Raw genomic sequence first — 72089 nt, forward strand, 5'->3', positions numbered from 1 at the left:
ATATTTTATCTGTTCAGGACAAGTGAAGCTTAGCATGCACTTTGCCTTTTGAACTGTTTTACGGTATTGTTCGGCGCAGCATGTTCTTTTACAGATTCTGTGCCACTAAACCTTACATTCAATTTAATTCAAATCTTGCTACATCAAAAACAATCTCGGAAGCTACTTAGCTCCAAATTGGGTAAAACAGGTGTTTCACTACCCTTTGTTCTACTCTAATTTAATCTAAAATAATCATCACCTTTTTTAAGTGTTGAGATACACTAAAGGTTTTTACTGTGTATGAATTAAAACAATAGATGTCAACATCAAAATCACTAAAAATGTGAACATAATTACATAATTGAGAAAGCATTTTTTTAACATGGTCTAAATATTGAAAAATAAATAAATAAATGAAGGTCAGAATGTTGAATGGAGAAAAAGTCATTAGTATCGTACAAATGCATTGGCTATTTTATCTAAATGCTTAATTTATAAAATACAGCACAGAACCCGTTATCCGGAAATCAGAAAACCGGAAAACCAAAAAACCGATAAATTTTCCCGCCATTTTTTTTTAAAAGATATTTTTTTTCCTCATAAGATTTTAGGATTTTTCTTTCTTTTTTGAAGGATGTTTACCTTACCATCACTTTGGAAATAATCATTAGTGTATTACTTCATCGTTTTTTCCTCTTTTTAAGATTATTTCCATATTTTTTTTTTTTTTTAGTTGGGTTTAACAATAAAAAAAACTGCTTTTTGTAGTGATTCAGAAAACCGGAAAAATCAGTTATCCGGAATAGCGATGGTCCCGATCGTTCCGGATAATCGGTTCCCTACTGTATATAAGTATTAATCTAGCAAATTACATTAAGTTTATAGATAAACAAAACGAAAGAAAAGAACATTAACAGGGTGCGTAGCCAAATCTTTGAATCAAAAATAAGCACTTTTTAAAAACTTTTCAAACACTTTACAAAAGTTTTCAAGCATTCAAAAAACTCATATTCAATCAATGATATTATTGAAAAACAAAAACTTTTTATCAACAGTTTTAGCGTTAAAAAAAAGAAGAAAGAAACGGGCGTAAATCGAAACAATCAGTACTTTCCCACATCACCGAGTGAATTCAACTTGACCCTGAACTCAGAACAAAAGTACCCTTACCCCCTACGTCAAAAAAGTGTTAGAAGTAAAATAAAATAAACAAGAACAAAATTAAAATAAATTAAAAAGAAAAACATTTCATATGGATCTGATATTCTCTATCCGAATTGGAGCACTCGGGTTTCGGTTTCAAATGCGCATGCGCAAGTCATAACGTGGGTACGACATGAAGTCCGCTTGAATGATTACGTAGCAAACTCCCCATTTTTCGTGAAATGCATGGGATCCACCAGATGTCACTGAAAGGGGAAAAAAATTCGGAAAAAAGGCACTTTTTAAAAACGCCAGCTGAAAAAAGCACCTTTAAAAGCTTTTAAAAACGAAATCCCCGAAAAAGCTCCTTTAAGTACTTTTTACAGACGCTACGCACCCTGATTAATACTCACACTACGGACACCTCTTCATCTTCATCAATTAGAAACTGAGTGAACATTGATTAACATATTGAGGTTATTTATCTACACTAGTGGACAAATTTAAGAGATGGAAAGCATTTTCGCGCATTCATTCGCACATGCAAGATACCCGCACACCGCTCCATGTGTTTGACAATGGTTCCGTGAATGCCTAGAGATACAGGCAGGAGGTCCTAGAGCCCTATGTGCGTCTTTTCAGGCGCGCTGTTGGCCCTGAGTTCATTTTTATGGACGACAATGAGCGACCACATAGGGCTCTCATGGTTGATGAGTATCTGGAAAGCGAGGATATTCAACGAATGGATTGGCCAGCCGAATCCCCTGACCTGATTCCTATTGAACATGCTTGGGACGCTCTTGGGAGAGCTATTGCGATGCGCCAACCTCCCCCCAGAACCATTCTGGAGTTAAAAATTGTTTTGGTGGAAGAATGGGAGGGTCTTCCACAAGTCCTCCTTAACTCCCTTATTAGCAGCATGCATACTCGTTGTGCATGCTGTCTGTCTGTCAGGGGTGACCATACTAGAGGCAACACACACTATACAAGCCTCACTTTTATTGTCATCTTTTATCCTTAAGTTCAGACTACATTGGATTTATTGGCAATAGGTCTTACCAGTGAATGGCACTTTCATTTTTGTTTTGCATACTTTATTATCATGGAATAAGCTATATCCATACCAAATTTCATTTATTTATATTCAGTATTTTTTTAATATATTTGGGAAAATGTCTTCCATCTCTTAATTTTGTCCACTAGTGGAATTAGCCGAAATTAGCATGTAAAATTATAGGATTATAGTTAAATAACAGAAAAAGTTTGCTTTAGTTTGATTTTTGATTTTTTTTTTTATCGAAAGCGAAGAAACATTCTGGTGACAGGACTAGTCATACCAGATCACTTATTGGCAATTAGAAAATGCAAAATGATTGCCAAAATAGTAGCAAAAGTGGTGAATATTACTATGTAATTTTTAAAATTTAAGAAAAAACGAACTAAGAGTCAGAAAGGTTTTTAGCACACATTGTCATTTTTCTTCTGAGAAACTCAGAAAAGTACACTTAACTTTGTATTTATCTCGTAAACTTAAATATTATGATGTTCCTCCACATTATAATCTATGAAATAACGTTGGTAGCAGAAAAGTGAAGCAGCACATTGAATTTATACAAACATTTTATTTGTTTTTTCATAATTAAAAATGACTATTTACTAGCAACCGTGGAACTTTTTTCTAAGAACATTTTTTCTTTCATACAAATGTTTTTACAGCAAACAATCCTACTTAGTTTCTAATAACTGTTGTTAAGAAAACTTTGATTTGTCTTCCACATCATGTTTAACTATTCAATGATAGACATGTTTATAATTCACTATCCGCCTACGGTCAATAAATTCACCACTTTGAGGTTCCACGTTGGTAACTGCTGTATTTGACAGCAACGTTTCACGGTTTAATAGTGAAAGAGCCAGAATCGGCTACTCTGCGCCAAACAGACATTATAATTGTAGGTGTGTATATATATAACGTTGATAAAATAACTTACTGGTTCAACTGGTTCATCAGGTTGTTCAGCATCAACAGGTTCATCAGCTTGTTGTCCAACTCCAGCATCAACAACATCAGCCCTTGACAAACGGATAATTTGGGGAGGTCTGTAGGGTCTGTAACAAAGAAAAAAAAAAATTAAAAATTTCAATTTTTCTTTCATATTATGGGATGCAAGATAGCTTAAAGAGTTAAATAGTAATAAAAATAAATAGAAGTGGTAGAGAGGGGAAAATGTGAGAAGTGGCATCAAACGGATATTTTATAGAGTTGCGAAACATGTAAAGCACATAAATATTAGTTAGCATTCATAGATAAATAGACGAAAGAAGAGAACACTTACGATGGTGGTCTTTGAGCTGTGTCCAAAGAAGCCTGCTGCAACGGAATGAGCATTCATTAACACATTTTCTTATAAAATGATATTTTCGTGTTAGAGCGTTCATTTTTCAATAGAAAAAAAAACATATTTCAGCTAAAAATATCTATCATAATACATTTCATGTAATAATCACATAATATATGGATCTCAATAACGATTAGTATAGAAAGACGTTGTTAAGCACGATATTTAGGCACTGATAACATTAGCTCAATGAAATTTTTAACCAAAGTTAAAATAATCTATTACATGACAGAACAGCATTAATTTTAAAGGTTAAAAAGGTTAAAGGTTAAATTTTAAAGGTAAAGGTTATTTTAATTATTTATTTCTTACTGTAAAATATATTTTACTAAAAAAATGGCCTAAGCATTAAAGGTGTAAACAACTATGCAGTAAAAATAGATCAAAATTTCTAAACATCTGAAAACGAAGGTCTTCAATGCTCTTGGCGAAATTGTTGCAAAATCCTATGTATTGTGTTTTGGCAGAAGGAGAAATTTAAACAATGCTATTTGAACAAATGAAGCTGATTCGAGGCTGTTTTAATACTTAGCTGAATTAGATCAAACACAAGATGATTAGATTAATAGTTTAGAATTTACAACCAAACATGAAAAAATTACATATTTTTAATTTGTACCTTTATGCGTATCTGACTTTACTATTTAGACCAGCGACGCATAGGTTTCTAAGAAATTTCTCGCGTTAAATCTAAGAAGATCAATTCAGAGTCAATTGGACAAGTTGTTCAAAAGTTGAAAAGAATTTCATACACAAAACATACCATTTTGGTTAATTTTTTATTTACGCTAATAACATTGTATACGCATCTGATATCTACTAGTTATTGGAAAATAAGAAATTCGTTAACTGTGTTTTGTTAATTCATTTATTATTATTTTTTTACGCTGAACTGAAGGAAATTGAACCCCGTTAAATCTATAAGATAAATAACTTAAAAGTTATAACAGTTTTCTTTTAATACAAAACATTGCATTTTATCCAGTAGTTTTGCATATGGAAAATTTTTTAAAAACAAACAAACTTGTAGCTGATGAACTGTTAGCTCTTTTAACTCTTGTTTGGTATCATACGACTCGAAAAGCTACGTCAGAAATAACACGGCTCTCTTATACCCTTCCTTACTCTAACCAACTACAGTCAATTTTTTTTTTTAAATATATATAATTGAGTACTAAATGATAGGAAATCTACTTATAGTGAGATAAGGGTTGTATCGATGAGTTCCACACTGAATTTGCCATTCTACGAAGCACCTCCTTTGATTCTATGGGAAAGAAAAATTAGAAATTACGTTATTTAGTGCGAAAAAAAAGTATATTTTAAAAAATTAGGAGTCAGATGTTCCGCATACAAAGGTATAAGTAAACATAAGGGGTTTTGATACGCGCGCGCGCACTCACACACATACATAGAATATAAATATACTTTTCCCTTCCTTTTCTTATGTTTCTCTCTGGCTACTTCATACGAATGAGAAATCTTAATATTAAGTCTTAAGAAATGTGGGTGCGAAGAATTGGATTCAAAATTGTTAAAAAACCGAACTTTAGTTGACGGTTTATTTTAAAAAAATAAATAAACAGTAACTCTTTTCAATGATAAAAATTGTAAAAAAAAATTGGCATAATTACTTTAAAAATAAAGGAAATTGAATATGAAAATTACTAACTTTGTGAACGTAATTGATGAAGTTCGTTATCCGTATCTGCCTCATCTTCTTGATGTATAAAGAGGCCTGTTGGGGTTGATTCTGGTGTAAAAGATGGTTCAATATTAGAGGACGATTCCTCAGGATGGTTCTTCAAACCAAAGGATGCAGACTCCCTTGGAATGGAAACCTCGGAAGTTTGAATTCCAGTGCTGGTTTTCATGCTACAAGCCAAAAATCAACAAGCGATCAAATGATTGGTTATTATATTGAAATATATTTTATTTTAAAAGTGAAATGTTCCCCAAGCTTGCTTCCCTTATTTACTTTTTCTAGTTAAAGGTGGTCATTTTGTCATATTTTTACTAGGTAAGTATCAGTGCCGATAGAGGGCGTTTTCATGCTCCGGGTGATACTGAAAATGACGCCATGAAAACTAAATTACAATTTTGGAGAAAAAAAATTTGACTTCCCTTTAAAAAAAAGTAAAAACTTGCCGGTATAGAAAATTGTTTTTCTTATTCTATATCTAGTTTATTAACCCAAAATAATCATTTAGGGAACATAAGAACATGATAAATAACAATTAACGCATTCAAATTCTGAAGGGAAAAAAATCATTAGTTTAATTAAGACGACATCATCACAAACATTCTAGAATATTTACTACTGGCAAAGTATTTAACAAGTATAATCTTATGATACACAAATACATAAACATTAAAATTAAAACAGTTTTATAGATTCTACAAAATTAATTATCTGTGTGGTTTTATTCTTGATTAAAATTATTGTATTTTGCATTCAATGCGTCATCATTTTGTTGAAAATTATTTTTAAAAAAAATGAAAAATTGTTGCCGCTGACATCCGTGAAACAATTTGTGGGTTCATGAACAACTCATTAAATGATTGGACTAAAATGCTCTTCAAATACATAAACAAATTCACAGCTGCTGACTATTTAATACACCTTATATTGACTGATTCCTTACATTCGTCATTCTTAATTCATTCATCGTAACAGTTCTCATTACGAAGCGAACTTACAATAAAATATTTGGGAAGAATACTATCAGAAATGTAACCTTCAAAATAAATTAAGAATGATCTCGTAAAACTGTATTAACGAAAGAATGAACGGTCGTTACAGTAATAGGAAAATATCAATTGATTATACTGGGAGTTAAAGAGACGTTTACATAAATATTACTGCTAATTACGTGAAGAATTGCGTCTTACGTGATTCTTTCGCAAATTTGATTCTTTTGGTTTGGCGGATTTTCGCCTTTTTAAATGTTTGGAACCTCGCCGGAATCTGCTAACATTTGGATTCTTATTCACGCGATATCAAGCATTGATTTTCGTATTTACCTGATTTAAAATCTACGCGCTGCGATTCGTATTCACGTTATTTAAAAATCCAATATCACGATTTACATTTACGCGCTTTTAAAATCCACTATTGCGATTTGTATTCACGCAATTTAGTGATTATGCGCAGTGATTCGTATTTGGGTTATTTAAAACTTTAATATCGCGATTGATATTCACGTAATTATAAAATCCAATATCGTGATTCTGGTAAGAAGTAAGTTTCTCCTAGAATATCAATGTTTTCCTCTTTTTCAAAATATATTTTGAGCTGCTTCAACATGGAATCATTTGTATTGCATCTGAGGAAAATATAGAAAGCTCAGAATTATTTAAGACGGTCTTTTGAAGATAACAGGCAAATCTGGCATCCTTGAAACATACTTTCCTGGCCAAACATTTGTGATGCAATCTTTGTATTTTTAAACCGTGAAGAAGACCTTCATATCTTGGAATTCCTCTCTACATTTGAAATGAGGATAAGATGCTATTTTATAATGTGCACTTCAGGTTACTGATGCGGACGGCATATTTCCATGGATGTTCTTTTAAACCTTCAGGTCATTATGGTCTACAGAATGTAGTACGAGATAAAGGTAGGGGATTGTTCAAGACTACCGGAGGTAGGTGGGCGGGGGTCCGCAGGAAAATGCTGTCACTTATTCAAGATACAAATTGTTCTGCAGGACTTCGTTTGTTCTGCGACGTACGTCACAGCTTTAGGCACTTTCTGCTTCTGGGCTCCCGGCGAAGAGTAATTAAAAATAAAACTTCACACTATACTACATATTGTTTTGAATCATTTTCACGCTTCTTTATTTTGGTCATTTATTTAAATGTGTAATAAAAGGGAGCAGCTCAGAAAAATTGTTTGAAGTGCGGATATAGTGAACTCCCCGCTCATAGTGCACCGAAATGGTCCCTTGAGCTGGGTTCGACTGATTTTACATGATATATATCGTTTCTTTCTTTTTTTTCTTAAGCGTATCTTACTTTCCAACATTTCAGAATATTTCTTACCTGCATTTTTTTGTCAGCAAAAGTCTTTCATAGGCATGGATTTTCGCCTGGAGCTCCATAACTTCTTTTTGATGGTCGATCTCCATTTTCTTCATCCGTTCTATCAGTGAAGCCTCCTAAAAAACAAACCCTTTTGAATAAAAACCTCTTTAATTTACAGAACAAAAATGGAAAGATGTCATGCCATAATTTGATTCCAAACCATAATAAACATATTAAAATATATTAAAATTCATTAAACAGAAAATAAAATGCATTTACCCTTTCATTGACTGTTCTTCTACTTTCCAAAATTGCGTAGCGGCTGCTACTTCTGCGAACAGCTCTGTAAAAGAAGAACATTTATTTGACTCAACTACCAGTTGCAGAAGACATTTAATAAAATAAAAAATCTATTATGCTCAAATTTAAGTTGAAATTTAGCTCAAAGGGAAATTAATTTATTATTGGGTCTTTAAATTGAAGATGCAGTAAAGAGATAAATTGTTAAATTGTTTAATCTGTTGACAATAAAAAAACTCTTTTTTAAAAAGACTTTCCTAAAAAGTGTATTAGTTATAATGGTTAGAATAAAAAGTACTAGTAGTAATAGTAAAAAAGTAATAGTTTTTTTAACTTTTCATGTAAGAAGCTTAGTGCTGTGGGGTAGGCAGAGAGCCCAAAAGCGAGAATAAAATCTCGAAATTCGCATGCTCCGACAACACGCTGACGTAAAATATCCTCAGTGGTATACAGATCATGGGTTCGAGTCCCCTTGCCATCAGGCTAACCGTGGAAGGTTTTCATGATTTTCCTCTCCATATAACGCAAATGCGGATTAGCTTCATCAAAAAGTCCTTCACGAAGGCAAATTTCTCCTGTTTTCTGGATTGCGTTGAAAATTACAAGGCTATGGAGTTGAGCAATAGTAGTCGTAAGCCCAAGCAATTCTGTTCAATGACAGTTATAAAATAAAATTGCTGCACATGAGCCTTGGTGGCTTAGAGGATAAACCTCGCCCATATTTTCAATGGCTTCCTATGATGGACCTCTCTAAGCTTCCTGTAGAGAATTGGGTGTCTATATTTTGTAATAATAATCGTAGACAAAAATGATTCTCGGACCAATATTAAAAGCCATTCTAGGACCAATATCAGAAAATCTAGACATCCCAATATTGGTCTCATAAGACCCCACGTTGATCCAATTTTGAATGCAAAATTGTTGTTAGAAATGTTGCATGTAAATACAAAATAATACAATCTGCATTGTATTATGAAATCTTCAGTCATATTTACTTGTAATTTTATTATTTGCAGTCATGTTACAAGTAATCATGATGACATAAGAAATGAGTACTGCATACACGATTACAGTTGTAGTCAAAGTTTTGTGATCAATTAATATACTCTATTACATTTTTTCCAAGCTCTGTTAAAAGTTGTTCCTATTCATTAAGACTGCATCACAGCGGTGTTAAAATACGATGATTAAATCAAAAGTTATTGTGTTCCAATTCTTTTTATTTTGCGTACTGTATAATAAATATATTTTTAAAGTTATTCAATAATTATGTTTAAAAGTAGTAGTGTTTCTTATTTACCTTGTAGTGATTATTTATGGATATTAAAACTGAATTTCCTATATATGGGTATTAAAAGCACATTTTTTTTAAAAGCTGTGTTATGGAATTAAATACGGCTACAAAACAGGGCCCATAGCTTAATATAGTGAAAGGGTTTATGAGCTGCATCCGTTTTCGTAAAAACACATATTAAGCAGCTCCCATTTTTATATAGATGCCTTTCAAGCTGCGTCTCTTTTCGTAAAGACGCATTTTAAGCGGCTCCCATTTTCGTAAAAAGCGCATATCAAGCTGCATAAACACACGCATTTTGAGATTTGTTCGTTTTCATAATCATGCATTCAGAAATATGTCTATTTCTGCAAACACGCGATTTGAGCTATGTCCAGATTTAAGAACTTACCGACTATGTGCTATGTGCGATTTTATATTTTTTATTTTGGCAACAAGTCCAGTAAACAAAGTTTTGGATCGATATCCAGTGACGACAATTTGTAAATGTTTTGGGGTTTACCCAGAATCCAAGCTTTATGATTAGTGTTCATGTTAAAGTATTATTGATAATTATTGAAAATTCCTTAATGTCACAATAGTGATTATTTCATAAATTCAAATAAATCTCTAAAAATTGTTTTTATATAATGAAATGGATTAAATGAACTTACATTTCCTGGCGATACAGCTCTCTTTCACAGACGATGTTGAACTTATTCAGAAGGTTTCTAAACATGAAAATAACAAATAGGATAATTAGCACAATAACAATTGACGCATGTTATTAGTTCCTAGAATAGCTTAAGAAAAATTAACGCTTAGTACTTCCTACAAATTAAAAAGACTTAATCTTCCTCTAAAACTTCGAAATAGTTTTAATTTAGACGATGAACAAAAATGCTTTTTTCATGGTGAACTGAGTTATTAACTATCATGACATTGATACATTTAAAAAAAAAAAAATAAAAGAATTCAAGCTTATATTTTCAGCTTTTTTTGGTCCCTGAGTATCAATGGATTCACGAACGCTGTTTTATGTTATAGCAATGCTTCATTTTTTTCTTTTGGAATAAATGTATCAACTCAGAAAGCATGTAACGACAACCGTGTCGACATTGTTACGAAAATGTTTGTACCAAAAACCTTTTTTTTTTTTTCAAATAAAGCAAAAATATTTCAAACCTTTCATCATAAAAGGATTAAAAATTATTTTTTTAAAAGCTTTTTTAAAAAGCACTTAGATAAAATGGTCTCATAGATCCATAATGACGTTTTAAATGACGTCACACTAGAGATTGTCCATTAAAATTTCATGAGAAGGTGGAGTTAAGCTGAGCATACAAGACTTTACGAAAAGAAACCTTAAAATTTCCTAGATTTAAGATTATTTTCATCTTGAGACTAACTCTATTAAAGGATTTTTTTCACGTTGAAAAACCCTAAGACAACCTCGAAATAAGGTTTTTATGTACATAGAAGGACTGTTGCACTGATGAAGGTTGCCCTTTGAGCATCCGAAACAGCTGTCTGCTTTCTTAAATTTTTTGTGCTCCTAAACGTTGTTTTACCTTACTTTGTATTCCAGCACAAAGGTCGCCCTTATGTGTATTTATAGAAGGTTGTGTTTTGGATTAGGTAGTGTGTAGAACAGAGCAAATTGTCACAGATTAAGGTTTACACGAAAACCGCATAACAGATCTTTTTAGGTTTACATTAATTAATTTTAGCTGAGTGAAAATAAACCTTAATTTGCTATCTGGGTATGAATCAGAGACTTGATTATCGAACAGGTGAGCGATTATTGAATAGATAAATATGTCAACGAAAACGAAACGGAAGAAAATCAACACATCAATGAATCAATAAAATAACGAATAAATAAACAAGCGACTAGGAGTTCAAAGAATCATTGATTACTGATTCGCTTCTCAGCGATTCATCGATTAATTATTTCCTTAGTACTCTAATTCAGCAATTCGCAGTTTTATTTTCTTACTAACAATTTGATTCATCTTTACTCGCTTTCATCCCTTCACTGATTCATTAAATTTCTGTTTATTTCCCTTGATGCGTTGATCCATTTTTTAATATGCTCATTTATTTTTGATACATCGATTCACTATTTTTTGTTAATTTAATGATTCATTATCCTCTGATTCATTCATTTATTAATTTGCTCATTCATGGATTTGAAGATCCTTGAATTTCATTCTTAGACTTATTCTACACTTGTTTGGACATTTTATTACATTCCATCTTTCACTGTTACGTGTGAGCTAAAAGTTGCCGAAATAGTATTTTAGTTCGAGTCTTTCCTAACATTTTTAGTAAAAAGGGATAGACAGTGAAAGTGTCGTTAGATGATATTTTACAACTAGAAACAGAAGAAACAGAAATAAAAGTGAGGAGCGAATTAAAATTAACCAGATTTTTATCAGTTTTACCAAACACATCAATTAATGGACAGTTGTAACTCTTGGGCCACACATATCACAACTATCGAAGGACAACTGTAATCAATGAAGTGCTAAAATGTGCAATTATAAACGGTTTTACGTTTTCTGATGCGTACATTTTTGCAGAAAACGAAATCTTCATCCTTCTTATAGACCAATCACCCCATAAATACTTAAGTTAACTATTAAGTTAAATACGATTTCTAAGGTACACATAACAACAAATAAGCGTTTAAACGGGGAAAAGTTTAACATTAGTTTGCTATAAAATAATTTGGTTTCTAAATTTTATTCGTATTAGCAGGTTATTCGATTAAGTGACTGTACTTGAAACAGATTTCGAAAGAATGAGAAGAGTTTTAAATGTTTTGGAAACAAAAGAGTACCATGCAAGAAACAGTCTGGCCAAAAAAACTGATTGCTGCGGAGTCACAACTGATGTCAAACACAAAGAGATTGAAAATCCACCATTTGAGACGACAGTTTGCTTAAACAAATCGAAGTAAAATAAGGAAACTAGTATAAGAAGTTGGAAACTAGGTTTCTGTATAATTTAGAAAGCCTCAAGTATTATCTGGATGATATGGAAATAATGTAGCGGTACTTGCTAAAAGGTCCATACTAAAGGCATAGGTCCATTTTTTTATGATACACTGGGAGGTATATTTATGGCTGTGAATGACTTAAATGTCTTAAATATGAATCAATTACTATTGATGAATATATTATTCAAAAATATCAATGCAACAAGAAATCGGTAGCTTGGTTAGATTATTTATCAAAACTATACAATTAAACTATACAGCGTGCTTTGAATGGTGGCAAAAAAATGGTGGTGATTTTGTGGAACATTTGTCTTGCAGAAATAAGATTGCAACCGTTACGAAATAAGTTTTACGGAAACGTCGACAACTGAGGAAGTGAAATTAGAAATTTTAAATACATGAAACTTATTAAGTATGGCGTTTTTTAAAGAGCAACAGTTACGAAATAAGTTTTACGGAAACGCAAACTAAGGAAGTGAAATTAGTTAGTGAAAAGACATAAAATTTATTAAGTAAGGCATTTTTTAAAGAGCAACAAATGAACTCTTTAAAAATTATCTTTGGTTTTTAGAAATGAAATTAGAAACGCATGATAAATTCAATGAAGATAAAGACTTTAAATCTAGTTAAAAAATACAAATTATATGCAAGAATACTGTTATAGATAAATTAGAGATGGAACTTGATGAATTCGATAAAAAAAAAAATCAGGTTCCATAAAAGTTTAATTAATTTATGGGTGAGTTTGGACATGTTACGGTTCATATACTACTTCTAAACACCAACCGGCAGTACAAAAGTATAGAGATAAACATATAAAAAGTGGTTTAAACAATAGGGGGGATAGGAAAAAGTTCGAACAAGTTAATAAAAAGTAGGGTTATAAGAAACGTTTCAGGGGTTTGGCAGAAATCCCTGGGTAAAAAAAAAGTTAGTTATGATAGATTTCAAGAAGTATAAGAAAGCATTTGATACTAGAAATATCATTAACTAAATTATTAGAATTTTTTTGAATGTAGAACAATTCCTAACAAGTCAAGGTCGGTAAAGGAGGAGTAGCGTTGAGTGATTTTATCAGCAGAAAGCTCAAATTCCAATTTAGAATTCCAACTATCTAGGGTTGTAGAAGATCGTTTAATATCTTTATTTCGGTCATATATTTCATGTTAAGTTGAAATTTAAGGGTAATACACAGATTAAGGAGCTATCATCAGTTGTTCTCGCTGATATTTTCTAGAACTACAAGTTATTTTGTGTTGATAAATCAGATAGTTCTTCTCCAAGAGCGTTTATCAATTGAAAGTCAAATATATTTTTAGAGACATGAATCTGGGATTTAAAAAAATGCCCTTGCAAGTAGTTTCCAAATATTAATGTTCAAAAACATCTCACGTGATTTTTTCACTACTCTTGAATAAAATTTTTAATTAACAGTTTGCGATGGGTATTAAGACTATGCTTAATCGCTGTAATACTGGACTTAAATATAATATCAGAAAATAAAACCTTCCATTTTATTGCAAAATCCACTCCAAACAGGTTTGCTCTGTCGTAACGCAATTAACAGATCAACCAATTAGCAGATGGAATGGGAAACAAAAATCTATAACAAATTAACAAATGCCATGAAATCAGACCATTTGTTACCTCTTTTAAAAGAATAAATGAGCATACTTCATCTTTGCTATACGTGATTATCATATAGACACATTTTACTAAACAAACCAGTTTACATGATTGCTCTAGTTGCAGAGAATCATAAAGCCCATCTTGACCCGATGTTCTAATTTCAAAATTATGAGGAGTCGTTACTTTAATTGTGACTTTTCAAGCTCATTTATTTTACACGGGGCAACGATAAAACATTATTCTTAAAGAAATTGCTTACTTCTCCTTAACATAGTAACCAAGGTTTTATATCGAGCAAATGCTCAGCCCTGTATTTTTCTTTTGTGCAAGATTGATTGATTGATTGATTGAATGTAGAGTTTAATGGCACAAAATCCAAATGTGGACATGCTGCGCCAAACAATATGTTTATACATGTCAAAATTGAAGTGCATACTTATTTTCCTAAATATAATTAAAAATTGATAAAATCATACTTTTGTGCAAGAAAAAAAAATACTCCCTATCTCTGAAACAAGTATCTGACAATTTAATACAAAATATGTCTGATCTCCTCTACATGTAAACAAAAAGTACTGAGAAATAAATAGATACATGGTGCGCGGAAATTCTGGAAAAATATGAAGAAAAAATATTTATTTTATTTATTACAAATGCCCAGAAGATTGGCAATGACGCCATTAGTTCTCTGGCCTCTCTGAACATTACAATTTAAGAGCACAAGTCAAAACACGAGTCAAGATGAGTAACATCAAAAGAATTAAATAAATCTAATAGAAATCAAATAGAATCAATCATAGAAATCCCTTTCTAAATTAAAAGCCTCATTAGAAGAACTATTCGCGTCTTATTATTTTTTATTTTACTGTAACATACATACTGTTAATATAAATACAATTATTGGAGAGGATAATTTATTAGACAATAAATAAAATATACGCATATAAATAAAAGTTAGATTTAAAATCGAGCATTTACCTGAAACCAGTGACACACGGACCGGCAAATCTTTTGATTTCTATCATGGTTAAACCTTGGAAAAACCTTCAAATTTTCACCTATTATAGAAAATGCATATTAATAACAATTAATGAAACATGATAACGATTAAAAAACTGAAATGATAAGATAATGATTGATTAAGAAACCTCATTCGATTCAAAAATATACCGACTGAAAATAACACCCGGCATGTTTCAATGGCTCAAAAATAGGCTACCATTTTCAAGACAAGTTACTTTACAGTTTCCAAAAATTTTTACACAACATATTTTTTTCCCCTCCAGTTCGATAAAAAATTTCTTAGATCCTCTCTTGTTTTGAATCCAAAGTCATTTTTAGGTAAATTTAAAGAAATTAAGTTTAAGTTTATCAAATATCCTATCAGATTTGATAATAAGTGACGACATACCTTGTCATAATCCAGCGATGACTGGTTGATAAGAATTGAACTTGCACTGACAACATTACTGACGAAAAATGTCCTCGGTGGTACACGGATCATAAGTTAGAGTCCCCTTGTCATAACCCAGGCTAACCGTGGGAGGTTTTCGTATTTTTCCTCTCCGTGAAAAGCCAATGTGGATTAGGTCCATAAAAAAGTCCTCCACGAACGCACATTTTTTCTCCCTATCCAGTAGTTTTCTGGATTGGATTTAAAATTACAAGGCTACGGAGTTGAACATTAGTTGCCCAAAAAATTCTGTCAGCTAGTCACTGACGGTTATAAAATAAAATCGCTGCACATGGTATCTTAGAGGGTAGACCACGTAATAAGTTTAAACGGGTTCCCGTGACGGCTGGTTGATACAAATTCTACACCGGGCTCGCACCGACCACAGTGCTGCTGCAACATATCCTCATTAGTAGATGGATCATAGGCCCCTTGCTACGTCAGGCTTACCGTGGGAGTTTTTCGTGGTTTTCTTCACCATATAACTCAAATATGGGTTCATTCTATCAAAAAGTCCTCCACGATGGGCAAATTTCTTGATCCAGGAGTTTCTTTGTTTTCTGAATTGGGTTCGAAATTAAAAGGCTACGGAGATAAACATTAGTAGTCGAAATTCGGTCGGATGTTCAATGACAGTTAAAAAGTAAGTTCTATTCATGAATGACCAACCCTCTTTCAATATCAATAACTTTCAAGGACTCACTTTTGATTGAAACTTTATATGCATTAGAGATACACTTTAAGACTGTTCTTCTCTTAAAATAATAAAGCGCCAGCCGATTTTGAGAATTGTTCTGCTTAAGCACATTTCAAATGCTGGTTTAATTATCACTACGTTAAAGAACTACCAACAAGGACTTGAGTTCGATTCATTGAAGTATTTTACATTTAAATTGAAGGTTTGAATTTAGGAAGGCTTGAATTGAAGGATTTAAATTGAATTGAAGATTTACATTTAAATTGAAGTATTAGTTCACGATCCTTCATTATTCAATTTATGTAGCAAATGGCTTTAATAATGGTATTTATTAGTAGTGATTATAAATATTATAAAGTTAGATTTAAAATGGTTTCTCCATAAAACATTGATATAGTACGACTCGGCGACGTTTATTTTATACAAGTAAAACATGTTAAGAAATTTATGAAATTCTAAAAACTTAATTGAAGAAAACTCAAAACGCTCCTTGTTTGAACGAAACTTTCATCAACGAATTGGGAAAAAATTCTCATAAAAAAGCAAATTTCTTTGAAAAATAATTCTAAAAAAATATGAATAGCATATTATCTTAAAAAAGTAATTTAAAAAAAGCAACAAAATTTGAAGACGGTTGTAAAATTTGATATATTTCAAGTGCTCTATAGTAGGCACCAAAACTCAAGACTCACGAGACGTGAACGAAGAAAGTTACTTAAAAACAAAAATGTCAAAATTGCCAGCAAAAAAAGAAAAATAAAGGTGTAGCCGAGAGTGAAGTAAAATATAAAATAGGGCAAAAAATGTAGCTATAGCCCTGAGAGAGACATCAGGACCCACCCCCAGTGGAGCGATAGCTGGGAATTTATGCCACCAATAAATGAATTGGCATTCATAATAGTAAAGCAAGGTTAAGATAAGCTGGTGCCACAGATATGGTAATAATTTAGCGTTATCAAAATTTGATTCGTACCTTAAGATTCCAACAATGCGGCAATAGATGATTTATCGCATATTTGAATATAAAAATATCTTCTCATGCTTACCCTCCAACGTATGAAGATTTTGAAAATAATTCTTTCTAGTGGTAGCGAACCAAAGTAGAAATTTTTAAATCAAATGGATCTCTCATAAAACTTTTATCAGAACTTAAGAATCTAGCCATATGGCCTGCACTTTTATAAGTAATAGTGTTACGCTAAAATTAAATTTTTTTTTAAATATTAAGACATTAATTTTGCTACCGTCTGAAAAGAAGATTTCTGAAACTACGGTAATTCCGTAGCAGTTGGAGGGTATGTTCTCATGTCATAGACAAACATACGTTCTCTTAGTCTGAATCCTAAAGGGTGTCTGGTTTGTCTAATGTGGCTAAGATTGCACTGGAGAGGTATTCCTTTTTATTTTATACCCCCTCTTGGCTACCGCGGTATTTCTAGTTTTGTTTTTAATCTATATTTTCCATTTTTCACAGGCAATTATATATTTTTTGTTTCAAATCCTTTTTGTCATTTATGCCTGGTTAATCTTGAAAGTGGATGCCTATGTTTGAGCGCTTAAAACATTTGCTTCAAATGTATGAAGTATGTAATAAAAGTTGGCATGCTTCAAACACTCAAACTTAGGCCTTTGTTAAAACTCGTCAAAGGTGAATGACTCGTAAAGTAAAATCTCTCAAAACATATTTACTTTTATTAATAGCTTAATATTTTTTTTAACCAATGAACTCATCTTTTTCGCTTTAGTTTCTTTGAATTATTACTTAGTTACCCATAGCCACAGAATAAAAGTTTATTAAATAAAAGGACAATTATTTCATAGAAATTAATGTTTCTGTCCTACTCAAAATTGTTGGAAATTATTTATTAAGTTATAGATTCCACTACTTTTTGAAGATTACGAAAATTCTTTAAAATTCGATGATGACCCGATTGAAGATTTGATAAAAGAAGACACCCGAGATCAGAAATGAAACAAATCAAAACTAAACTTACTGAGTTAGAGTAATATTCTTAAATATTCAACTTAATCGCAAAATATTCTCAAATGAAAATTAAGAATGATTTATAAAAAAAACGTTTAAAAATGTTCCTATACAAAATTTATTTTCTTAGAATACTTAATTAAGGAAAAGACTTGTTTGAAATGACCGTTGTAGACATAGTAAATGAAGTTATTCTTTGTGTAACCAAGAAACGATTGTTTATTGGTTTATTAAGTCCCGCAAAGGACGCGGCTCCCAGCAGATCACCAAAGTCATATTTGTCATATTTAGATATGACAACTATGAATGTCTAAATATGACAACTTGACAAATGCTCATAATTGAGCATGTGAACTATATTTTTTATTGAATTGTAATGAATAGGTTTTCAGTACAGGTGAGTTAATTGTGAATAACTCTATATAAAATAGAATTTAATTAAAAAAAAAGCTAATAAAGGGAGGTTTAAAATCAATGCCACACTTTTTAATAAAAATCTGGCCTTTTCTGTAACTCTGCCATCACTGATCATAGGACAAAGTCATTTCACTCATTATATTACATTATTAACTGTTATTAACTGTTACAACTAATAACATAATAATGTCATATTACATTATTTTGTTATTAACTGTTCCTTTGGTACTTTATTATTTAATCATTATAGTAATTTTAAATAATTTTCTTTCTTTAAAATGTTTGCATTTTGTAAGTTTGATTTAGGCTATTTTCTGGAGTTAATTTTTTCATTGTAAAGTATTATTATATAGATTTCAACAGTTTGTGAAGTTTTTTGGTGTGTCATATCAAAAACCAGTTTTTGACATCAAAAACTCAACCCTGATTATTTACTGCTAAGAGGAATTCATTATAATGTTTAACACCGTAGCCTTGTAATTTTAAACCCAAACCAGAAGACAAGGGAACTCGTGGATCAAGTTTTGGGAGAAATTTGCTCTTGTGGAAGACTTTTTGATGCAACCCGCATTCGCGTAACCAGGAGTGTTTTACCAAATAGCAGGAAAAAGAATGTTTCATAAATTTTTACCTGACTCGGTTGTTGTATGGACTTGGAACTATAAAATTAAAGGTGGAACGTTTAGACATCTCACAAATCAGTTAGAATTTGTCACAATTTACTGGAATCGGAGATGACTTAGAATATTGAAATATACATCGAAAACATTAAAACACTCCACATACAGGAATCGATACACATACACTATTTATTTTCTCAAGCTCAATGAATAATTAATTAGAATTAAACAAGAAGAAAAAACCTCCCTTAATTAGCCTTATGGCAAAAGGAGTCCAATTCATGATCCGTATACCACTGCAGTCGATGCGAGGCGGGTGCAGCATTTGTATCGACCAGCGATTGCTTTGATTCGAACACTGGTCATCTCATTAGGAGGTGAGTGCTCTATCCTCTGAGTCACTACAGCTCCGATTCCGAATAACTAGAGTATTCTGAACAGGGCTAAGTAGAACTATTCCTGATATTATTTCAAAAAAAAAAAAAAATTGTAAACTTCGTTTCGTAAATTTTTTTTGTAAGTTTGGCCAATCTAAACACTGACGGGTTTCCATAAAAATTTTTTTTACTTTCTAAGGTTTTTATTAATCGAAGGTTTTTATTTTCGGTTTGATGGATCTTCAGAACATACTACGCCAATCTGCAGAACATACTTCATAAATCCAAATTTGGTCTGCTATCTCAACACTCTCAATTAAGATTACGATTGTAATAATTTGGCTAAATTTAGTAAGTGTGTGCATAAATTAAAACTTACAAATATAAAGTTAATCAAAATTATAACAAAGGAGTTCTGGCTGACAAAAATTTTTTACTTTAATTTGAATTTTAGATAAATGCATTTTTTCATTTCTTATGTTGAACTTTTAACGACTCTTACAGTATAAGGGCACATCCGATCAGTGAGCATTAAAGTATACACTAAAACTTTAAATTTGTAACTAGATTACTAATACTACTTTTATTATAAAATTAATATTTTTAGGCAAATACTTTGCTTAATTTCAGGCAAGTACTTTGCTTAAGCAAAGTATTTTATTAGATATAATAAATTTTTTAAAAAGAATAATTTTTGCATAAATTTACATAAAATGAATCTAACATATGAATATAATTAATTTTATTTAATTGCTTTTCATTATAGTAATTAAATAAAACTATATACTTTTAAATATGACTTTGCTCATACTTTATCAAAGAAAAAAAATTTAATCTGTTACTATAAACCTACACTTATTAATGATATTTTAATATTTAACAGTAGAACCATGCATTTTATGATTTTATTATACAATACATGATAACAGACCATTGAAATACTATTGTTAAACATTTACATATAGAAAATTAAAAAAATATTTTACATTTGAAAACTGTAAAAAATTATACATAGAAAAACATATTTTTTTTATTTAAACAAAGAAACTTTGGATTAACATACTTTTATGAGCAACAACTTATGAATAAATAGGGTACTATGCACTGGAAAAATATTCATTTTTATTTTATACTCCCCTCTTGGCTACGGCGGTATTTCTAGTTTTGCTTTTAACAATTTTTTCCGCTTTTCATTGGCAATTATACATTTTTTTTAAAAATCCATTTTTGTCATTCATGTCTTGTTAATCTTTTAAATGGATGCCTATGTTTGAGAGCTTGAAGCATTTGCATCAAATGTATGAAGATGGTAATAAAAGTTGGCATGCTTAAACTTAGGCCTTTATTAAAACTCGTCAAAGGTGAATGACTTGTAACGTGAACTCTCAAAACATATTTACTTTTATTAATATCTTAATATTTTTTTAAGCCAATGAAGTCTTCCTTTTTCGCTTTAGTTTCTTGGAGTTATTCACTTAGTAACACGTGATATTAAGTTCCAATTTATCTCGTGATATTAAAATAAGTTTTACATTAGGTAATTGAATAGGATCTTAGATTTAAGAAAATAAAAGTCAGTCCTAATTCATATAAAAATTAATCAAAAATCATTTTTTTTAGTTAGCTTTAAAAACATTTTTAAAGACTACAAAAAGTTTGTGTAAGATTGTAATTTTAAAAGTTGAATGAGACAACAACATGTCCCATAGCCACAGAATAAAAGTTAATTAAATAAAGGGACAATTATTTCATAGAAATTAACGTCTCCGTCCAACTCAAAATTGTTGGAAACTATTTATTAAATTATCAATACCAAAACTTTTCGAATATTACGAAAATTGTTTAAAATTCAATGATAACCAAATTGCTGAAGTTAAGGAAATACAGAATTAAAAAAAACAAAATTTGATAAAAGAAAATACCCGAGATCAGAAATGAAACAAATCAAAACAAGACTTAGTGATTTATCGAAATATGGTATATTGAAATATGATTTATAGAAATATGATGTATTCTCAATAACAATATATCTCAATAATATTCTTTTAAAAATATTCTAATTCGCAAAAAAAGTTCGAAATAACCTTGGTAAAGAATTTGTTTAAAATGAATGTTCATTTATTGAAATGAGCGATGTAGATCCAGAAAATGAAGTTTTAGTTAGTCTTTGTGTAACCGTCAACAAAAAAGGATTATTATTGGTTTATTGGAATTACATACATTTGCCGACTCGTGTGCTCAGTTTAGCCTTATAAAACTTTGTCAAATGGAAGAAGAAATAGAACAATACAGATACTGACAGCACGAAGATACATCAAGGGTAACAGTAAGATTCGAACCCTCTATTTCCACGCTTTGCAGAATGTTTGGCTAATGATATCGCTCGACCAGGGATGTCTGAAGCAAAAAAGATAAACCTAAGTCTTTCATACAATTCAACATGTTCCGCAGTGGACTCATCGTTAAAACACGGTTCCCAGCAGACCACTGAAGTCAAGCATCACTAGCTGCAGTCAGTGTGCGGGTGGGTGACCACTTGGATTAGTTTGCGTAAGGACCGAGGTTGTGCGGTATTGGTCCTTGTAAAACTGCTCTACCGTAAAGTGCTCGCCTTCGCGTGCAGGTCGTCCGACTACAGAAGCGGGGGTGCCATCCCCTCTGCAGAGGATCAAAATTGTGATGGCATGTCTTCGGATCATCCTCAGGGATGTTTCCCAGATCACCGCCAATAGCCCATTGTGCAGCTCTAGTGCGACGTAAATGAACTACAACAACTACAATTCAACTATAACGCTCGCATGGTTAACGCTCGCATGGAGGTAGCTGGTTCGAATTCCGCTTTTACTTTTGATGCCTGTTTATGCTGTTCTTTTCAAAATTATGCTACCTATCCTTCAACTTGACAAATGCTTACAAACCCTAATTTAACAAACTAGCCTGCAAATGTTTGTGTACCAATAAGTAAATAAAATGAATAATCTAGCAGTTTCTCAGGTGGCTAAGAAGTTAGCGTGCCCGACAGCGAAGCTAATAGATGCGGGTTCAAATCCCGTTCAGAGCATGGATGTTTTCCCTGTGTTGTCCTCTGTTGTGATGTGTGAAGTGAATGCTTCTTTTTCCTAACAGCAGGCACTGAACTTTGAACAGCAGGCCGGAAGTGTTACTCATTTAACGTTAGCCAGTGAGCACCTGTGAACCAAAGTCACGGAGGCGAGCAAAATTACCCACGCTACACTGCAACAGATACCCGTTTACAGGTTGGGCCACATTCACACATCACGCAATAAAGAACAACACACAGAGTTGTTGTTGTTGTTAATTTACGTCGCACTAGAGCTGCACAATGGGCTATTGGCGACGGTCTGGGAAACATCCCGGAGGATGATCCGAAGACATGCCATCACAATTTTGATCCTCTGCGGAGGGGATGGCACCCCCGCTTCGGTAGCCCGACGACCAACAACACACAGAGAGAAATATGCATTCCCGGAGCGGGATTCGGACCCGCAGCCATTGGCTTCGCAGTCAGGCACGCTAACCACTCGACCATCTGGCCGGTGTGAAGTTAATGAGGCAGAATAGCGTGGGTAATGTTTCTCGCCTCGTGCACTACTGTAATGTTGACTTAGGTTTACAGGTACTGCAAGCAATAGTTCCGGCATATTCGGAAGCGAAGAACGAGAAATTCAGTCTCTGCCGATAGAAAAAAAAACCCAATAAATCTATCAGAGACGTTGGTTTAAAAGCTGATAAACTTGATATGTCTACATTGATGTCTACATTGTCTACATTGTCTACATATGTCTACATTGATATAAACAAAAAATGTGTAAATACTCCTATTTTCTTTCTTTCTTTCTTTTTTTTTTTTTTTTTGAACGCATACTTCACTCTAAAGTTTAAAAAGTTCTTATTTCATTGTTGAAAGTTTAGATCAGAAAGACCGGGATAGTCTGGCTGGTTTGTTGTTGTTGTTGTTAATTTACGTCGCACTGGAGCTGCACTATGGGCTATTGGCGACGGTCTGGGAAACATCCCGGAGGATCTGGCTGGTTTGCAGTAGAGCCCATGTCCGAGAGGTCGTGAATTCAATCCCCGTCCGCCAAAGATTTCCCCTGCGCAAAATGATGGCTGGCGCACTCTTTCAAAATCTTTAAATGAAATACTCAATGTAAACCAATTAAATTTCGTCTTAAATTTGTAATTAAATTCCAATTAAATTTGCGTAACCGTTCACCAAGAAGAATAAATCTAAATCCATCATATTTCAATTCAACACTAAATCTCTCAATTGGTCAGCTTGTCTGACTACGAAGCCAATGGTTGCGGCTCCCACTCAGATGTTTGATGTTTTCCCCTGTGTTGTATGAAGCTTTTAAAAGTAAGAAATGCTGATAAAAAATAACGCAAAATAAAAATTCTAATTAATGATTTATAACTAAAAATTTGCTTAAAATATTACGAGCGGACAGCTGTAAAATGAGCGGGTATGCTCTTTGTTTGATTGTGCTCAATATGTCTCCTTGGCATAAAAGCAGTAATAAATCACCCAAATCTAGTTCACTGGCTAATCTGTAAAGAGCATCAGAGGTTTCGAGATGAGGGGGATGTGAGAAAAGCCGAATGAAACGACGCAGAAAAAATCTTTTTACGTGAGTCTTCTAAGTTGAAGCAATTGAAAAATAGAATGACTTCTATTTTTCAATTGCTTTTATTATGAAGAGGACACAATTTCAAAACTATTAATCATATCAGCTTGAATTTTATCTCATTCAATTTTAGAGCAATTAGGTTGTTGCTGTTCTCGTAGGCCATTAAGGCGAGAGGTGCGATAGTTCTTGTTTTCCAGTGTCGCCATCTATGACCTAGAATTAGACTTCTGCTACACCCATACGCCACACTCGTTTACTGGGCTTACCCGTTCATACGCCCATTCATTCAGCCACAGATCGTAATTTTGACCTGAACCAGAGAACGATCAATCCCCAATTCAGTACCCCCAAAGGTGTAATTTGTCATAGAAACATGGAGGAGTTTGTAACCCGACAGATTTTACGCGTGCCAGTCATCCTTTACTTCAAGGGGAAGTCTTCAGATAGCAAAGTAAATTGGACGCTTAACCAAGGGTGAAAAATTTCTGAAGATTTCTAGAGTTTTTTGCACATATATAAGAGTCTATATTTTGCTTTTTATATTAATCTTTAATTTTCAATCTTTACCCCAGTAACAATTTTAATATTAAAGAAATGGAGGCCTATATGCAAAATTTTGAACAAATCAGTTTGATCATAAGGAAATCTAATTGCAATGTCAAACTTTTTTTTTCTGTATACACATATTGGCCTAAATTTTGTTTTTATTTAAATCTATAACTTCCAAACATTTCTCCATTTGTTTTGTCAGTGTTAGTAAACTCAAGTAAAAGCCGTAAACCTAAAATGAACAGCCTCAAGGAAGCCTAACTCTTATAACAATTTATTTTTTTACATGTACAAAATATATATTTTGATTTTATTTTAACTTATAATTTTCAAATATCTCCGCAATTATTTTTTCAATATTAAAAGGCACGAGGAGAAGCAGTTAAATTATAAATTAATTAGTTCTGCCTCAAAAGAACCTAATTGTGTTGTAAATCTTTTTTTTTATCCTGTGTAATTTTTTTATCCACACCCGCTTCGGACCCGAGCCCGACGGGCCCAGTCCTCAGAGCCAATCCTTATCCCGAAGTTACGGATCGAACTTGCCGACTTCCCTTACCTACATTGTTTTATCGACTAGAGCTGTTCACCTTGGAGACCTGCTGCGGATATGGTTACGGACCGGCACGAAAATCTCACTCTCTCCCTCGGATTTGCCGGCAGAGGCTCACCGGACACCGCAAGAGCGAGAACAGTGTCCCGGACGAGCCGATTCCAGGGACTCTTACAAAGAAAAGACAACTCTTCCCCGGGTCCTCCGTCGACATTGATAGTTCTTGTGTGACGTCACTAGCAATTCTTGTGAGTTAATTCATTAGAATAAATCAAGAATTACTGAGTTAATTTTTTCTAAAGAGTTAACTTACCATAACTAGTAAGTAAGAGTTAACTAACCAAAACCATAACTAGTATAAAAATACCCAAATTAACAAGAAAATTTCAGAATTTACCACAAAGAACCCCATATTATCACAAAAGTAACTGAAAAAATACTTTAAAATGCCAACAAAGTAAAATTTTAAATTCCCCCCCCCCCCTTTATTCATTTCATCTTTTCACAGCCCGCTTGGCAAAATGCCAGATGTGATTTCTCGCTAACGTTGCCTCGCTTTTACTTTTGCTTTGACAGTTAGTTAAAAATGATTTAAAAACAGAATATAAAATATTCAATATACATTATTATTGTATACATTTTATTGCAAGCGGGGGGTGCGGTGAAAATCATGATTTAAAACTGGGCAGCGAACACTGAAAGTTTGAGAAACGCTGTGTTAGAACACTTTGGAAAATTTCTGATGATTTCCTGTTTTCTCCTGTAATGCATAAAGGACTATATTTTGCTTCAACCACAACTTGTAATTTTGAAACTAGGCTCCATTTTTAATTTTAATTTAAATGAATATGAAGGCTAGCCTCCAAATCTTAGACGTTCGGGCGCACAAGGGGTTTTTAATTTTTTCTTTTTTGTGTTCTTTGCATATGCAAGATGATTTTGTCTTTATTAACCTGTAATTTTCAAGGTTGACCAAATATATTATTATGTTATACCTGAAATTATAAACAATTTATTTGAGGCACAATAGTACTTAATTATAATGCAAATTTTTGTGTTAACCTTATTTACACGAAAGCCTACATTTTTTTCTCAATACATTCCATAATCTTTAATTTTTAAATTTCCCAATTATTATTTCTATTAATAACTCCAAGAGGCTACTCCGTAAAAATATAAAGCGAATTAATTCGGGCACAATGGGACCTAATTGTGTTGCCAATGTTCCCTTTATAACAGAAGACCATAGCACTTGATTTAAATTTTTCCTAATGTCCCATATCTTCTCTTAATATTAACATATAAAGAAAGTGTGTCACATATTTTTTATAACATGTGACACTAAACAGTAAAATTACCCATATATTAAAAGCTGGGGTATAATGGACAATATGCAAAACAAAGGAAGAGGGGTTTTCGAATGGATTTGGGATTATTTCTAAAAGTTCCAAATGAGTACTATTAAAAATTGATTCTTACTAGCATAGTTGTCCTGAGATCAAACCTGTGAGAAAAAAACTGAGTGTCAAAAATATGAACCTCTAAAATCTTAGTGACGTATTTTCCTTCGACGTCACTAAGTACGTCTATAAACCATTCAAAGTCACGAGGTGACCCATTAGTAATGCACCTATTGAATAATAATTATTAGTTCAGTGATGAAAGAATAATTGTTATTAAAAATAAAAAAAAAATGAAATAAAGAATAGGGGTATAGTCTTCAAAAAATGGAAAGTCGTTCAGGAAAACTCTTTTTTTTTCTTCTTTCAAACTTTAAATGAATACTTCAAATATCTACCCTTCTGATTCGTGTTTTTGACTCATTTGATTAAACCAAAAAATATACGTAGCAAAAAGTACCTCACTTGTCTGTACAGCAATATTGAAATAAAAGCAGGTACAAAATTATATTTTTTGTACACAAAACGCTTACAACTTCTTAACTATTAGTCCGATCACCTCATATAATTGCGGAAACAATTGCATCGGAAATAAAATTAAAATAAAAAATTTTAAAAAAAGTATTGCTGATATATAAAAATGCTTTCAATTTTTAAACTTTATCTTCCATTGTGTATAATACACGAATGCGAAAAAACAATATTTTACTGTTTTGCATCGCAATATCAGAAGCGTAAATAGGTTCAAGTACAAATTAGTACTTTTCATGCAAAAAATTCTCATAACTTCTAAACTATTAGACTAATCGTCTTGGAATTCGTCTCATTAAATTCAGTGGGAAGCTATATACCGAAAAGTATTTTCCGCCGAAAATATGCTCCCTTCTCTACCTCAAATCACCAACATTTTCCTCAAAAAGAGAAAAGTGCGCACATGAGAGTAGGAGACTTTAAATGAATACTCGAACAATAGACTTTAGAAGAGGAAAATTCGCTCTAATTAGAAAAGTTGTGTATTATTATTATTATTATTACTTATTTTTAGAATTAGGATGTTAATGTCTTAAAAATTCTTGAAAATTACTTTTAAGAGATCTCTTTCCCTTGTTCATTATTTTGAGCTAAACATGCTCCAATTGCAAACGCAGACGCATCAGTATAGAGTTGAAAGGGTTTATCGATGTCTGGAGTATGTAGTGATGGCATTTTAATCAGCTCTTCTTTAAGTTTGTTGAAGGATGCTTCTGCTTTCGAGTCCCATGAAATATTATTCGGAACATTCTTTTTAGTAAGGTTCGTTAAAGGTAGAACTATTTCAGAAAAATTTTGGATATATTCTCTATAATAGCTCACCAGCCCTAATAGACTTCTAACTTCCTTTTTGGTGGTAGGCTTAGACAAATTTTGGATGATTTCTACTTTTTCAGGATCTGGAGAGTGAGTGCCAGAACCTATTATATGGCCTAAGAACTTCACGTGACTCTTTCCGAAATCACACTTTTCTAGATTTGCGGTTAGACCAACACTTCGCAGAGTTTGAACCACCTGGTCGATGTGGTAGAGATGTTCATCCCAGGATCTGGAAAATATCGCCACATCATCAATATATGAGCGACAGTAGCGTCTATGGCGAGCTAGTACTTTATCCATGGATTTTTGAAAGGTACTTCCAGCATTCTTTAAACCGAACGGAAGGACCTTCCACTGGTAATGGCCAGCATGAGTGACAAATGCTGTATATGATTTGGCGCTTTCCTTCATCGGGATTTGCCAGTACCCTTTCGTTAAATCGATTACTGTTATAAAGTGGGCTTTGCCTATTTCAAAAAGTAGGTCTTTTGCGATCTTCATTGGATATGCGTCAGGAATTGTGAAGCTATTCAGAAGTCTAAAGTCAATGCACAGTCTAACGCTACCATCCTTTTTTGCAACGCATACCACAGGATGTGCCCATTCACTGTCACTGGGCTCTATTAGATCCCATTCTAGTAATTCTTTAACTTGTCGATCAACTTCGTCTTGTAGCGAAATGGGGACACGATAGGGTTTTAATCTCTTCGGACTGCAGTCTGCTGTAACTTTTATGTCATGACCATCGACATGGGCTTGACCTGGTTTGCTACTAAAAACATCGGTGTATGATTTTAACACATTGAATAGTTCCTTTCGCTGGTAATATTTTAGGTCACCTTTCATCTTTTGCAAGTGGGTCCATAAGTCTTCAGTAGATTTGTCCATAAGATCCGCTGGTGCATAGTGGATATCTCCAAAGTCTTCATCTTGGTCGAAAATGATACCAATATGATCCACTCGAACAATATAAGGCCTTAATTTATTTATGTGGAGTTCCCTTATACTCCCGTTTTCCATTTCGACTTTGGCAGAGTGAGGTCTGGTAAGTTCGATTACAGTAGCTGGTCCTTGCCAAGTACTGAGCAATTTGTGAGATGACGATGGGATTAGCACGAGGACTTTGTCCCCAACATTCAAAGTCTTATCCTTAGACCGTAAGTTGTATCTTGATGTGTATCCGTCTTGAGAGATTTTGGAGTTTTCAGCTGCAATGTCATGAGCTTTTCTTATTTTTCCGATAAGATCAAGTAGGTAAGTTTCAATTGAGCGGGATGCAGTGACTGGAACGCTACGTTCGCCTGTCCAGATCTCTTTCAATAAGGATAAAGGTCCCGGTGGCAGTCTTCCATACACCATCTGGAAGGGAGACAAACCAGTGGTGCTATGTGGCACTTCCCTGTAGGCAAACAGAAGATAGGGAAGGTGTAGGTCCCAATTTCTTCCATGTTCCTGGATATTTTTATTCATCATTTCTTTTAAAGTCCTATTCCATCGTTCGACAGCACCCATACTCTCGGGGTGTCCGGGAGTGGAAAATCGGGGACATACGCCAAGTAAATCTTCAAAAGATCGTGTGAGTTTGGCTGTGAAATTAGTTCCCTGATCGGAACAAATCATTTTCGGAAATCCAGTTTGAGAAAAAATCTTCATCAGGACGTTGCATGTGGTCTTTGCACTTATTTCTCTAACAGGGATGGCTTCTGCCCATCTAGTGCATAAATCAATTGCACATATCACAAACCGATGACCTCTTCTGGATGATGGTTCTAACGGTCCAATGCAATCAACACTCCATACTTCAAAGGGTGTTTCTGGTCTGACGATAGGTTGGATTGGAATTCTATCTTTATATGTGATTGTTCGCTTCAATTGACATTCCTTGCAGCTTTCACAGAACTTCTTAACGTCTTGTTTGATAGTAGGCCAGAAGAATGAATATTTAATTCGTTGAGTTGTCTTTTTCTCACCGAGGTGACCAGCAAGAGGAATTTCATGAGCCATTCTCAGAACTTCTGTTCTTTTCTCTAAGGGTAACACAACTTGTTTGATGTTTTCGCCACAAATATTCTCCGAGTGAAGTAGAATTTCGTTTTGAACTGTATAAGCATTTTTGTTCCTTTTCGCCCATTCAAAGCATTTTGCTAGACTCTCATCTTGTTCTTGAAGAGTCTTAAAATCCAATTTAGTGTCATTTTCCATTCTTGCATTCTTAATGTCTTTTTGTGAAATTTGGGTAATGACAGCACAATTTGAAGTATTTTCTTTCAACGGTGATGGTTCGTCGCTAGAGTCTTCCCCCTCTGAAGAGGTATTCCATTGAAGATTACTGTGACAAAGCTCAATATTTTCACACAGTATCTCATAAGCTGAAGAACTTAGCAGCAAATCGGTTACCAGCTTCTTTGAAACAGCACAGGTGATAGGTACACTACCATGAAGTTCGTCATTTATTTTCATTTGGAAAATTTTCAGTGGAGTGACTTCGCTTTCTCCGAAAGCAGAAGATATCTCTATTTTACTTTCTCCTTCACAAGGTATGTCGGCGACTAACTTCTCGCGGACTACCGATATCTGGGCTCCTGTGTCTACAATGCCATTTAGAACCACGTTTCCGCATTTAACTCTGACGAGTTTTAAATCATCTATGTTTCCAGATATATCCACGGATTTTGAGACAGGAATAGAAATCTTGGCAGTTAGCACTTCTGGTTTTTCTTTTTCTAAAGGGAGTGGTGACGATTGGATTAAATTGTTTTGGGCAGTTGTAGGAGTGTTTCTAGGTTGCCGATTTTTAAAGCAAAATCTGGATGAATGGCCTTCTCTTCCACAAGTATAACAAGATAGTTTGGAAAACGACCTCTGTAGTTCATCACTCTTACGGGGTGTATATGCGCTTGATGAGCCCTGTTTGTAGAATGATTTGTTTCTTGAATTTCTTTCTGAAGGTGGAGAACGAGGTCGCCACTTTTCATTAGTTTTGTCTTTTGAGGGAATTCCAGTTGTTTTCCTTGAATCATTACGTACACTGTCATATTCGTCAAGCTTATCCGCTAATTTGGTTGGAGAAACGAAATTTGCCCACTCATCAAGAAGGTGGTCTCTTACTTCATGAGGTACCTTTTTCTTAAGTTGATCAGTGATAATGAGATTTTTTAAACTGGCAAAGTCTTTGATTTCAAGTCCATCAATCCACTCTTCGAAATAATTCGTGATTTCATAACAAAAATCCCTCCACGATTTTTCAGTGCTTTTCTGGTGCATCACAAACTTTTTTCTAAAACTTTCAGGATTCAATTTAAATCTCTTTAATAAGATGGTCTTAATGTATTCGTAGTCTTCAAATTTTTCTTCAGATTCTCTACCAATTAGTTGAATGATTTCAGAAGGCAATAAAGTTAATAAACATGACACCCAGTCTTTAGAATCAATCCCTGTTCTTTTAGCCTGTCTTTCAAATAAAGATAAATAAATCACGATATCATCATCCCTTAACTTGAATTTAGGAATGAGCTTAATTAAGTCAACGTTATGTTGTCCGTTTCCATTGGGCGATGAAGTTTGAGTTAGTTGAGTACGGGATTCAATTTCAAGTTTTTTCAACTCAAATTCCATTTGTTCTCTTTTCTGCTGAGCTTCGATTTCGTCCTTCCTTCGCTGTTCCTCAATTTCTTCCTTCCTTCGCTGTTCCTCAATTTCTTCCTTCCTTTTCCTCTCTTCCACAATTGAGAAAAACATTTCTCTGGCAAACGCTTCATCATATGTGTCATTTTGTGTTATTTTGTTTTTTAGTGTTATAATTTTCATACTTGGATCCACAACAATTTCTAATTCGGTGGCCAACGTTATCAAATCCTCCTTTTTACCCTTTCCCAAAAATGCCATGGCTTAAATTTAATAATTCTCAATCATAAAAAAAATTAACGGAAAAAATTGACTACTTCCTAATTAATATTCCAATAATTTCTTAAAAGGAAACACATAAATGAACATCATTCACAAATCTATAGAAAATGTCTATTTTTGACAACCTCAAAACGAAATTAACAACCTCAAAATACTGAGAATACTTTGTAATATTCAGTTATCGATTTGTTATATAATAAACCTTATATAATAAACCTTAACACTTATGAACATTTTAAATCAATACTTTGTTTACACTAGATATAATATATACTTTCCTACAAGTTCACAAATTCAAAACATAAAAATTATTTTAACCAAAATAATTATTCTTAGAACAAAAATCAAATTCTACGTGAGAATGAAAACTTTAACTGAATATTTTAAATCATTAAATGCGATAAGAAATTTATAAATAACTTTCGTATAAATTTCTCATTAAAATGTACGAAAACAAAATATATCATACGTATAAAAAAATTCAACAATGATACAATTCAATATCAAAATAATCAAATAGAATAAAACAAACTCAGTTATGTATTTTTTTTCTTATTAAAAGACACTTGCCTCTTCTTTCAGAAATAAAAAAAACATTTTATGCAAAAATAAAAGAAACAAAACAATCGTTTTAGAATGAGACTTCCAAGGTTGGTTGACGCCAAATTATATTCCGTTATTTGATACAACCTATGCTTTTTTTTTGTTTGGTTTAATAAATCTTAGTTGATATAAATAATAGATCATTCAGCATTCTTTATTTTCGAAATACGATTGCAATGTTATATTTTATGCTGCTTCCAAAAATTTCCAAAACAGAATTTAAAAACCACAATAAATTCAATTTTATCAAATAAAATTTTCAATTACGATACCACGCTATATGTTATGCACTGGCGTGCTTCCAACAATTTCCAAAGCAGAACTTAAAAACCACAATAAATTCAATATAATAAAATAAAATTTTCAATTATTTGGGACGAAAATCAAAACAACAAGAACAACCAAATTCTTTTTAGAAATATGCTATCTGCGTACTCTGGCGAATAAAAGAATTCACTTTAGAACACTGGCGTGTTCGTACTCTGACGAGTAAACTAAATTAATGTTCCATGTCGGAACACAAACATTTAATTTCCATTTTGTATAATTTTCGCCCAAATAATTATAATTACTTATTTATGGGAGCATACATTTACAAATATAAAGTGAGCTCTCACCTTATCATAAGGAATATAGTTTTTTTTATATACTTATATATATATATTTATATATTTATGATTTTTGGGAGCTGCATATTTTGGAGCTCTCACTTGAATTTCATCACCTGAATAGAAGCTGTGTTGCTGTTTTTTTGTTTATTGTATTTTTCAGGTTTTCTCTCTCTCTCTCAGCAGCATTGTCTCTAAGGTGACGAATGTGCTTCCTTTGGGGGGACTTGTAAGAATCTTCGACAATAGATGGCGCTGCGAGATACGAAAAAAACTTAAGAAAAAAAAAGAAGCTGGGGGCTTCTCTAGCTTGAGGTGAGAAGACTGGAATGTTCTATGATGGAGCGCGAAGTTTCATTGATTATGTGATTAATTACTATTATTTTCTATATACTTCATGTTTGTGCCGTGGCATAAGTATGCATCTAAATAAAATCGTTTATGCCAAGAAAGGTTTATGGTGAAATCATTTCACATTGAAAAATCTGAAAAAGAACCTGCGAAATATTACTTTAATGTCTTAAAAATTCTTGAAAATTACTTTTAAGAGATGCTAAAAAAAGTTTATAAAAGTCAAAAAATGGCCTTGAAATGAAAAAAATAATGTCCCCCAATAAAATTATTTATATTATTTTTTTCACTCTAAATTGTAACCTGTTTTTAAAAATTCGATAAAAACTAAAATTTTAACTAAAATAAGTATAGAATTTATGAACACAATTATGAGTATATTGATACCTAGAATGAAAAATAAATAAGAATTAATTAATCGTTAGTTACAATGTTGTAGAACATCAGAATTTATCAAACGTTTTATGGGATTCTTAAAATCGAAAGAATGACTCTCGATCAAGGGAAATTTATTATCTTGATAAACTGGAACCAATATCACTATTTTCTATAAAAGCAAAAAATGGAAGATTCAACGCAAAATTTACAGTAATTTATTATTTCCCAAGCAAACTTAAAAAAAAGGGCCAAAATTGATAAAAATGACTGAAAAAGGAATAAAAACGAAACAAATGATAAAAAATAAATAAGAGAAGTATCATGTGTTCATGAAATTTACATTAAATCTCTTATATCGCAAAGAATGGCTAGAATGATATGTTAATGCATTTTTTGTTGTTGCAAATATGCGCAAATGAACAAATATGCACTTTTTGCATATTTGTTCAGTTTTCTTTTAACGCAACTACCGCAATCTAAATTTTTTTTTTTGGAAATAGTTAAAGTGTTCTAATTAGTTTTTGTTAATTTTGCAACAAATGTCTAAGGATGTTATCACAATATCGATAATGGAATTAAAAGCCGTAAAATTACACAATTTAACTTGCATGCTACAAAGAAAAGTGGTTTTTTTCCTTGGTAAGCAATACTTAAAAGAATAAATGAAAAGGCAGACGATTTTCTCTGGTAAGCAAAACTTGAATAAATGAAAAAGCAGACGATTTTTGTCCTCTTAAAAGATTTTGTAACTTTAAACGTTCTGTAAGCAAAGCTAAGGATTCTATTTTATACGTGGAGGAATAGTTCCGTGAATATTCATTTGCATAATTAGAATTTAACTAGCATATATACTTCTTAATGTTCGAGTTATATGAGAACGAATGATTTGGAAGATGGTGCTTCAAATTTTTCTGAAATCTAAACGACACTGAGATCGGAATTTGGATTGCTGTTTTCTCACACTTGGGAAAAAAGTGTTATGCAATGACATAATATCAAATCTCTCTAGTGAACCGAAAAATTATAATAATTCATTAAAGTGTCGGCTAAATGACCCCCTCAAATGCGGTACGTAATACAAATCAGACAGCAGAGGATCACAATGCCTATAACCGAAATAGACAATAGTTCACAATAATTGTAGGCCAAAATGAATGTTATTAACCCGACTCATGTCATGTTTGCATTATTATCGATTATAGCGACACCTGTGCTAACAATCGAGGGTGACATAGACAAAATAACTAATTTTTCAACAATGTTTAATAAATATTTTTTAGTATATGTATATGTTTTCAGAAACTTTGACACCCATCCAATGACTTGATATTAATATCAAAGCTCTCTAGCGGACCGAAAAATTATAAAAAATCATTAAAGTGTCCGAAAAATGACCCCCTCAAGTGCAGTACATAATAATTAGACAGCAGAGAATCACAATGCCTATAACCGAAATAGACAATGGTTCACATTAAGTGCATGATAAAATGAATGTTGTTATCACGACTCATGTCATGCCTGCATCATTATCGATTATAGTGACACCTGTGCTAACAATCGATGGTGATATGGACAAAGTAAAAAAAATTTTTAGGATGTTTAATAAATATTTCTTAGTATATGTATATGTTTTTAGAAACTTTGACACCCATCCAATAACTTGATAATAATATCAAAGTTCTCAACTGAACCGAAAAATTATAAAAAATCATTAAAGTGTCCACAAAATGACCCCCTCAAGTGCAGTACATAATAATAATTAGACAGCAGAGAATCACAATGCCTATAACCGAAATAGACAATGGTTCACATTGAGTGTGGGCCAAAAAGAATGTTCTTATTGACTAATCTTATTTTGTTTAAAGCAACATTTGAATATAAAACAAGAAATAAATTTTTTTTTTAAATTTTTCTTTATTTTATTTTAAAAACGAACTGTTTCAGACGGTAACTGGGAGAGCAACATTCTATGATAATTACGCAAGAAGTGATTATTGAAGAGTAACGCTTCACCATTACGTATTTATTTTCAAACTGCTTTTATAAAGATTTTTTTATGCAAGCTATTTCGAATCAAATTAATGTAAGTAAAATCTAACAAAAATGGCTTTTGGGCGAAAATTGTGACAAGAAGTGGTCTACTATTAAGGTCAGACGGCAAAAGGACTCTAACCCAGGATCCGTTTACTATTGTGGATATTTCACGTCACCAATGTTTTCGGTGCAAGCCGGATTCGTATCGATCAGCCATCGTTAGGATTCGTACCCAGTTCACCTCATTGGAAGGCGAACGCTCTATTAAATCCCTTGAGCCATCGAGGGTCATTTTTTTTATCATTATTAAATTCATATAATAAAGATAAATTAATAGATTAAAAGTTCGCTTACGGCAACCGTAAAAATCGTACTATAATTGACACCAATGATTCCAAATTAATAAATGCAATTTGTACACAAGTAATAAATGCAATTCGTTCTATGGCAGCTGGTGCTGTTTCAATACGAATCAAACATCCAAGGTATCTACTACATGTACCGAGACCACAAACATTCTAAGTTCCTGAAAAAAAACTGCTCGCTTTTGGTAAATTATGACAATCTTAAAGAAACCGCACGTGGTATCTTCTTGTCAAATTATATTGAATGCAGTTGATTTTTATTTAGAGTTGAATAACTCCCAAAAACATGCTTTTGTTAATCTAATATCATAAAGGACAATAAATAATTATTAATTAAGAAGAGAAATTGTAATAATTTTATCTTAACAAATTGCTTTGAGATGTCTGTTAGGTCACCAAACAAAACTAGAGGTCGAAATTTTGAATAATGCCCCTCCTCATTTCGTTTTCTTCCTTGTTTGATTCATGATGAGATGTTATAGTAAGAGTTGTGTTAAAGTTGTGAACACAAGTTTTAAAAAAAATATGAATTTCTAAAAAGAACTTTAAATAAACTTTCTAAGTCTATTAGGAAACTTTATCCATTGGATGTGAAGCTGTAATGATATTCAAAAAATCAATATAATCAGTAACTTTGTAATAAAGGCATTTGCATAAAAAAAAAAAAAACCGGTGGACGTAAGCGTGTACAAGTACTAAACAGTTAACAGTGATTCTTATTGTGGAAAGTTATTCCTGTTGATTATTCTTCACACTTGTAAATTAATCACGAACTATTATTAACTGATTAAAATTAAAATTTCCAAGAAGGTTTTTTAATATTGCATCATATGACTTTTAAGAAAGTGCATCTGAATAGTTAGAGTGAGTAGGAATTGGATTAAAATTTAATTTCAAATTTAAATGTGGACAAAATACAGTAAGTATTAATTACTTTTCTATGATTCAACGCATATTATTTCTGCAAAAGACAAACATGCTTTTAAAAAGATAGTTAAATTTAAATAAAGCACATAATTTATCTACAAAACTTATGTACAAAACTTTATTTACAAAAATTATACAATTGATATAGGTAGAAACAATTAATTTGATATTTACACACAATATAATTATTGTATAAGTATTATATAATATTATTTGTATGATTCACTGTGATATTAACAGAAGATTACACAAACTATCAAGTACAAATGCTAATTTTTCTTTCAGGTCTACAGACTTTTAACTTAATATTAAAATCGTAATATTAATATTTAAATTTGGTATTTACATACAATATAATCATTATACAAGTATTATAGATAATTTATTTGATTCAGTGAAGATTTTATTAACGAAAAATCATAACTATTATGTTATTTTAATTTTAGAGGCCTGCAAACAAATTTCCGAAAAAGTTTCAAATATTGTGACACACGTATGATAAAAGAGTGTCTCTTACTGTTTAGAGTGAAAAAAGATGGGATAAATAAGATTAAAATTTACTTTCAGATTTAAATGCGGACTAAATTCTTCGAGTATTAATTACTTTAATTGCATGATTCTAAACGCATACTATTATTTTTGTAACAGACTCAAATGCTTTTAAAAAGTGATTAAAATTAAATAAAGCTGTACACTATTCATATACAAAATATTCATATAATACGTATTAATATAATACACTTCATAAAATACACTATTCATATGCAAAACTTTTGCATTTATTTACAAAAATAAAAAAAGTTTTCGTCTTTTATAACGAAACATCAATAAGAATACAGATAAAGGTAGTAACAATTAATTTGATATTTACACATTTTGATATTTACACATTTTTCTTTCAGGCCTACAGACTTTTAACTTAATATTAAAATCGTAATATTAATATTTAAATTTGATATTTTCATACAATATAATCATTATACAAGTATTATATAAAATTTATTTTATTCAGTGAAGATGTTATTAACGAAAGATCATAACTATTATGTTATTTTAATTTTAGAGGCCAGCAGACAAATTTCCGAAAAAGTTTCAAGTATTGTGACACACGTCTGATAAGCCTGAGTGCCTCTTACTGCTTAGAATGATTAAAGATGGGATTAAAATTTATTTTCAGATTTAAATGCGGACAAAATGCATCTAGTATTAATTATTTTCATTACAAGTATTAATTATTTTCATATTAGTAACAATTAATTTGTTATTTGCATAAAATATAATTATTGTATATGTATTATATAACAGAACATACATCATTCTGTGTGATATTGACAGAAGGTTATTAAAACTATGAAGTATAAACATTTTTCAGGTCTGCAGATTTCAATTTAATATTAAGATATATTTGTAATAATAAAAAATACTTTTAATAATAAAAAATATATTTTATTTTAAAAATTTCAATTAATATAAAAATTAGCTATAGTAAAATGAAACGAACTAAATAAAACTTATCTTTGGTTTTTTTTCCCCCAATTTTTTTTATTGTAATAAATATTTTTTTTAAATATTCTCATTTTAATTAAAAAATATTACCAATTTAAATTTATGTACTTCTTAAAAAAAATGCTCGCAAAACATTACAAATGAAACAATAGAATAGTAAATTAAAACGAAGCAATTTAGAGAGATTAAAATTTTAAAGTTTTTAGTAGTTTTTATTTGTAATATTTATTTTTAATATAAGAAAATTTATTTGTAATATAAGAAAAAAATTCCTTTTGGGGGGGGGAACTTAAGTAAATGGATAATATCCAACATTTATTGCTAAATACAATATTATTTTTCGAAATCAATTTTGTTCAGTATTATTTTTTAACAAAATATTTAAGGCAAAATATTCTCTATTTTTAGATATTAATTTGAAATAATTATCAAAGTCAAAAGGTCACGTGGAAGGAAGTTGTTCATTCGTGATTTATTTAATAATTATTCTCCTTGCATTCTGATCAAAAACTATATATTTCAAATAAATAATTTGATATATTAGGCTTGCAATTTAGAACATGTATAGCTGCTTGTAGCTTTGTGGAATTTAGAAGGCGAAGAGGAATAATTTGAATTAATCGAAGAAATAAGCAATGAATCTTGGAAACAAAAAATTTCAAAAAAAAACTCTAACTATTGTAAAATAGCGCATTAATTTGGAATTTCCCCAAGATTCGAGAATTAGAAAAATATAAATAAGTAAAAGCAAAAAACAGAAATCTTGAATATATTTGAAATTAAAAAGCAAGTCAAGAAAGTCTTAGTAGAAACTGAAAGAGAAAGTCTAATTTTAATAAATTGACGAATTAATGAGGTATAAAAACAGTCTTCAATTATAGACTTTTTAAGAAAGGATCAAATAATATTTTAGTACCTATATTTTACTTTTCTATACATACATACAGTTATTTTTATGAAACTATAAATGGCAGTTATATTTTGTGATACTAACACAGACAATTTTAATTATAATTGTTTATTGATCACAAAACTGAGTTTATTTAATCAAAACGCTATACCATTAACAAGTAAAATTTCGCAAAAATTCAGAATTTAAGATCGAATATTGCACTCCCCTTTCATTCGAATAACCCGCTTAATTGCATAGATTTGGCAGGAACCGATGGTATTCCTTTAAGCGAAGTTGACACTTAAAAAAAGGGGAGAGAAAAAACAATAGCCCCTTGCCTCCAACAGTGAAGGCCATAGTTTCTAATTAAATTATTTTCTGTATAACTTTTACTAAATAGCTGCACTTTTTAGACATGCAATTTACTATCTATAGCTCCTTGTAGCGCATCTGAAGCTTCGTGGTACAGTAGAGAACCAATTATCCGGGATGCTCGGGATCATCGCTATTCCGGAAGTCTGAATTTCCCGTTTTTCTGGATCGACCAAAGAGTGTCGTTAATCGATGTTTTATCCAACCCGAATTACAAGGAAAAAGTGTAACACATTTTAAAGTAAGAGAAAAAAGAAAGGCACTCCTAAATTTAAGAAGAAAAAGAAATGGTTAAAAAATAAACATTTAAAAGAATAAAAAAAATTTGCAAGTTTAGACAAGAAAAACAAGTTTAAAAAATACGAAATTCTCATATTTATTTTCTAAAAATAATTACAATTTCTAAATTAACTAATATAAACAAAACTAATGATTAAATAACGCAATATATTTCATACCTTATTATATGGGGGGGGAGGAGGAGAGGAACGATAATGTAAAAGGAAAACTCATTAATCTAAATAAAAACAACACTTGAAAATAATCGAAACGAAACGATAGTTAAAAAAGGCACTAACATAAATATTAAAACCCAGAACAAGGCAAAATCAATAAAATCAACGGAATTAAAAAAAAAAAAACTAATGATGAAATTTATGAATAAGAGGAATTAATTTATTGAGTATGAAATTTATCGTGAAAAGAAAAGAAAAAATCAAACGTAGTGGAATCAGAGAAACAAAACTGCAAACTGCTTCATAAAATAATCGTATGTTTAAATTAATGAACAATTCTCCTCTTATTTTATTTTTTTTATAAAAGCACGATTTTTAACGAAAGCAGACGTGATTCCACATCAAGAAAAACTTGCAAATGATACCTCACTTCCAAATAATCAGAATTTATTCAAAAGAAAAATATTTCATTTTTATTAATCGATATAAAATAGATAAATATATTTTTCTCTTTCATCTTCTATTCACTGTTATGCATGTGTAATGCATTTTCCCCACCTTCTCATAAATCAAAGAGAAAACGAAATTAGCATACCATTCCTTTGAGTTTGATTGACGGCCTAAAGGAGGAAATAAAGCATTCCTCCCCTCGATCGAAAATTTTTCTAAGTCACGGAAGAAATGACGCTTCTCTGGGCAAACGGGAAAAAAAATTCTCCCCTTCCTCACATTTTCCTCTACTCAACTTCACGTATGAGTCTAATTGCCGCTTTTTTTCATAATCGTTCTGGTTTAAAATGGCGGTGAAAACCGAGCAAACTTTTTCCAGGTTTTCTTGTTTCACGTTTATCTGGATACCGGATAAATGGTTCTCTACTGTATTTAGAAAGTATCGAAGCATCAAGAAAATATACTGTCGCACACACAAATCTACTCAATATTTCTCACCATATGACCCTGCCAATCACCCAAATCATGGCGACTCGATGCACCAAACCGAACACTGCCTGCCAACCTTCGAAAAGAAGAGAAAGCAAATACTTAAAAGAATCCTGAATGAGAAACGAATCCTTGTTCGGGAACTGAACCGGATAGACAGAGACGGGTCGGGCATTTTCCGACCCAAAAGTCAATAACAATTGACACGGCAGCGGAATTTCCACATTCCAGTTTCTCGTGTCAAATAAAACGACGTTTGTGAGTCAATACCTTATTTCAATATGTAAACATAAAAAAAGACTTCATGACGGCCGTAAATAAAATTCTTCCTCTAAAAAAAATAATGAATGAAAAAAAAAGAAAGCAAGTATACAGTGAATACAGCAAAATGGAGATTAACCATGAATTTTGATGGTCAATTACAGTTGCAAACGATCAGGAGTACTAGAGACATGTTCGTGTAGCACCAGATAGGATAGAGCCGAGGTCTTTAACATCTGCAGTCGAATGCTCTAAACACCTTAGAAAAAAATGTGTAAACCACTTTATTATGGTGTTTAGGACATACGGTTACAAACCAAAAATTCCCAAATTTTATCTCAACCAGCCTCTTACGAATATCTCTCTTGTACTCCGCCACAAACCAATCACCCGAAATTTAGAAAAAAAATCTACTAAAAACAAAAGAATTTTTTCAGAAACGGTCAGAAAAATAGAGATTCACTTGTGTTTGATCCTAACACATGTCTAACATTTGCATGGCATGATATATATATATATATATATATATATATATATATAAAATCCAAATTCCCAGGTTTTTTTTCTTCTTGTTTTTATGACAGATTGTTTCTTCGAAGCTCTTTCGTCGAGGATAAAATATTTTTTTAAAAAATACACATAGATTAAGTATTTTAACTCGAATAAAACTTCAGTTTCATACTATATATACGAATTGGTTAAAATGAATTGACTAAACATAAAGGTGGACAAAGATAAAAAAAAAAAAACGGATGCTTAATACGAAACACCTGTTGAGAGATTTATATTTCATCAATATGAAAATGTTTATGTCCAAAAATATTTCTGCATATCTCTCTTAATAAACTTTGATGATCTTAGCAATGCGGCAATGCTCTGTTTTTTATTTTCAAATATTAGCAATATCAGCTATTTCTTAACTGAAAAAAAAATTTGAATTTTCTTTCGGCTTTATGCTAATTTTTGTAATTATTAGAGAGAATCGGATAAAACGTTACCGAACAGTTATGAATAAAAGTTTTACCAAATTTATGTATTTAGGCTCATTATGACGAAAGAGCTTTTGAAAACACAATCCTTATCATAAATGAATTTTCACATATCATTTGAGGAGAAATGCTCAAATTCTTAAATAGGCATGCCAAGCTCGATACTTTACGTGGCTCACAATATGTTCCATCGCAAAAAAAGTACAAAGAAATACGTAATATAAATTATATGCAGAAATATTTAGATGTTGAAACTTTAACTTTCAAAATCTAAACTCATAATTAAATTGCTCATAATTAAATTGGATATTTTGAATTTAGATTGTTAATTTACAACTTCATAAGTTTTGTTAAAAATGACTCACAGTGAATAAGTCATTTTTAACTTAAGCTTGACATGCCTGTTTTACAACAGTAGGAATAAGGTACTTTATGGAAAAATTCTTTTTTATGTCACAGGCAGCCAAAAAAAATTTTTTTTTTCACGAACGTTTAACATTTTACAGAGCAATTTGTTTTTACTTATTTAATTATATATTTTAACTGCAAAGAAAATTTCCAAATATTACAAAAAAAATTGAGCTAAGCAATCACGTTAATTTCAAGGCATATTTCAAAAGTTTCATCTTTCGAAAAATAAGGTAAAATTATAATTTTTTTTCATTTTTAGTTATAATTTTCAACATTTAGCATTTTTTCAGATACTTGTGACAGAAATAATTACTTTCAGATAGTAATAGGTTAAAAGAATAATAGCTTTTATACATTTTCATCTGAACAATTTGTAATTTGCAGGGTGCGTCATTAATAGCTTCCGGCATTTCTTTGATTCGACTTGGATAGTTTTTTTTAAGAGTTAACATAAATCTACAGACTAAATGTACTCAATTTCTGTCTGAGCTGAAGTAAAGAGAGATTAACATTAAAAATAAAAATTATGAAAATAACGAAAAATTAATATGTTTTATTTACTGCGCATGTGCATCGAACCCATAAAATAAGTTTTTAAAAAAACATGGAAAATAAATATTTTTAAAACCCATGATTCGTCTACCACTGAGAAGATTTCATGTCAATACAGTAGTTGGTGCAAACCGGGTGCGGAATTCGTATCGACCAGCCGTTGCAGGGATTTGAACCCTCATTGAAACGCTCTCGACCCTGGGTCATCGTGGCTCTTTTAAAATATTAAAACTATTTTTAAAAAAATTTAAATGCCAAAAAAGGAAATAAGGAAAAGATATAATCTCGTCGTCAACTCACACGATTATAACAGATAAATAGAGTGCTTTCTAATATAACATTAAAGGAATTGGAGCGACTTATGCAGTTACTACAGAAGGGGTTTGTAACGTTATACAATAACGTTAGCATAACTAGTAAATCTTAACTTTTAAGTAAACTTACTAAAAGTTAAGATTTACATCAAATAATTGAAAATCAGAATTTTTTAAAATCTGGGAGCCGATCCTAATTTTGTTGAAGCTAAAACTATTGTCGAAATTATTGGGATGCTTCTTGAAATTATTCGTAATGAACAAATGTTAAATGATGTTAAAACAAGTACTTTATATGGTTGAGTTGTAAAATGTGTCACTCTCATTACAGTTTACATTATACTAATTTGTGTTTGGTTTTAAATATTGATAATTCTTTAAAGCCTTGTTGGGAATCCGAAGAGATTATAATTTGTGATAAAATTGTTTTGGATCCGAATGAAGGATTTAGTGAGAATCACTTGAAAGAAAATTTTTGTTATTAATTCTAATGGTTGTTTTGTCCTTAAATTGCCCTTCTTTAAATCTACAGATTCATTAAGTGAATCTAAATATGCAGCAGTAAATAGAATGTTGAATATGGAAAAAAAAGTTACGGAGATATGCATAATTTGAAATTCAATATAAGAAATTTAAGAGTAAATATTTTGAATTAGATCATATGGTTAAAGTAATGAATGAGGATTATTTTCAATGCAATTCTAAATAATTTTACTTGAATAATCGTGTAGTTTGGAAGTCCACCGGAAAATCAGCCAACAATCCTCCAACAAATCAATTCAAATTGAATAAAGATTTTATAATTTAAGATGTGGACTATGCTGGCCCAATATTATTTTAAAAATGTAAAAGGAACATTCAGAATTGCTCAATCATATTCCAGACGACATGGCTGACTTTCCCCATTAACATCCAGTGTATCAGTCGAACTGGTTGGGGCATAATGGCTCAAAAGAAAATAAAGAGATATCGAACTGGCAGGAACATTGCTCATAAAAATATTAGTAGAAAAAAACAAGGAAAAATGTTAGAAAAAAGCAAGCATTATTACCTCGACAGCAAGTAAGCTTACAGTGTCCGGAAGGCGGACAGGTCCTAGATTAAGAAATTCATTGCAACTACACTCTGCAGATGAATTTCTAAATCGTTACTACGGCCCCGGCAATACAAGCACATAGATCAAGCAATTCTTTTACCGCTAGCGATACAGAATTACTCAATCATATTCCGGACTTTCTGGAAGACATACCCCATCATCAACCAGTTCATCACTCGAACTGGTTGGGGCATAATAACTAGAAAAATCATAGAAAAAAAAAGCAAAACAAAGAAAATTGTTAGAAAAAAGTAAGCATTATTACCTCGACAGCAAGTAAGCTTCCAGTGCCCGGAAGGCGGACAGGTCCTAGATTAAGAAATTCATTGCAACTACACTCTGCAGATGAATTTCTAAATCGTTACTACGGCCCCGGCAATACAAGCACATAGATCAAGTAATTCTTTTACCGCTAGCGATACAGAATTACTCAATCATATTCCGGACTTTCTGGAAGACATACCCCATCATCAACCAGTTCATCACTCGAACTGGTTGGGGCATAATAACTAGAAAAATCATAGAAAAAAAAAAAGCAAAACAAAGAAAATTGTTAGAAAAAAGTAAGCATTATTACCTCGACAGGAAGTAAGCTTCCAGTGCCCGGAAGGCGGACAGGTCCTAGATTAAGAAATTCATTGCAACTACACTCTGCAGATGAATTTCTAAATCGTTACTACGGCCCCGGCAATACAAGCACATAGATCAAGCAATTCTTTTACCGCTAGCGATACAGAATTACTCAATCATATTCCGGACTTTCTGGAAGACATACCCCATCATCAACCAGTTCATCACTCGAACTGGTTGGGGCATAATAACTAGAAAAATCATAGAAAAAAAAAGCAAAACAAAGAAAATTGTTAGAAAAAAGTAAGCATTATTACCTCGACAGCAAGTAAGCTTCCAGTGCCCGGAAGGCGGACAGGTCCTAGATTAAGAAATTCATTGCAACTACACTCTGCAGATGAATTTCTAAATCGTTACTACGGCCCCGGCAATACAAGCACATAGATCAAGTAATTCTTTTACCGCTAGCGATACAGAATTACTCAATCATATTCCGGACTTTCTGGAAGACATACCCCATCATCAACCAGTTCATCACTCGAACTGGTTGGGGCATAATAACTAGAAAAATCATAGAAAAAAAAAAGCAAAACAAAGAAAATTGTTAGAAAAAAGTAAGCATTATTACCTCGACAGCAAGTAAGCTTCCAGTGCCCGGAAGGCGGACAGGTCCTAGATTAAGAAATTCATTGCAACTACACTCTGCAGATGAATTTCTAAATCGTTACTACGGCCCCGGCAATACAAGCACATAGATCAAGTAATTCTTTTACCGCTAGCGATACAGAATTACTCAATCATATTCCGGACTTTCTGGAAGACATACCCCATCATCAACCAGTTCATCACTCGAACTGGTTGGGGCATAATAACTAGAAAAATCATAGAAAAAAAAAGCAAAACAAAGAAAATTGTTAGAAAAAAGTAAGCATTATTACCTCGACAGCAAGTAAGCTTCCAGTGCCCGGAAGGCGGACAGGTCCTAGATTAAGAAATTCATTGCAACTACACTCTGCAGATGAATTTCTAAATCGTTACTACGGCCCCGGCAATACAAGCACATAGATCAAGTAATTCTTTTACCGCTAGCGATACAGAATTACTCAATCATATTCCGGACTTCCTGGAAGACATACCCCATCATCAACCAGTGCATCACTCGAACTGGTTGGGGCATAATAACTCAAAAGAAAGTGAAAAGATATCGAACTGGCAGGTACATAATCGTTTATAAAAATATTAGTAGAAAAAAAACAAAGGAGAATAGTTATTAAAAAAATATTTACTATCACGACAGCAGCCGTGCTGATGACGACACATAATTCCTGAATCATAATCAGGACATAATATAATTTATATAGAGAGTATTATTAATTAATTTAGCTTGACCTTCTGATCAAGAGAAATAATGATCAAGTTATTGTATGTAAATTAGTTTCCATATTCAAAATTTAAATAATTAAAAAAAATGTGGATTAAAGTAATATTATAAGACTTTTAAGCATTCTATAAGCTGCGTGCAAAATAATTTGATAGTTAATAAACCTTTCGCTACTATATCGACCTTCCCTGTTTTGCAAATGCAAATTCTTCAAAAACTTAATAAACACATGTCTTGGTATATAAATAAGAAATCAATGCCTGTTGTGAAGAAAAATGCAGAATAGTGTTTTCTTAATGTTGCATGTTCTAAACTAATTTAATATTTAACTGAGAAATTAAGGCTTTGTTTTTCCAGATTTATAGAAGCATTCTCTTTTTCTCTTCTTTTTGCATTTATTGTGCTTACATACAATTATATTTATAAATGAAATATATATATATATATATCAGGTCTTCGAAGAGACTATATTTTTTCTTTATATTGTTTTAGGGCTTTTAATTTTTTTCAAAGATTTTAATATATCTTTAAAAAATTATATTTATTATTAGTTTTTTTTCCAATTTAAAAAAAAAAAAACTTTTCTCTTGCTTTCTGAGTATAATTAACGAAATTGTGCAATTGGCCAATATCTACCAATATGCTCAAGACTATTTCAAGGCTTAAATAGGTTATCAATTCAACAGTATTTACACATTCTAATGTAACTCTTTTAGAATGCTTTGAACGCAGAAGTTATTAATGACACATTACATCAATCAGAAGATCAGTTTGTTAACAACCGGGTAGCAGAAATCCTCCAGCACGCAGATTGCAGCAGCACCTGTTGTTTTTCATCTTAGTTTCTTTTTTATTTTTAAAAAGCAAAAATCAAAATAGAAAAAAATTGCTAAGAAAGTTTTTTTTTTTATTTTTTCTTCTTTTTTTTTTTTTTTTTTTTTTTTTTTGAAGGAAATATCTTTTAGGTTTTCCTGATAAAAACTAAAAATTTGAGCAAAGAGAACACTTTCTTCGCAAAAAGTAAAAAATTTCTTTCTGTGACTTCATTTGAGGTTTAATTTCATTGGGATTTAATCCAATTTTTAGCATAAATTTTCAACTGAAATTTAAACAATGTAAATTTTTTAAACATAATTTCTAAGGTTTTATATTTGCAAATTTTGCAACATGTATTAAGGTATCGACAATCTCTAACTGACCACACTGAGGTCACAGAAAAATCCGATTTTTGAAGATAGTGTTATAGATTCTCTCTGTAAATTCTGCTACAGGGGTTTAAAATGTCACATCAATATTTCCGATACAATATTACTGTTATTGTTATGGAACAGTTAAATGTAGGGCAATTGACCAGTTTTGAATGATAATAATAGTATGATTTTATAAAATTTTGTTTTAAAAGAAGAAATTAGTTCTAATATTCGAATGTGTGTTTCATTTTCGAACGAATTGCGTGCGAGTTTTTCTAACAATATTAAACGAGTTTTCAGAAAATGTTAGACTTAAATATTGTAATTGGCAAAATAAGTGCATTATCATTCCTTGAATATATTGAGTATTACTAATTTAAAATTTGTTTAATTACAATAAAGAATTTGTTTGTATAGGGAAAGGATAGAGAATATAGTGTATAAAGAATATAGAATATACATAGGAATATTTAAAAAAATAGGAATATTTAAAAAAATATAGATATTCTTTGAACATTTATACTGAGCACAAGCAATTGATCGAAATAAATTAATAACTGGTCAATGCCTTTTGAAAATATTTATATTACATGTAAAAAGTATAGCAAACAAATAATGCTAACAAACTGATTAACATTTTTGAATTATCTGAAGTTTTGAATTATGAAGTTTATCTTTTCAAAGCAATAGAACAGATTATAAAAGTTAACTTATTACCTTTAAAATGGAATAGCAAAAAGCAAATATATACACACTACACAGAACACTAGCTACAGAATACACAGTTGTGATCAAACACGTTGTTCAAGGCTTAATATTCCTTTCATGTTCTATGTATTATAACAACATAGTTAAAATTATATATATTTTTTTTATAAATCTCGACCATTGGCTGTGGATGGCCTAATTAGTTAATAGAATTCCTGAATAGTTCGGTCAACCAGCAAAATGCTATATTCACCATATATTGACGAGACGTCATTTCATTTAGGGCCATCATAGAGAAGCCCATAATTTTTATATACATATTGAAATTATCTAATGGTATATTTCCTCACGACACACCGAACATTTAACACAAGAATTCCGAAAGAAAACTACGCTGCCACACCAATTATTATTTACTTTAGAATCGAAATAATGCCTTTCCCCATCTCAACCTACCTGAATCTGTTCACGAACAAGAATTCGTTTCCCACTCGGACACCTAAAAATATCTACTTTTTCTCCTTCTCGATGATTGGTTGGTAGTGTCCTGCTGACACACCAAGAAGAACAATGCTTTGAGCGGTTAAACTGTTCCAAATGATGAGAAATAAAGTATCGATCCGTGTTGTAACAACAGCACACTCCCTCTCACACCCCGACACCTTCTTGCGCTATTAAACTATAAATTCATATCCATTCGCCTCATAAGTATTATTTATCTTTTTAAATTGGATAAGGGCTACCAAACTTCAAAATTATTGTAATAGAAATTTAATATAAATATATATGTATACATTTTAAAATGTATAAATACATGTAAAGAAACGCGCAAAGAGAAAAAAAAATGGATATAAAATAGTTTTAATGCAAAATTTAAATAGAGGTTTAAAACTTTTTTAACACTAGATTGTCCAAGAAGTTTTGACTGCTTTTTAATTTCAATTGGAAAAGCAATGATGGGAAAATTTCCTATAATTTTGTGACTTTTGTATAACCTAATTTTATAGTAGATAACATAATTTTAACGATTTTAAGAGGGGTTTATGCAATAAACTTTTAAAATTATGCAATTTCTTGAAGTGTAGAACAACTTCCTGTACCAAGTGTTTGATAATAAATTTTAATATATATTGAATATATTCAAAAAATTTACACTACGTAACTGAGATAAATCTATTATATAAAGATTTATTAATTAAGGAAGTTATGAAAATTAATTTTAAAAAGTATTTATGCGCTCTTTTTAATATTTTAAAAATTTTACTTATACGTTCTTAAGTTTAGAGTACAAAGTAACAAAACATATTTTTAGATGTGTTTCATTTACTTATATTTTATTAATTTCTAAATGTTGCATATTATCCAAACATTCTTATTTAAACAAAAAAGCTTTAAAATTTTTAAAAAAATTATAAAACACAGAATTTAAATTTAAAAAATGCAGACCTGATTTGATAATTATAATTTAGATAAGATAATTTAAAAAAATAAATTTTGCAGTGACATTATGTTTATTTCAATTCTTATTATTATGAGCATCAATTATTCGAGTAATCGAGTTTTTTTCCTGGCCTTTGAAAATGACAGGATCTGTGAAATCGTTGTTGAGGCTCCCCTTGAGTCGTCATTAGTGCAGTACTGTTAGCATATGGACTGTACCTGATTTAAATAAAATAAATCTGATTTTAAAAAAAAGAAGAAAAAAAACGTGAACTTCGCAAACTCTATTTTTAAAAAAAAGAATGCTTTTTATAATCTAAACATAAGAAAGAGTTAGGGCATTCTACTTACATCTCTCCAAGAGCATTCAGATGAAAATCCATTCGTACCAAATAACTTATTTCCGTGATTCAGTAACACTTTTAGATAATTCATACAATCTTCCTAAAAAATAAATATTAGTTCAACTACAAATTATTATTTCAAAATAAATATAAAAGTCACAATCTCGAATATGTAGAAAAAAATAAACAAGGTAAAGAAGCACAGTTATTTTTTTTTAAAAAAATAATAAGAATACTAAGAAATAGAATAAATAGATTTTCTCTAAAAGTTTCACAAAAAGTAGTTTAACTGTGAAAGCAAATACAAAAAAACTTACAAGCAAATACAAGAAAATACAAAGTTAATAAAAATAGCATTACAATATTAAAAAAAAATTTGTCTTGTAAATTAATGATGATACAGTCGAACTCGTTTATAACGAGCTCGGATTTAACGAGAACTCGGATTTACCGAGGGAAACGAGAATATTTGGTTGGATCAATGTTAAGTCTATGGAACAGAAGTCGCTTTTAACGAGCAGGACCCGGTTTTAGCGAGCAATAGTTTTATGTCTTGCAACTTTTTTTCTCATCTTTCTGTCTTATCTTTTTTTCAAAATGATAAGAAATGAGCTTGAAATCAAAAAAACACCACAAATTTTTTTGTTTAAGCATGTAGATTAATGAAAAAAATAAATGTTTTGGTAAGAATCATTTCCTTTATTTTTCTTTCCGTTTATTGTTTCTTTCGTTTAAGACTGTAGCGCAACTAGAAATTTTTTGCTGGTTGGGGGGGGGGAGGAGGTTAGTTGTCATTAAATTAAGAAAAGTATTTGATTAAATTAAATTAAAGTAAGTAAGTATTAATTAAATTTTAAGCAAACTCAATCATTTGACCCCCCCCCCCTCTTCTGGTCGCACGCCTGCCCTAAGGACCCGTTTATTACGAGCACTCGGATTTAACGAGTACATGTTACGGTCCCTTTGTGCTCGTTATAAACGAGTTCGACTGTAATATAAATAATGAAGATCAAATCCTGAAAATTAAATAGAACCATTCTATCCTATAAATTAACTATAATGTAAAGTAATAACATTTACAATGATGCTAATAATCATTTAATATACAGAACTCACTTTATCCTTTTAATTTGCACATAAGAATATCCTCAGACTTTGCAGACCAATGAGCTTCCTCTAATTTTTTAAGTCCGTCTAAGCTTCATCTGAATAAATAATCCCTACAAAATGAAGCATTGAATTAAAAAAAAAACATTAACTTAATGATTGCTGTTATTAACATAAAAGGAATAAAAAGAGGCATGCCAAATAAGATATTTCATTAGAAAAAAATAGACCACAATAAGAGAGTAACAATAGCTTTATATTTGTACTTTAAAATATTATATATAATCTTTCATTTTAAATTTAATTGTCACAGTCAATATTCACCCCTTTAAAAATCAAAGCCCACGATCAAATAACTAATCTTGACATCGATAGGAAGACAGCCACTACTCTCATCAGACTAAGAACAAAACATTCTAAAAACATGAAAATTTCTACTGATGGGACTAGAAAATATCAGAACTGTGGCAACTGTCTTAATGTGGAACTGACACCATATCATGTTTTTAACTGCCCTGCAGTTGCTGCAGGCCTTCACCTCTTAAACTACCCCACAGAAGAGGATTTGTATTCATTTAATGCCATAGAAATAACAAAAACTATTCAAGCACACCATGAAATATGATTCAATAGAGAATACGACACCAACCAACCACCAACCAAACAGTCAATAATAATACACTTTAGTTATTATGAGAAAATTAATAATCATCAGATCATGCAAAATCAAAAATTTTGTAATATAATGAATCATAAAATTAATATAAAAGATATCCTATAATTAATATATGTTTTTACAGTATTTATTTTTATTCTATTCACTGTGACATATGAAATGAAGAATTTTCACATCAGGCAGGAATAAGGACGGATATGCGCGATGAGTCAGAGATCATTTGGTAGCAGTTTTCACCAAGCAAATGTAAAAGATCAATTGAATTAGAGACATTTTTTTTAAAAATTCTGACACGAATTTTTTTTTTTAATTGTGAAATAAATTACTCGAATGTTAAGTGAAGGGGTTAAAGCCCCCTCTACAATCTCTGTAAAGAGATCAAGAAATAAAAGATTTGATTCTTTAAATGAATACACAAAATAATTAGGATAATTCCCTTCCTTTTTATATATGTTCTTTTTTTGTTTAACATTTAAAAGTGAAAAATCAGTAGTGAATAAAACTTACCATTTGCATCTACAATGAGTTGAAACCTTTGAATATCTCAACAGAAACCTCAACAAAAAACTTCAACAGAAGACTTAATATCTAAATAGAAAATAAAATTCATTCAGAAATTATATTAATAACATACAAATAAAATAAAAAATATATAAAAATTTGTCAATGACAATGAAATATGTCTATAAATAAAAAATTGTTAAATAAAACATCCAAGAAAATATGTAATATTTATTCACATTAAAATATAATATTATAAAAAAATAATGATATTATTAAAAACCAATTATAATTAAATAGATGAAAAAAATAAGGCCCTAAATGTATAATACTTCACTTCAAGGAAAATTAAATTCTTCATAAAATATTTTAACTTGCGCAAAAAAAAAAAAAAATTTCTGCTGAAATTAGCGGGAAAAATCTGAAAAAAGAAGAAGCGGAAATCCGCTCATAATTGAATTCTATAAGAAGCTGAATGAAATAGAACTTACCATAACATGATCACTAACCATCAATAAGATCCTTCTTACGTCAGTCTGGTACATGAGGCTCGTACTCCATTCCCAAAGCAACCAGCTGGAGACCATCCATGCTACTCGTCATTCTTCACCATTTTAGTCTTTCTCGATTTTTTTAATATTTCCGATGTTCAGGTGAGAGTCAATGGCAGCAGAATGTCAATACTCGATTTTCTCGGTAATTTGGCTCCTCGGTATAGAACTCGGTACATCATCACAAACTGAATAAAATATTTTTCATTTCATTGATTTCAAGCATTTGATCTAACATGAGCACAACTATCCTGAGACGAATAAAAGTTGATGAGGCTGAATAAAAGTTTTATAAAAATGTAGGCTTCGAATATATACAAATTCCTCAAACTGTGGTGGAACACATTTTGGTGGAAACATATTGCAGCAAAAACATCAGCAAAGAAAAAATCTGAAAACAAATTTTCAACAAATTAATATTTTCAACATAGTATTTTATGTTTCTAAACAAAACTTTGAAACATAGTATGATAAAATTGGAAAATATGAAAAACTAAGGGAAATAAATAAAAATTATCGGAATATATTTGAGAAGACTGTTTAGTGTGCAGCAAATTTTAAAAAATTCTTTCACAAAGGAAATAAGGTTAGTTTCAGTTTAAGTGTCTCACATTTCAGGCAAAGCTATAGTGTTAAACTATACAAACCATCTTACTATAAAAAAATTTCTGATCGTTATAAAATGGACAAACAATTTACATTTTTTTTATCTAGATAAAAATTATTCAATGCCACAAGTTTCGCAGATTTTTAAAGCCTACACAATGCAGTAAGTAACATTTTAAAAAATTTAAACACTTGTCAGTTTTCACAAAACTGTGCTTTTTCTTTGTGCCATTTTCAGAATTATCATAGGCTAAAGTGAGGATAAATTTGACCATGAGTAACACTTGCAAACTCGAAACAGTTAGAAAAATAGCATATTGTCAACAAAAAAAACTCCCTATTATTTCACGTGACTAAAAGCACTATTAAAAAATGCCTTAAAGTTTACAGTCTTAACTTTTTGTATAAATGCTATATTCGACGGTTAAGAGTATCAAATTATCTTTATTATTTTAATTACCTGCAAGTTTACTTAAGAAGAGGATATATTTATTACTAATGTATTAAAAATTCAGAAAAAGTAGCATCCTAAAAGCATTCAAATTATCTTTGAGTAAAGAAATATTAGTAACTTAAATCTTTTATTTAATAATTTTAAATATTTATTTAAAACTATTAATACAAATATGAAAGAGATAAGCAGTAAAACTGTCCAGAGAAATATTTGTTTCATTGATACAATATTTACAATTTAGACGACTGTTATTTTCTTGACAAAATATTTAGTACAGGTAATGTTAAATGTTCATTACACAAAAAAAAAAATCAGATTGGTGACTAATGGGATATAAATAATTTTTATACAAAAAATTATTACAACGTGAACATAATCACTAAAAACATTTTCATTTTTATGAATTTCTCTAATTTTTGTAACTTTTGGAATTAACTAATGCCTTATTTTTATGCATAAAAATAAAATACAAAACGCTCATATTTTCCGTTAGTGTTGAAAATAAGCAATTCTTTCTAAAAAATAATGTATGGCCATTTTGCCATTTTTTTGGGTGGGGGAGATTGTATTGGATATTTGGGTACTACCAAGGGTCTGTCCAGACATTTTGTGAAAGGTCCGTTTCTGTGAAATTGTGAAAAAATTACTCGTAATTTGTGAATATAAAATAAACGTTAAGTCACATTCTTTCAACCAGGGTCCGCTTTTGTGAATTTGTGCAAATAGGGTCCGTTATTGCAAATAAACTTTTTCAAGGAGTTTTCAAATTGTAAAGACATACAAGATTATGCTCAACACATTTTTAAAAAAATTAATTTTAAAAAATAAACAGCAATTGCTGCTACTAAATAGCGATGCAACACATAAATATTTGGTATTTAGCCTATACTGCTGAACGCAGAATATTCTTTTCGGACGAATAAAGGAAGAAGCGTCTGAGGAAGACAAAATTTAGTTTGTTTACATATGTCTTCCTTCCTGGGAAGGGTTCATTCGATTAACGAAACAATAATGAAGATGAACAAATTTGTGAAGGGTCCGAATAAAAGAAAAATCATTTTGTGAAGGGTCCGTTTTTAAGTTAAAATATTTTGTGAAGGGTCCGTTTTTATGAAAAGACATTTTGTGAAGGGTCCGTTTTTATGAAAAGACATTTCGTGAAGGGTCCGTTTTTATGAAAAGACATTTTGTGAAGGGTCCGTTTTTATGAAAAGATATTTTGTGAAGGGTCCGTTAACGGACCCAAATTTCTTCTAAACAGACCCCTGACTACTTCAAACTTCCAACTAAAAAAACTATTTAAATAAATATTTAAAATAAATAATTTGCATAGAACCTAAGTATTCAGAATTATTTTCAGGAATAACTAAAATTAAATTACTTTTTTTTGAGAAAAAAAAATCAAAACAAGATATAAAATCTTAACTGACCAGAGAAGGGAAGGTACAGAGCAGATAGGAAAAAAAAAACGGAAAACTCCGAATAACTTTTGATCAAATGACCAGATTTACATGTTATAGGACTCAATCAGAACGATTCATGAGTGAAATTTATCAGAACGCCATAGCACGGGAGATCATAATTCTTTTTCACTTTCATAACTAATTCAAAATTTGAAGTATAGAAAAAGTGAGTTCAGACATAACCTGGAGGAAACCACGAAACTTCGAAATTCTTAAAATATCAGAATGAAAGTAAAGGAGAAAATAGCTTAGAATTACGGAAATTCTCTTCCAATAATTTGTTTGAATTTTGAAATTTTTCAGAGATTGGAACAATTACTCTAGGTTTCCCAGAAAACACTATCTTTTAAACTTTAAATTAGTTATAGTACTAAATATACTCGTTTATAGGTACAAAGCATTTTAAGTAAATTTGGTGCCGAATACAATTGCACCAATATTGCACATTTTTATAATACAATTAGATACATAAGATAGATAAGTGCAGGAAAAAGTAGCTTCACTGTGGAATATTTTAAATATCCTGAGTTGCCTTGAGCAACGCATTATGCCAAATAATACGGATTACAGTTAATCTTTAATAGAATGAACTAGTAAAAATGTGTTTTGCTTTATCTAACAATGAAAAGCCATCAGGTAGGACGACAACTAATCTATACATACAATAAAATAAAGAATTTGTGTGTGTGTGTGTATACTGGATTTCGAGTATAACGTATGCTCTAAAAATACAAGATTCAAAATGAATCTAAATAAGTGAAATTATAAACAAATTACAATTAAATTTTAATTTACTTTTAAGTTACAAAATCAGACACAAAAACGTATTTTCTGCCATTTAACTTCACATATTTCGATTGACCCACAAAATAGGAGGGTAGACAAAATGTTAAAGAGATTGAATCATAAATTGTGGGAGGGAGTCAAGAGGTTATATATATTAGGCGAAAGTCCCAAAAAAACTTGCCTCGCAAAATCGTGCCGCAAAGGAATAATTTAAGATAATCCGTAGACTAATTCTAGAGAGCAATAACTAATTTTACTCCGTTGCTAAGCAACCAAGTTCAGGCAAGAGGAAAAAATTAAATCATTGATATAGTTGATCGGATAAACCTAACAAAGAAAATCAAAACAGGATACAAAAACTTAACTGAACAGAGAAGATAATTACCGGGATGAGCACCAGGTTGATCAGCACATGCCCTTATACGAAACAACAACTTTCCTCTTCCTCAGCCTAGGCTTCAATTCCATCATTCGAGTGACTGAAATTTTCACTCCAATCTGTTCTGTATATTCTCTCAATCTTTCAGCTTCACTCCTTCTTCTCCCCTTTCTCTCAGATTTCACTGAACTCTGATAGGTATCGGAGCTCTCAGTGGAGCTCACGGAGGGCTCGGGGGAGCTCTCGGAGGAGCTTGTAGAGAAATCAGAAGAGTTGTCATCAGAATCATCTGACACAGGAGGAGGAGGTGGAGATGCCTGTGAGGAAAATGAAAATTTCTAATTTACTACTTCTCAAAAGCATTCATTTATGACTAAACATATTTAATACAGCCAAATAGTATATTTTGCTATTAAACCTTTACAGGGCTATTTTTTCTAGAAATGTTATGTTAAGCTTGTCTGGATAGATATTTATTTATGAAACAAAAACCATTCAGCATAAAATTACATTTTTTTAATTATTATTTTTAATTAGAAAGTGGTTGGGAAATTTTACCTACTGTAAAGAATTATCAAAGAAACCAAATTTACAAATTGAACCTAGATTAAATTAAACTAAATTTATAAATGCTAGGGTTGTAACCACAGATGAATTTGATGAGAGATGATTAATAGAACAAACGCACTTGACAGAAGAGAAAATAGATGCTAACTCGCTTCCTCTCGCTAACGTCTACTTTTTTAAAACATAATTCTTCTATTGTCCATAATTCTTTTACTTCTTTTATGTTTTTTTAAGAAATTGTAAAAGCTATAAGTAAGTCCCAATTCAAACCATTTGTGAAAAATTTCTCCCACTCTACATTTGAGAACTAAGAAAATGTGTGGGAAGTATATTTCACATGGCCTCATAAAGGAGTTAATCTGCTTATAAATGGTTAATCGGCTTATAAAGGGTTTAGTAAATATTTATACTACTAAATATTTACTAAAACTTATTTTTTGCATGGAATTTTCTTAGGAAAAACGAATTTTATACTTGCATGCAAATCAGTTTCAATTCACTTAAAAAAATTTTTATGAAAGACGCAGAAAGTAAAATTACCATTTAGGAGACCAGATTTTTGACCTTCTCCTGATCAAACTATTGGGAATATATTTTTTATATGGCGTCAGCTCTTAAATTTTGGGGATCAAAAATCCGCCAAGAGAAAGTCATGTTTGTTTATTCAGAGAAAGTGCGATTTTTGGTGTCTTTGAATTTGGTGTATTTTGAAATTTTATTTACAAAAATTTATGAACATATTTGAAATCATCTCCTCGAAGCATTAAGATTGAGTCCTAAAACTTATGAGTCCTAAAATCTGATAATTGGGGAAAGAAAGTTATTCTTTTCACTCAGTGCTTGCGCTAATTTCACATAAGCAATAAAATATTTAAGATTATTAAGAAGCTATCGTAAACTCTCAATGAAACTAATTTTGGATTAAACTGAATTATCTGCTAGCAGAACTATGCTATTGTTGAAAAAATTCAAAAGTAGCTTAAGATAAATTAAATGCTATCTTGCTCTTCCCTCTCAAAGCTATTCGAATATTGAAATTGCAGATCAATTTTTTTTCCAGTCTCATTAGCTTTATAGGCAAATACTAATTCAATGCATATTTTTCAGAATATTTCCGAACTAAAATAAGTTTTGTTTTTAAGCAAATAGCTCGCTCAATGGTCAGAAAATTCGAAACCAGTTCCCGATGTTGCAATATGGACAGCAAGCTAGATCAGCTAATTGGAAGAATCAGGTCGAACAGAGCCGCGATTACTCAGGGGATAGAGCACTCGCCTTCCAATGAGGTGAACCGGTTTCGATCCCGGCTATGGCTGGTCGATTCAAATTCCGGCTTGCACCGACCACAGTGCTGACGTGAAATATCCTCAGTGGTAGACGGATCATGGGTTAGAGTCCCTTTGTCGTCAGGCTAACCGTGGGAGATTCTTGTGGTTTTCCTCTCCATGTAGTGCAAAATCCGGATTAGTTCCATCAAAAAAGCCTTCCACGAAGACAAATTTCTCCTAATACTTGGTCCAGGAGTTCCCTTGTCTTTTGGATTGGATTCAAAAGTACAAGGCTACGGAGTTGAACATTAGTAGTCGTTACCCGGGTGGGATGGGGTTAGCTTTGATTAGTAGTCGTAAACCCGAAATCGAGTCGGCTGTTCAACGGCGGTCATAAAATAAATAAAAAATCAAGACGAAGAATACCCGTGTATTAAATGGTGACTGATGCACGTTAAATCTGTCGAGTCACAAAGTCCTCCATGTTCCCATAACAAATTATACCTCTGGGGGTACTGATCCAGGAATTTCTTTGTCATCTGGATTGGTTCAAAATTACAAGGCTACGAAATTGAACATTATCGTAACCCCGAAATTGTGCCGGCTGTTCAACGACGGTTATAAAAAAATAAAAAAATCCCACCTCAATTGTAATTAACTTTAAGATATCGATTGGTCGAAGATGGAAAACTGAAACTACTGATTAAAAACTACAAAAAAGATGCTAAACAGAACAGAAAATAATAAAAGTGATCAGTTAGAAGAATGAACTCACTTCTTCAGAGGATGTTTCATTATCTCTCGAAGTGCTAAGTCTGCGTCGTTTCGACAGGCCAACTGGTCGGATGCTAAGAGATGAATCATCATCTTCATCATCGTCATCGTCATCTTCATCATCCTGAAAGCAGAAAAATAAATAAATGCACAATCCTTCAAAGTAGAAGAGTGGAAAACTATTTTAAAACCGAACGAAAACATTTTTTACTCACGATTAGGAGTGAGCGATGTAGGAAATTTTATATCGTGATACATCGTCTGTTAGACAACGCGATATAGCAGTGTATCGCGAATTAGCATAGGCTCAAAAATTTTCCATCAGAAATCTTTAAATCAATCAAAAATAGATAAAGGGAATAAATCTATTACGAAAAAAAGTCTTAATTCTAAAAAAATGTTTCTTCTAAAAAATCTTTAATTTTAAAAAAAGCATCAAAAGCATTACTAAGGTAAACAACATTATAAATATTTTTGTGCTCTTAAACGTTGTTTACCTTACTTTGTATTTTAGCATAAAGGTTGCCCACTTGTGTATTTATCAAAAGAATTGCTTAATTTTTTCAATTAAAATAATAAAGATGTCTTAAAGTAATAACAAACACAAGCTTTATTTTAGTTTCTTTTAAGATTAAAAATGACTTCAAATTTATTGGTTTAAAAATAATAATAAAACCGTAACAAAATATTTTACAATCATGCATTATAATTAAATGGAAAAAAACGAAAGTAAAAAACAAACCAAAGAAATGTTCAGTTTAGTAAAAAAAAAATTTTAATTATTTTTGAAAAAAGAACGTGCTTTTGAAACCTTAGACCTTGTTTTATTTATTTACTAAAAATAATAAAGTTACATTACTAATGGTCAAATTCTATGCTTAATAAGTGTAAAAATAAATTTCAGTTTGTTATTTATGTATCATTATTTTCTTTTTTGAAAATAAAATCGACTAAGATTTATTTGTTTAGAAACAATACTGACTATCTAACAAATTTTCAAAAAAGAAAAAAAAAAGAAGAAAAAAAACAAGTATTGAAAGAATTTTAAGAAAAATTAAACGAAATTTTTTTTTAAGTACAATAGTTAAATTATCAAAACGAGTCAAAACATTTCTTAACTTTTTATTTTAATTAATAAAAATTATTTGTTTTAACTAATAGCCAATTTTTTTAACAAAAAATAACACAAAATTTGCTTTAATTTTCTCAAAAATCAAAGCAAATTAAATAAATGTAGGCTCTGCTTTATTTTTTTTTTCATAATTAAAAATGACTGAAGATTTATTGGTTTAAAAATAATCAAATTTTATCAAATAAATTTTTAAAAAAATAATTAACTTTTTATAACAAAGCTAAAAATAAAATACCCTTATTAAATTGTAACGCTTAAAGTGAAAAACAATAATTAAAAAAATCAATGAAAAATCTTTTTCTTTTCTTAAATAGATTGAGTTCAGAACTGAAAGTAACAGTAGGTCTAGTAAAAATAATTGACAAGAATCGTTAAATCCCGACACATTAAAAAAGCTGAAAAAGAACAGAAAAAAATGTAATGCGCTTACTTAAGGAAGTTATTCTTAATTTAAAAAGTTTGACACATTCTCAGTCTGATTCCTTTCAAAAATTAAAACAAAAAGAATGTGTTTTCTAACATTTGAGATTTTTTGTAATATTTAATTATTTCTTTTGTTATACTATAATACTTATACTTCTTAAAATTAAATATTGAACAAAGAGAAGAATTTTTTCTCTGCTTTTATCGAAATGCGTGATTAGGTTTTGCAATTGCATTTTCAAGTTTGTAAATTAGCTAAGTTGTGAAGTGTTTGAAAGTTAAATGAAGATAAATCAAATTCTCTTATAAATATAATCTTATGAAATTTAGATTATTGGTTTGATAGGTTATTTTTCTACACAATAATTATACTATTTGATCTAATACAATTTGATCTGGGCCTGACTGTAGCATGATCAGAGAAGCACTTGCCAGAATTAATAGGAAAACTCCCAAGTTCACATCGCCTTAATTTGTTTGAATACCTGCATAAATGATAAAGCTCTTTTTTGCTTTTTTTTTTTGCAGATTTATTGATTTACATTTTGTTCTCGAAAGTAATAGAAACAATACTACTTAATTCTCATAAAAAAAGAATTTTTATTAGGAATTAAAAGTTAAATAAAGTAGTATAAAAAGGCATTAGATAAGTGGTTTATGATACTTACAGGAGATGGAAGAAAGATGGAGGCATGGGATGGGCCAGGTTCCTGGAAATCAGCCTAAAAAGTTTTTTTTTAAAAAAATACATAAAAGTTAATAATAAAAGCTAGTGGTATTATTATTACTGCAATTATTTAATTACAATTATGATAGATTTTGATGTACAGTAGGGAACCGATTATCCGGAACGATCGGGACCATCGCTATTCCGGATAACTGATTTTTCCGGTTTTCTGAATCGCTACAAGAAGCCGTTTTTTTATCGTTAAACCCAACTAAAAAAAGAAATATATATTTGGAAATTATCTTAAAAAGAAGAAAAAACGATGAAGTAATACACTAATGATTATTTCTAAACTGATGGTAAGGTAAACATCCTTCAAAAAAGAAAGAAAAATCCTAAAATCTTATGAAGAAAAAAACATCTTTTTAAAAAAAATCGCGGGAAAATTTATCGAATTTCGCTCCGGTTTTTTGGTTTTCCGGTTTTCTGATTTCCGGATAACGGGTTTTGTACTGTACAATGTTGTCTCCCGGTCAAATGACCGGTTGTGGTAGAGATAGGTAGACGACAAGTAGTATTCGAAGCAAACAAAATGTATAGAAAAAATAATTATTAACTGTATATAAAAAAGAAAGATTTTGTTAGAAAAAGTCAAATGTGCAAAAACGATAAGCGCATTTTCGATGCTCTTGAACGGTCATTTGATCAGTAATGGGTACGTTGAGTGTTGGTCCCCTTTCCGAATTCTTTAAGAAATTTCTTCGGAAATTGTATTTGAAGTGTTTATAACTGAGTCTAGATATGCAAAACCATCCACGATAGCACATTAAAACATTCACTGTAGTAATATTAGTTTTTTTTCTTCATATATATTATTTTTTGTTCATTAAGTAAAGCATGCTACTGTTTGTTGATGCAATTAAATCATTTAAAATTTTCACCTAATATTGTTATGTCATCAGCAGAGGCACAAATTGCGAGTCGTTTTACTGGTAATTAAGTCTTTGATATCTAATTTTCTAATGAAGGATTCAAGTATAGGGAACCGATTATCCGGAACGATCGGCACCATCGCTATTCCGGATAACTGATTTTTCCGGTTTTCTGAATCGCTACAAAAAGTCGTTTTTTTTACCGTTAAACCCAACTAAAAAAAAAATTGAAAATAATCTTAAAAAGAACAAAAAAACGATAAAGTAATACACTAATGATTATTTCCAAAATGATGGTAAGGTAAAGATCTTTCAAAATAGAAAGAAAAATCCTAAAATCCTATGAGGAAAATTTTTTTTTTGTTTGAAAATGGCAGGAAAATTTATCGAATTTCGTTCCGGTTTTCCGGTTTTTTGATTTCCGGATAACGAGTTCTGTCATGTACTAAATAGAAAATTAGAGGCTATAGTGCTATCTATCGAACACCCATATTGATGTCGAAAGTCTCTGAAAAATCATTCTGCGCAAGAAGAAGGGTACTTAGATCCGAATTAATTTGAAATTTTGGCTGAGGTAAAGATACCAATCAAATTAATCCAAATTACTTAATTTACTATTTAAATTTAATATCTATGCAACGTTTTCCGGGGGCTCATTCGGGAGGGTGCATCCAATGGTAAACATTTAATTTTAAAAAAAAATTACCTGCAATCTTGACCTTTCTTCTTGTATGGCTTCGAGAATGGCAGATCTTTTTCCTCTGCCCCAGAATCTTTGTTGCATGATCTCCATGTGGGTACCAAAAGCGCCCCTGAAAAGATCATGTTTTGTTAAAATGCATGTTTTCAATAATAAATGAAATTTAAAAATATCATGCTCGAGTACATTGTATTATCAGGGATGAGATTGACCAAAAGGGAAAAAAACTGAATTTTCACGAGAGTAAATCTTACGTGATTTATAGCAAAAATATCAGAAACATATTCTCATCCAGCTTCGCTGATATTGTAATGCCTATATATAGCAATAATCGTCGACAGAAAAACTGCCACATTTATAGTAACTAATTCAAGAAAAAAACTTACTTTTTACAAGAATCGCGATAACGGAATTTAAAATTGCATGAATATAAATCACGATATTGAAATCACTTGAATGAAACTCGATATTGGATTTCAAAAATGTGAATATACAAATCATGATGCGTAACTTTCAGATCGCGTAAATAAAAATTACGATGCATATTTTCTAAATGGCGCGAATACGAAATCAAGGCCTAATTTTTAAATCACATGTAAATACGAAACCAGATGTTGGATATTACAACGGCAAAAATGAATCACGACATTGGTTAAACTCGCTTGAATACGAATCGTTGCATAGAATTTTAAAAACGCCTGTATACAAATCGCGGAACTGAATTTTTAAATTTCGTAAATAAGAATTGCAATGAACAATATTAAAATCGCGAGAATAGGAATTGCAACGCGCAACTTTTAAATCAGGTAAATACGAAAATCGATGTTTGACATTAAAATGCAGCAAGCAACGTCTGGATTACGAAAATACGAGCTATCTAGCGGACGGGTAAAAATGAGGAAATCTTATTTTCTGATCGTAAAAGCTAATAGCTAAAATAAGTAGATATGTGGAAGGATTGGCAGTTACGTAGTTTGAATTTTCTATATATCCTTCGATATATTATATCTATATATCAAATCGGAAATAAATGTAATTATTTTATTTCAACGGCTGAATTTTCAGAAAAAGCGGAATATTTATATTAAAAAAAACTTCAACTTTTAGAGAATCTGAGTTTTTGATAAAAGGGCTGAAATTCGAGACAAAAGAGAAAAAGGTGGAAATCCGGTAAAAAGCGGGAAAATCTCATCCCTGTATTATAAACTTAATAAAATTGAACTCAATAAGGGTGAAAAGTCAAAACACAAAAGATAATACAAGAGATTCAAATATGACAATATTTCTCCAAAACATTTGAGTTTAAAAATAAAGAAAAATATTAATTTTTAAGTTTACTTTAAAAACTTTTGAAATAAATGTCGAATGAGCAGCAGTCAAAACAAAGATCGGTTGAAAAGCTTCTCAAGAACATTTTCAGCATTAAAATATTAATAATAAAACTACTTACAGATCTTCGTGTTCCCACTTCGAGCGTTTGATCTTTCTTTCCTGAAAATTAAATTGAATCTATATTAGAAAATTAAGTAAATAGATTATTTTTCACTGCTGAAAACTGAAATTAAACACATTGCTTTCGAGAAGTTCATTTAGTTGTTGCAATATATTGCTATTCACGTGCTCTTGAATAAAGTTATAAAATTATTTTTGGTAGAATCACAGTTAATTAAACAGTAATCAATGAATATATAGATGAAGGGGAAGAATGGTTTATGTGTGCATGAAAGCTGATTCGGAAAAAAACCGAACATCAGCCCGGCCCATCTTAAATTTGTAATAACTCTCGGAGAGAACCACTTTTTCCACGTTATAGATTTGCGCATCCAGAGTTGTAAGAGAAACAATTCCTTTGAATGGTAAAAGGAGAAACTAACGTGAGGCAAACGAATGACAAATTTTTATTAATTGTAGTTTCATATTGTAATAAAGTTTAAATCACAGTTTTTAAGTCTCATTTGATTACAGTCAGGGATTGCGTAACGAAAAAGGATAATTTGAAAGCCTCTTTTCAAAATAAATATATAATTTAATGAATAAAGCGAGGATGTAAAGAATATTGCAAAAAAATAATAATAATGCTGTTTAAAAACTATATTTAAAGCCATATAAAACTATATTGTTGTATTATATTTTTCAACCATTTTTCAAATAGTGGTAGAGTGTATACATAAAAAATAATGAATTTGAGAAGAAAAAAAAAGAACTAATAATATTTTGCATGAAAGTTTCAAAAATTAAGTTTTCTCACTAGCGTAAAGTTATTTAAAACTATACCATATCATAAACTGCATTCATCCCCAATTTTGTTGAAAATAAAAACAAATTCAACACAATTAAAACCAAGCAACTTAAAATACACAAAGAAACCAAAACAAAGTTTTAAATATATATAATAACTAAGTTTTCGCTGCAAATTTGCAGAAATGTCAACTAATTTTTTCCGAAGACTTATACATACGAAAGTGTAAACTTTCAATTAGGTTTTCCTATTAAAACCTTTATTCAATTTAAAAATATTAAATGTTAAAATACTTTCAGTGTTGAGCGTCAGTGATTCCAAGTACTTTTAGGTCGATAAATTGAGAGCCCTCAAGAGAGGTTATTAATCGCAGATTATTTACTGTTATTATTATTATACTTATCAAATTGCATTCTGAGTTATATGAGGCTTAAAGGAAGTTTTATTCAAATTAAAGGAAGAGATAATTTTTAAGCCATCTCGAAAATACAATAGATTCTACTATAACTCTTTCTTTTAAAATTCCTCAAACCATTAAAAGTTCCCATAATTATTTTGCTTTACAGTGCAGAAATAAAAGGATTTAAACAGAATATAAAAAATCTCTAAGCTCGATTCAAATACCATTCTGATAGTGCGTGGTTTTATTAAAGAAAAGTATAATTTTGCTCTTATAACAAATGCATCTGACATTTCCATTTAGATAAATGAAGTATTGTATTCTGTGTACATTTGTACTCTCATTAGAATTGAGGTTAAACACGATTCATTGGAAGCATCAGTTCAATATTTGCAAAAATTTTTATGTAAAAATGAGACAATTTAGCATTTTTTTATTTAAACAAATACTTTTTTGACTAGTAATTAACCAGACCCCGTCAGCAAGATGGGCCAAATAAGTTTTGATAATGAGAACATTCGCTTAGGATGCTTTCATGGAATAAAATTGGAATAGTTAAAAAAAAATTGAATTTCAATAATTCAATTAATTTATCAAATTTCATTCATTGACGAATTTGGTATATGTTTTCCTGAACTCTAATGCGAAAATTATTATCTAATTTAATATCCATTTAGTTTCTGTAACAAACAGCTCTTTTGCAATGACAGAATTTCTAGGACCACTAAACAAACAGCATGTTTGAAGAGACACTTACTTCTAAAAGTCTGCCTTCACAATTTACTTACAAATAAAGACAACTCCAAGATAACGATTTAATATTTTTTTTCTCCAATGGCAGGCACTGAACTTCATTCGTTTCGCCTTAGAAGATGCCAGAGTTGTAACTCATTTCACGTTACCCAGTGGGCACCTGTGAACCAAAGTCACGAAGGCGAGTAACGCCACACTGCCAGGCGAGTAACGTTGCCCACGCCACAAACCCGTTTATAGGGTGGGCCACATTCATACATCACACACAACAGAGGACAACACAAGAGAGAGAAACATCCATGCCCAGAGCAGGATTCGAACCCGCAGCCATTGGCTGGCCGGCTATCGATTTAATATAGATAGTGACTTTGCGAGCACTTATATAACTTTTTTTCCTTTTACCCGAGATAATTCGGAATTGAACACTGATGGTAAATTAAATGTTGTTTTTCTTACACATAAAAAAATTAAAATTTCATCTTAAAACATGTGTATTAATTTTGTTTTAGTTCTTTATATTTATTTATAAAATAAAAAATAGGTTGATTTTTTTTTATTCAAAAAAGAAAAAATTGATTAAAAAAAAAGTGCAGAAAACATTAAAAGTGATTCCATTATAATTCAAAAGAATAAACTCACAGCTTCGGGGAGGGTTTCATCATCGCTGGAAGAATGACGACGCTTCCGGCCCACGCAACAAGAGCAGGTTGGTAGCACCAGCTCGCTAAAAGAACAAAAATATTTATATAAATATAGTGCATGCCAATCAGTAGAGTAGCTTTAAAAGCCTTTTTTATTTCATTACCAATGCAGACCCATTCATTCACTGTAATCGAAAACATTTATAACTCTTTATTCTTCTTACCACAAATATGTTTCAGTTACTCTTGTTGGCGATCGCCAAGGTATTTTTCAAACCTAATATTGATTAAGGGGTCTTATTTTGGACTATGCTATTTTTCGATAAATCCCCGAAAATTATTTTTCGATAACTGTCTGTTGGGGTCCCGCAGTGGACTGATCGTTAAGACACGGTTCCCAGCAGATCACCGAAGTCAAGCATCACTGGCTACGGTCAGTGTGCGGGTGGGTGACCACTTGGATCAGTCTGAGTAGGGACCGAGGGTGTATTGGTCCTCGTTAAACTGTGCTACCGTAAAGTGCTCGATTTCACGCGCAGGTCATCGGGCTACCGAAGCGGGGGTGCCATCCCCTCCGCAGAGGATCAAAATTGTGATGGCATGTCTTCGGATCATCCTCCGGGATGTTTCCCAGACCGTCGCCAATAGCCCATTGTGCAGCTCTAGTGCGACGTAAATTAACAACAACTGTCTGTTGGGAACAATTCAATTACTATTTAATTTGGCTTTTGATTAGACAGGTCATGAGGGATTCATATCAATTGCATTTACACATACCTGGAGAAGAAATTAAAATTTACAAACATGTCTTCCTTTCTTGAGTATATAATTATAACAACTATTTACTGATAAAAAATGAATATTAATCATGAATATGAGCTTATAAAGTATCTCTCTGGCTCTCCCTTACAAACAAATAAAATAAACTGTGTTTTTAAGTTCCACCTTTGAAAATTTGATTTCCGGAAACTTCTGTGATCAATGATTTTTTGAAACGTCTGGACCTTCGATCTCCGGAAACTTCCGGATCACTGTTTGCGAAAATTCCGGAAATCCGGATTTTTTCCAGAGCACAATCAGCCCTGTTATTAGTATTATTGTGTAATATAACTTAAAAAGTCTTATGTATAAAATTAATAATAATTTGTATCAACTATTAAATAAAAGTTTTATTAATTATGTTTTCATCTTCAACTATTATTTTCATCAAAATCTTCAATGAGTCAATTATACCCTCCAACCACGCCTAATTTCCTTGACAGCAAACGATGTTCAATGAAGTACTCTCGAAAAAGACTTCTCTCTAAACTCTGATGGTTAAAAATACATAACCTATCAAACTATTAAGACCCATTTTAAAAAGTCTAGAAATAAAAATGTAAAATCTTTAGAAAAATATTAACTTTAGTTTATTAAACTTCAAGTTATTTTTTGCGAATGAAATATATTTAGGAAATCAGCATTGAAAACATAAAAATATATTCTTTCATGCGTTAAATCTTACAATAATAATAATTATAAATCACTACTTACTCTTCATGACGCTTCTTTAAACGTTTGGCTCCCTTTTTCTGAAAAATTTAATTGAATTTTTATTAGAAAATTATCTTTATTTTTTAAATGGATTATTTTTCACTACTGAAAAAAAAAAAAGAAAACGAAAATTAAGCATGCGAAAATAAGCAAAATTAAGCATAGAAATTAAGTACATTTTATTCTCTTGTTACATGGCGCTACCGTATGTTGCTTTCCACTTGCACTTGAATAAAACTTAAAAGTTATTATAAATTTATTTTTGTTAGAATTAGTTTATTAAATATTATAACCGCAGTTGAACAACCGGGTTGTTCAACCAATTTGGGTTTACTACTACTAATATTCAACTCCGTAGTATTGTAATTTTGAACCCAATCCAAAAGACGAGGGAACTCCTGGATCAAATATTGAGAGAAATTTTGTCTTCGTGGAGTTTTTTTATCGAACTAAACCGCATTTGTGTTACATAGGGAGGGAAAACATGATATCATTCCACAGTTCGCCTGATGGCAAGGGGACTCCTGATCTTCTGAGCCACAATGGCTCGGCCTGATCAATAACAAAAAATGGTTGCTTATAAAATATAATTTCATTGAGATGATGATGAAAAGTTAGCTGGAATCCTATTACCGCCAAGAAATCTGAAATCCATTTTTGTGGCTTTCCCTTGCGTATAAAGCTAAAGTTGATAATCTTAAGTTCAATTTAATCTTGGTTAAAATAAATTATTTTATAAATATTGTTTTACACTGACACTTAAATTGCGATTTATTTTTATTTTTGTGCTGAATTAAATATTTCGAAAAATATGAAGATCATCTGGTTATACTCACAAAGATGATTTTTGGGTTTACGACTACTAATGTTAAACTCTGCAGCCTTGTAATTTTGAACCCAATCCAGAAGACAACGGAAGTCCTGGATCAAGTATTAGGAGAAATGTGCCTTCGTGGAGGACTTTTTGATGGAACTAACCCGCATTTGCCTTAAATGGAGAGGAAGACCACGAGAACCTCCCTCGGTTAGCCTGACAGCAAGGGGACTAACCTATGATCCGTCTACCACTGAGGATACCACATAAGCACTGTGATCGATACGAGCCGGGTGGGGTATTCGAACCCGGTTCCCCTCATTGGAAAGCGAACGCTCAATTCCGCGAGCCACCACGGCTGTAACAGTAATTTATAAAAATAATAATAATAATAATTGTTACGAATTAATTCTTTTTGGCGGCGTCAATTCGTCGCCAATCAAATTATATTTATTTTTAGTTGTTCTCGATACACTCATGCCCAGTGTTGCCAGATTGGGCTACCCACTACTTTTTGGGCTACTTATTATTTTTCAAAAGCTACAAATCTTAAAAATACGCTACTAGGAGAATTTCATGCTACTTATCTCACAGAAATACTTTTATAAAAAAAAAATTTCCTTTCCTGTTTTAAAATGAGAGATTCTGTAATGTCTGCAGTTTCTTTATCTTTTCAAAAAATATTTTCTTTTATTTCTGAAAACGCATCAGCTTCAGTTTTGGATTCTTGTTTTGTTTTGCAGCGCAGAGTCCAGATTCTCTCCATATCTAAGCTTCAAATCACAGACTCGTGAAAATGCAAAGACATATATGGAAAAATGCACGGCTAGTATGATGGGGGAAAAAAAGCATTAACTCCGACCATTATTAATCGCTTATCATCTGGAAAAATCGCGTGACCTGTAATCTGAGCTAATACGAAATATTGAATTTGGCAAAATTATGAACGTAGCTCATCGAAATTTAAGTCCCTCAGTGGACTGATCGTTAAGACAAGGTTCATTGAAGTCAAACATCACTGACAGAGCCGCGATAGCTCAAGGGAGAGAGTATTCGCCTTCCAATGAGGTGAACCGGGGTTCGATTCCGGCTGGTCGATACGAATTCCACATCCTGCTTGCACCGACCACAGAGCTGATGTGAAATATCCTCAGTGGTAGACGGATCATGGGTTTGAGTCCCCTTGCCGTGAGAATTCTCGTGGTCTTCCTCTCCATGTAACGCAAATGCCGGTTAGTTCCATCAAAAAGTCCTCCACGATGGCAAACTTTCTCCCAATACTTGATCCAGGAGTTCCCTTGCCTTCTGGATTGGATTCAAAAATACAAGGCTACGGAGTTGAACATTGGTAGCCGTAAACCCAAAAAATTGGGACGGCTGTTCAACGACGGTTATAAAAAAATAAATAAAACATCACTGGCTGCGGTCAGTGTGCGGGTGGGTGACCACGTGGATCAGTCTGCGTAGGGACCGAGGTCGTGCGGTATGGGTCCACGTTAAACTGTTCTCTACCGTAAAGTGCTCGACTTTGCGTGCAGGTCGTCGGGATACTGAAGCGGTGGGGGGGGGGGTGCCATTACAATTGTTAAAAATTCTTGCATTTTTTGTAATTCATACTCGCATACAGGATTAAAATGCAAAACCTTTACTGATGAACAGAAACGTTTTAAATTAAAAGGGAAGACGCTGTTACAAATGTTTTTTATAAAAACCATTTGCTAAATCAGTGTAAAGTTAAAATAAAACCTTGTGAAATATGTCAAAGTTTTCAACATAATTTATTGTTTTGCCCAAAGTTAAAAAATAACAATTTATTACAAACTTCTCCCCCAGTTAAAACCGAAACTATTCAAATTCAAGAGAATCAAGCGGTAATGTCTTCTGTTTTGAAACCTAATCAATCATTAAATAATACTACTTTATTGCAAACTGCTAAAGTTCATGTCGAAAATGGATCTAAAAAACTAATAGCTCGAATACTTTTTGATTCTGCTTCTCAAAAATCTTTTATTCGAAAAGATTTGGCTTAAGCATTAAACGCGAAAAGTTTAAGAAAAGAAAAACTTTTTGTTTACACATTTTCAAATCGAAATCCTTCGGAAAAGGAATACGAATGTGTTAATATCACATTACGCAGTAGGTTTCCCCCCTACTCAAGTATAAATATTGAAGCATTAATTACCGAGGAAATATGCGCTGCTCAATTATATTCAGAATTTGATCCCCAATTAATAGAAACTTTACTTTCTCAAGGATTTAAAATCGCTGATTCATGGGATGATAAGAAACCCATTCAAATATTGTTAGGTGCTGATTTCTTATA

At 31.4% G+C, this 72089-nt stretch overlaps 3 protein-coding genes and 1 long non-coding RNA gene across 4 annotated transcripts; all 4 read right to left on the minus strand.

Moving 5' to 3' along the window:
• Window positions 1-3112: 3112 nt before the first annotated feature.
• Window positions 3113-14819, minus strand: LOC147812649 (uncharacterized). The gene is made up of 7 exons (XM_087162371.1): window positions 14735-14819; window positions 9798-9854; window positions 7830-7893; window positions 7569-7684; window positions 5197-5399; window positions 3443-3496; window positions 3113-3234 (listed from the first exon to the last, which is right to left on the minus strand). The coding sequence occupies exons 1-7, from the start codon at window positions 14779-14781 to the stop codon at window positions 3113-3115; spliced, it is 663 nt and encodes a 220-aa protein (XP_087018497.1). The 5' UTR covers window positions 14782-14819.
• A 12725-nt stretch (window positions 14820-27544) lies between these two features.
• Window positions 27545-31423, minus strand: LOC147812650 (uncharacterized). Its single transcript, XM_087162372.1, has one exon. It carries the CDS (start codon window positions 31421-31423, stop codon window positions 27545-27547), a length of 3879 nt encoding a protein of 1292 aa, XP_087018498.1.
• Window positions 31424-49938: 18515 nt separating this feature from the next.
• LOC122272944 (uncharacterized) lies at window positions 49939-53766 on the minus strand. Its single transcript, XR_015433343.1, has 5 exons — window positions 53176-53766; window positions 52691-52771; window positions 51517-51620; window positions 50408-50500; window positions 49939-50275 (listed from the first exon to the last, which is right to left on the minus strand). It is a non-coding gene; the product is annotated as an uncharacterized LOC122272944 (long non-coding RNA).
• A 1504-nt stretch (window positions 53767-55270) lies between these two features.
• On the minus strand, window positions 55271-68959 carry LOC147812651 (uncharacterized). The gene is made up of 7 exons (XM_087162373.1): window positions 68953-68959; window positions 67418-67502; window positions 64837-64877; window positions 63393-63498; window positions 61756-61809; window positions 59534-59711; window positions 55271-57240 (listed from the first exon to the last, which is right to left on the minus strand). The coding sequence occupies exons 1-7, from the start codon at window positions 68957-68959 to the stop codon at window positions 56950-56952; spliced, it is 762 nt and encodes a 253-aa protein (XP_087018499.1). The 3' UTR covers window positions 55271-56949.
• Window positions 68960-72089: the final 3130 nt, after the last annotated feature.

The sequence above is a fragment of the Parasteatoda tepidariorum genome, chromosome 4 (assembly GCF_982258835.1).
Source record: "Parasteatoda tepidariorum strain Cologne lab strain chromosome 4, Ptep-v5.0, whole genome shotgun sequence".
Lineage (NCBI taxonomy): Eukaryota > Metazoa > Arthropoda > Arachnida > Araneae > Theridiidae > Parasteatoda > Parasteatoda tepidariorum.

What these genes read in the sequence shown, in the direction of transcription:
- LOC147812650 (XM_087162372.1), bottom strand. Translation starts at nt 31,423, where the DNA reads ATGGAATTTGAGTTGAAAAAACTTGAAATTGAATCCCGTACTCAACTA.
- LOC147812651 (XM_087162373.1), bottom strand. An exon ending in AAGAAAGGTCAAGATTGCAG is followed by an intron (nt 61,810 to 63,392) that starts GTAATTTTTTTT and finishes AAAACTTTTTAG; the next exon opens with GCTGATTTCCAGGAACCTGG. An exon ending in CCATCTTTCTTCCATCTCCT is followed by an intron (nt 59,712 to 61,755) that starts GTAAGTATCATA and finishes GTTTTAAAATAG; the next exon opens with TTTTCCACTCTTCTACTTTG.
- LOC147812649 (XM_087162371.1), bottom strand. Translation starts at nt 14,781, where the DNA reads ATGATAGAAATCAAAAGATTTGCCGGTCCGTGTGTCACTGGTTTCAG. An exon ending in GAGCTGTATCGCCAGGAAAT is followed by an intron (nt 7,894 to 9,797) that starts GTAAGTTCATTT and finishes CTTCTTTTACAG; the next exon opens with AGCTGTTCGCAGAAGTAGCA. An exon ending in TTGCTGACAAAAAAATGCAG is followed by an intron (nt 5,400 to 7,568) that starts GTAAGAAATATT and finishes TTTGGCTTGTAG; the next exon opens with CATGAAAACCAGCACTGGAA.